Consider the following 72,089-nt stretch of genomic DNA (forward strand, 5'->3'; position numbering starts at 1 on the left):
GAACAAATTGTATCAAACCAACCCAGTAGCTTTCTTTGACAGGGTAACAAGCCTTGTGGATAGCGGGATAAGAAGTAGATGTGGTATATTTTGACTTTAGTAAGGCTTCTGATACTGTCTCACATTACCTTCTCATAAACAAACTAGGGGAATACAATCTAGGTGGAACTACTACAACATGGATACATAACTGGTTGGAAAACCATTCCCAGAGAATACTTATCAGTGGTTTACAGTCAAGCTGGAAGGGCATATCAAGTGGGGTCCAGCAGGGATCAGCTCTGGTTCTGTTCAATATCTTCATCAGTTATTTAGATAATGACATAGAGAGTATACATAAAGTTTGCAGACAATACCTAGCTGGGAGGGATTGCAAGTGTTTGGAGGATAGCATTAAAACTCAAAAGGATCTGGACAAACAAGAGAAATGGTCTGAAGTAAATAGGATGAAATTCAGTAGGGACAAATGCAAAGTACTTCCACTTAAGAAGCAACAATCAGTTGCACACATACAAAATGGGAAATGACTGCCTCTGAAGGAGTACTGCAGAAAGAGATCTGGAGGGTCATAATGGACCACAAGCTAAATATGAGTCAACGGTGTAACACTATTGCAAAAAAAGCAAACATAATTCTGGGATGTATTAGTAGGAGAGTTGTAAGCAAGACATAAAATGTAATTCTTCCGCTCTACTCTCTGCAGATTAAGCCTCAACTGGAATACTGTGTCCAGTTCTGGGTGCCATGTTTCAGGAAAGATGTGTACAAATTGAAGAAAGACCAGAGAAAGAGCAACAAAAATTATTACAGGTCTAAAAAACATGACCTGTGAGGGAAGATTGAAAAAATTGGGTTTGTTTAGTCTGGAGAAGAGAAGGCTGAGTGGGGGTATGATAAAAGTTTTCAAGTACATAAAGAGTTGTTACAAGGAGAAGGGAGAAAAATTGTTCTTCTTAACCTCTGAGGACAGAACAAGAAGCAATGGGCTTAAATTGCAGCAAGGGCTGTTTAGGTTGGACATTAGGAAAAACTTCCTTACTATCAGGGCTGTTAAGCACTGGAATAAATTGCCTAGGGAGGTTGTGAAATCTCCATCATTGGAAATTTTTAAGAGCAGGTCAGACAAACACCTGTCAGGGATGGTCTAGATAATACTTAGTCCTGCCATGAGTGCAGGGGAATGGACTAGATGAGCTGACCTCTCGAGGTCCCTTCCCATCCTATGATTCTATACATTTGACAGTGATATTAGTGAGCAGTGTGCCACTGGCTTTCAGGTGATGCCAGTACTTATAAGACACCTTTTGGATACGCACACCATTTCCATAATATTTTATGTATAGTGAGTTTGTCAGGCCTGTTAGAAGTTGCTAAAAGAACAATGAACCTTTGCCAGTTGGCACTGAGGGGTTCTTAGAGTCCCAGTGCTTAACTTTAAACATGTGAACAGTCAATGGGACTATTTGAGTGCTTATACATAAGCATGTACTTAAGTGCCTTACTTGGATTGGCGTCATAAAAAGCAATGAAAGATAGTATGAATGTTCCACCTTATACCATTGAGGAATCGCAAAGAGAGGAATTAGAGCATTTTTGTATTTGTGTAGTCTAACTGCTGAAAGCGAGATAGTCATAAATTGGAAATGAAATCTAGAGAAAGTTCTGTGTAGTTTCCACAAGGTTATCCAATTAAGATATGGTTCATAGCCACCAAAAGCTATGGGCCTGCCAAACCACAGAGAAATTTTAGATGTAGAAACAAACTCAATGTCTTGTTGGATATCCCAAGTAGAAAGAAAATGTGTACTTAGACTTTAAATCCCTGATAGGACATTGTTAAACTGTTGTTGATCATATCCTTGCGCCAAAAATAACCCAGGACAGAGGAAAATAATGAAGACTTAACTAAATCAAGGCAAGGAAATATTATCTTTCAATGAAATCTTCATTGCAATGCAAATTGACCAAAGCCTATGATCCACCCTAAATAGGATTTTAATCAAGTACATAAGTAACCAAATAGCAGATTTTTCTGTAGTAACACTAAAACTTATTAGCAAGTGTATTTGATGTATAGGCTAATATTTTGGGAACTTGACTATGCAAGAAAAAGTGTTGAAATTCTAACTTGACCAGTTTACAATACCCCCACATCTGAGATGCCTACAGGAACTAAGGAAAAGCTGTCATTTATACATATGATCACAGGGCCAGATCCTCACCTTGTGTAAAATTGACGTGAGTGGAGCTACAATAATTTAAACCAGCTGAAGATCTGGCCGATAGTCAAAGCCACATCATAAATAATATATTTATGATAAAAATTTAAAAATCATTTTATCATTGAACTTATTCTAGCAGACATGCACTTAGCTATAATGGTCAGGATCAACTTGATTAGAAGGTAAGTCAAGGGTAACCCCTGTGAGATGTTTTTAAAATCATACATGTGCCCTCTTGAGAAGGATGAGGAGTAAGACAATGGGTCCTGCTGCTACTGAAGTCAAGATCTAATCCAAAATTGTCCTAATTATGTGTGCCTTCTGACTGCTCTAACTGGTAGCAATGTGTGATTTGGCCCCTCAGCTGACTAATGATCAGGGTTTAGGAACTTTGCTTCACACAACCTCAGATGCATCCAGTTCATGCCCAGTGCACCTGAGTACTATTCCCTGTACCATAGTAGGTCTGAATAAGGGGGCAAAGCTAAGTTTTCATGTTCTCATTTTATGTCCCTTTTTTATTTATACACTTCCTTAATAAAGTTGCTTTTATATAATTTGAGGCATTTTCTACATGAAAAAAATAATGAAAAAAGGTAGTACCAATTTGCAAAAGACCCACTTGGCAAAGGTCAGCTGGTATCTATTAATGTCATCAGACTTCACAACTGCAGATTTAAAAGTTGAGCTGTGAGGGAATCAGAATTTTTGTTTTTCAGGAAATTCTGTGATTATTAAATTTGTTTTCATTCCAAATTGAAATGAAACATAGAATATTGAAATGTCCCATGAAATGAATGAATCAATTGAAATGCTTTGTTTAGATAAAATGTATTTTGATTTTCACTTTAAAATATATTTTGTAATGGAAAATTGTAATGTTCTGTTCTAACAAAATGTTTTATTTTGACTTTACCGAAATGCTTCACTTCAATATTTTTCTAAATGAAATTTCATCAAAATAGATACCTTTCAATGAATTGCCATTTTCCAAAGGAAAAATACTCCGTGGGAAAGTTCTCGACCAGCTCTACTTAAATGACCAGTTGACCAGAGGATGACTAGTGACTTTATTCCATTCCCATTCAGATCAATGGAAAGACTTGCACTGGCCGTAATGGAAGTTGAAACAGGCCCTAGGGACTGCTAGTATTGCAGATTTAGTATGCATTGCTATACCTACAAATGTACCTACTCTTGTTAGTGCAGAATTTAAAAAACCCCTAAGGTGGCATAAGCACAGAAGCCTTAGAAAGACAAAATTCTGCTCAAGCTTGTGAAGCTGTATAGGCAATGGTAGAAAGAGTTAAAATTTGCACATTTGGTATGCAAAACAGGTCGTGGTCTGTAACCTAAAGAAGGTGCAGTGGGGAACCTAAAATCACTCAAACTCCTTTAAAAAATGTGTTACACTCATTAAATAGTTGCTGTGTCGTCAACACAGTTCTTCCAGCTTTAAGTGCTACTTGCTGTCCAACCAAGTCTACTGTGTTTGATCAGAACACACACATTTCAAATATTCCTTGTTAAGAGAAACCAAAACAACTTTTGTTTTCCTTCCTTGAATCTAGCAAAGCATGCCACTCCTCAATAAGCATAATGCCCATGCTAAGTGTCAACAGTCGAACCTCAGCCCTTTTGGAATAATGAAGGCATGTTCCAAAAAATGTGGTTAGAATTTTTTTTTTAAGATGGGAGGGGGCAGGGATGTATTATTGAATTCAAAACAGCTTTTGTTCAAACTTTCCTAAAAATTCATCTTTTACTGGAGAAAAAGCATGGAAGATTTCCCAAAAAGTGACTTTATTGAAAGTTAGGCATATGTAAAAGAAAATACACAATTATAATAGAACCTATTTTGCACCTTTCGCCTTGATGGAAATGACCAGGCAGCTACTACAATATGCCTGCAAAACACACATTAAACGTAATGTATGGCAATGAGATAGTAACGTTATGGTTGCTGTTTTACAAATATGGGAAGAAAAAGTAATGGGAGGTAAATTTCTTTCACTCATGAAAGTTATGAGCAGAGTTTTTTTTTAGCAGGATATGCCATTTGTGCCTGTGCTGCATGCCGAAAATAGGAAATAAATAACATTTATGGTTGTCCTATTTGAAATCTACAACTGAGAGCATCAGAATAAAGTTATACTTTTTAAACGTTTTATAGGAAAAGTAGTAGATAGTAGTAGTTTATTTTAACTGGAGTGGAAAAATAATTCCAACTACCCGGATAGATTCTAAAGTAGAAATTAGGAAGAAAGTACTGGAATGAAGTTATGAATGCCCACATTGCTGCAAAATGCAGTAACATTTACAGTAGGCCATTGAAGTTATTTCCGTCTACTGTTTTCTGTGCATATAGGCACACTCTAATATATAGGGCTAGATTTTCAAAAGAGCTCAGAACCCAAAATTGGAGCTATATTTTCAAAAGAACTTGGCTTTCATTTAGCCAACGCAGTGCGGAGCTCTTTTGGAAATCTGTCTAAACAGAAGTTGAGTTCTTTCCAAAATCTGGCCCCAACTGTGGGTGCTGAGTATTTGAAAATCTGGCTCCACAGTGTGTACCTATGTACATATGCCCACTGTACACATTGTTGTGTTTATAATTATATACTATGAACAGATTAATAGATATTAAGGCATTTTATTATGATTCCGCAGATCAGACTCATTTAAAGCAAACGTTAACAAAACTACTAAGAAAATCCAGCTGAGTGCTAGCAAATGGCTAAAACCTGTGTTCATAGTAAATGTGGGTGGGCAGTCCTGAACTGTTTATGTATACTGGCCAGCAGACAACAACATAAGGAATTCCAACTGCTGGGAACCAGATGAGAAGGTAGTGCCTGTTACAACCAGTTCAGTGGACTAAAGAACAATCCTCTGGAGCAAAGCAGTGTAAGGAAGAGCAGCTGGTCAAAGTAATGCAATATGAAAGTTTCAAGACCCAAAATAAGAGAGTTATAGACAGCCTTTCCTTTGCCATAATTTCACAAAAATGCTTTTCAAACACCCTAATTTGTTAAAAGTTGCAGGTACTACTATAAGGATTACTGTCCATCCCAAAAGAAAAAGAGGGATAAAATAATCCTTTCCCACTAATTATAGTTACTTTTTAAAAAAGTTTTAGGTTAATTTAATGGTGGAGAGAAGTGCTAGAGCACTTCAGTTTCCAGGGATGTCAAACAGATGCAATATAGGCATCGCAGGTTTCACAACATATTCCCACCAAGGGGGAGGAAGACTGGGGGCAAATCTCACTGAAAATATATTCTTTGGCAGAAAAATGAACTCAGACAAAGTCAACACCAATCTGGTTTCTACAAATATTTGATTGTTGTCAGCCTAAGCATGGAGAAAGGGACTATAGTAGATAGCTTCACAAGGTTAGGTTATCCTACAGGAGGATTGCTAGGTCACAAACAATGTATGCAAATACAATTCCTATCTAAGGGGTGTATATACATAAAGGATGATTCACAGAATTGGGCAGAGTTGGAACTTCTTTTGCAGTGGAGGCACTGTTAATAGGTGCTCTTCTAATGTGCTTCAGTGTTTTTAATATTGTAAACAATCCCCACCAGTCTTGGTAGGGGCCACGGGGTGGTGGTGGGCAGTTGCAATAGTGCCGATACTGATGTTAAGAATCTGACAATGAGAAACGTTCATTTTACAGTGAATTTACTCTCTGGTGAATAGAGCTGACAAGGAAGATTGTTCTCCAGTCCATTAGCTCACTATGATCTATAGCAACTGTTCTCAACCAGAGGTCTGGGGCCCCCTGGGGGACCTTGAGAAGGTTTCAAGGGGTCTGCCTAGCAGGACCAGCATTAGACTCACTGGGGCCCAGGGCAGAAAGCTGAAGCCCAGGACCCCAAGCCCCACCACCCAAGACTGAAGCCAAAGCCTGATCAACTTAGCTTTGTAGGGCCCCATGTGGCATGGGGCCCCAGGCAACTGCCCTGCTTGCTACCCTCTAATGATGGCCCTGGCTTTTATATGCAGAAAAACAGTTGTGGCACAGGTGGGCTGTGGAGTTTTTACGGTGTGTTGGGGGGGCCTCAAAAAGAAAAAGGCGCAGAGCCCTGATCTATAGCCTAATTTGGCTGCCAATAGAGAATAGGAGGTTATAAGAATGGAGAATATCCATTGCTTTATTTTGCTGGCTTTCTTAACTTTCTAAAACTCGTTTGAAATTATTTCAGTAGTAGCTTCAGCAGCCTGAAAGTTGTAACTAGTAAGACAAAGGAAAGTTTTGTTTTTGGGCCTGGTTGTTTGTATCTGAACCACTAAATGCTCCATTTTTGATGAAAGTGGACTGGCAAATTAGTTGGGGCGCAGAATAAGGGAAAGTAAGAAATTTGCATTCCTTCCCCATTTTTTAAATGAGTTCATTTTGGGTTCAATTTTGAAAACTTATGGCACCAAGTGGTATGCAAGAGGCCACATACCTCTCACATTCTGTATCAATGCAAAGAACTATAATCTTTAATTTAGCTCACACAATAATAGATGTTAAGGATGGAAAATTCTATAGGTCATTTAGTCCATCTCCCTCCATATGCAGGGTTATTTTATACAGTACCTTTATCAGTACTCTATGCAGATTAATTTTAACTGTACCATGTAAGAGATCTCCTACTGTTTCCCTAGGGATATTATTCCACAGCCTAATATCTCACTGGCAGGAAGGTTTCTTCCCCTAACATTCAACCTAATTTATCCTTTTCTTAATTTCCTCCCACTGCTCCCAGTTATATTCCATTGATTACCCAAAATTGCTCCCTCTCCTTTTTTTCACTCAATTTCCACGCACCAAGACATAAAACTAACATGATTGTAGACTTCCTAGTCAAAATATAGACCTATGGTATAATGAAACTTACAATCTACAAGGAAAATATGATCTGTTCCAGTCTGTTGCAAATTAAAGCCCTGATCCTGCAAGTTGCTCCATGCGGTCTGACCCCTGTGCCTGTGCAGAGTCCTAATAAAATCAATAGAGTCCCAAACAGATGCAATGATTCACCCACATGTTGCCGCACGCAGGATCAGAGCTTAATGGAACAGGAATTCCAGATAAACTGTTTTCTCTCATTCTATTCTCTGTCTAATCATTTACACGGAGGAGAAAATTGTTTTCTGTTTTCTGTAATTGTTTTGCTGGAAACTGACTTTTTTAAAAAAATGTACAAGCTTTTAAAGATACTCAATTATTGGAACAGAAGTATGACCTGAAAAAATACAGGCAAATGCATTTTGAACCAACCACATTATACTCTTACAGTTTGTGATTCTCCATTTCCTCTTTCATCATTAGGGGTGTCATTAAGTGCTTCAGGGGAAGCTTGACATTCAAACAGTAGGCCTTGGAAAGTAAAGCAGTGAAATAAAGACTGTTCATCTTTAAGTGAAATGGCATTAACAAACAGCTTATATAAAATGGGAACTAAATTGAAAATACCACATTTTTGCTAAAGTATACACTGTACTGTTACACTCTAGCATTGGGCTCATTGGTGTGTCCTGATGTGGACCAGTTAATGTTTAACTGGGAAAAATAAAATGGATGGGTAAGGACTTGCCAGCAGCAAAAATTTTCAAGGTGGCCTTTGTTAGGTCAATGTATAGGTATAAATTCAAGATGCTTTTAGAACATTTTATAAATTGTGCAATTTGATAATTATGGAGTGCTGTTAAGAAGAGGTTTTACCTCATGATTAAAAAAAGAAAAACAAACAAACAAAATCAAATCTATGCTGCCCCACTGCAACAAAATAGAAAACTGAGAAATATAACGAGAGGTGAATGAAAATTAAAATAAAACAAAGATGAAATAAATCTGTAGATAGTGGAAGGGGGAGATTAGTTGAAGCCCTAAAGGAAGTGGGGCCTCCCAGAGTTGTCCTCTTTGGCACATTTACTCCTGAATGTCTGATTTACAATATACTAAACCCTCCCTTGGGCCAATGGAACATGATAAAAGCAAATAGAGGTGGTATAAAAGTCTTTTTAGGAAAAGACAAACTCCCTTTTGCTCTTAAGTCTGTCTTCTAGGATGTAAAGAAATTGATTATAAGAGGGACAAACATTGGAAAAGGAGTGGGGGTGGGTTCAGAAATTTCAGTACTCCACAGTTACCACATTATTTCAGTGTAGGTATCCACCATACTTCTAGAAATAAAGAATTATTTAAGCAATGATAAGGGAAGACAGGCAACATTCTTCTGGAGAGGGAAATGCTATGTCTCAGGGATGTTTAGTGACTCAAGAAGTTTGTGTTGGATCCAAACAACTTAAATGCACTTTAAAACTAGGGCCATGTTAAAACTAGGGCCATGACCAGCCTGAATGTGCTCTTAAGTGCTCTCTCTTCATTTTTTGCTGTTCTTTCTGACTCAAGCCCTGCTCACAAAGATTCCTTAAATGAAAGTTGGGCCCCTGTGCCGGCACAGATCTCACTGAAGGACTGAAGGGTTAGTTAACAAATGTGTTGCTGACATTAGCCCAAAAAGAATCCAGCTCACTTTCCTAGAGCTGTGTTAACTCCACCGTGCTACCTGGAGTAAAATACAGTCAAAACTTATTTTTGTCAGAAAAGAAAATATATTACCCAAAATATACACAGAAGACAGACCTAGGAAATAAAAAGTTTTAAAACATCACTGTTCTGATCACATTAAACAAATTGTAGCACTGTACTAACCTAGTGCAATTAAGCAATGCCATCTGGACTAGTTATTCATCATGGGCGCTGATTCCATCAATAACATAGAAGGCAGGCAACTGAAAATCAGTTTGAATTACAATAATAGTATTGGGATGTTCCAGGCTCTATAAAGTTGATGTAAAAGTTTTAAACAGAGATCAGAGTAGCAGCACATTACACTGTTAAAAGGCCTGGCAACAGTAACTTCAGAAAAGAAACAAGTAGGTCACCCCTTTAAAAGTAGTTCTGCCACCCATTGAGACAAAGAATTTTTAGTGCAGAGTTAAAACTAGTAATAGACTAAAGACCTACTTTCTAATAAAAGTATTTTTTTAAATTAATAAGCAGAGTAGACTTTTGTACAGCATGGGGTAGGGTGGAGGAAGAGGAGGGCTGCTGTGATATTGACTTTATAAGCACTTTATTGGTCTATTGTGATATCAGTTACACTCACAATCAGATTCCATAACACCCACCAAGTTTTTACACCAATGAAAAAAGAAGAAAAGTTTGCCAAATATCTCAATAATGCAACCCGCTACTGAGTTAATAAAAAAAAGATATAAATGTTGGTAAAGATTAGAGGGACTGAAATATCCAATTTTACTACTTTAACTCTTGTGAAATTTCAATAAAATTTATCACAATAGGCAGCTGGCAGAGTCTGGACACACATTTTCTCCCCCTTTAAAAGGAAAGAATGAAATCATTTAACATTTGTTTCTATTTTCTCTTGTTGAACACATCTTTAAAACAAATGTCAGAATAATTATAGAATAAACTAACTAAATAAACTAACTTTCCCTCTAATTTTTAAAGTATTCTTTGCTGAGAAGGGAGCCTTGCTCTCCTTAGTTCATCAGTTCCTTGGGACAAGGACCCACTTGTTGTTCTGTGTTTGCACAATGCCCAGCACAACGGGGTTATTATCTATGACAGAGCTTCTAGATGCTATGGTAATACAAATAATATTAGTCCTGTACCTTATCAGACCACGCTTGTTCCTTAGCTCCTGAAAAAGGGCCCTATTGAAGTAAATGGCAAAACCACCATTGACTTTAATTGGAACAGCCAGATTTTACTCAAAGTTCTAGGAAGAGGAGTCTCCATTTCTGGCATATTGATACAAGCAAGAACATAAAGCCACAGCATGCAGATGGATACTCCAAGCACAATAAACTACTGAGCTGAAGGCCAGCTAGTTAAGAAGTGCATGTGTCTTCAGTGCTGTGTTACCAGCACTCATAAGACTCACAATATTTGATTTTTTTCTTAAAGCTCCAGCTGCTGGAATCATGAGAATCTCAGCTTTCATTTGAAAAAAAATTTCTAGACCTCAGTTGTAAAAAAAATCTTGAAAATATGACCTGATTACATCCTAAAAACTCAGAAACCAGAAGGCAAAGGAAGTGCCCAAAGTTTTTGTTTTGTTTTAAACCTCATGATTCTGAAGGTCTGACTCATGATTTTTGAACACTTGGAATAGGCAATACTGTGAATGCATTTAGGCCTAAATCCAGAGCCTATTGGCTTTATTGGGAGTCCTTCCATTGACTTCAAGAAGTACTTAATCCAGTGCCCACTGAAGAGCGTGATTGTTTTAAAGAAATGTTTGTTACAAATCTAGAGCCAGAGTCAGGCCACTATTTCCACATATAAAGGAACAAGAAAAGTAAAGTTGTTATGCCCCAATCTAGGCTACACCAGCACACTGAACAGGAGAATTGCAAATGCATTTTGAAGCATAAACTCCTTGACCTGATCAATTATTCCTGAATGTCTCAGCAATAATCTCCAGGGGGCATTTGTGGGAGACAAACAAAGGCTTACATTAACCACATAAGTGGATAAACGTCCCTTAGGTCCCCAGTGCCCTGACTCACCCTCAGTAAAGATTTGAGGATTAGGCCCATGCATTCCACATAGAGCAGAGTTCCGCAGACAGTCAGGCTGAGGACTCACAACTGTAGGTGAAAGCTCATGCTCAAATAAATTGGTTAGTCTCTAAGGTGCCACAAGTATTCCTTTTCTTTTTGCGAATACAGACTAACACGGCTGTTACTCTGAAAACTGTAGGTTTGTCAGATTGGAGACTACTCCTAAAAAGGGAGCTACTAAAATAGCTTTCAAGGCTAAAAATCCCCAAGATTTGACTACGAGTCATTACCGTCTGTGGAGAGATACTAAGAAGAAGGCAAAGAAGAGTTCCAGAGAGTCACCCATCTGATCTTCTAAAACTTAGAGATCTGAGTTTGTAGTTTATTATTTATATAGTGCCACTTTTTCACTATAACCTTTCATGAGAATTAAAAATAAATACAATAAGGTACTCTGACTTCCATCTGAATGGAGGTGAGATGGGAGAAGAAGAAGAATTCCTCAGAGTTCTTCAGGTTTCAGAGTAGCAGCCGTGTTAGTCTGTATCCGCAAAAAGAAACGGAGTACTTGTGGCACCTTAGAGACTAACAAATTTATTTGAGCATAAGCTTTCATGAGCTACAGCTCACTTCATCGGATGAATTCAGTGGAAAATACCGTGGGGAGATTTATATACACCGGAAACACGAAACAATGGGTGTTACCATACACACTGTAACGAGAGTGATCAGGTAAGGTAAGCTATTACCAGCAGGAGAGCGGGGTGGGAAGGCAAACTTTTGTAGTGATAATCAAGGTGGGCCATTTCCAGCAGCTGACAAGAACGTCTGAGGAACAGTGGGGGGGGGGGGGGAGGATAAACATGGGGAAATAGTTTTACTTTGTGTAATGACCCATCCACTCCCAGTCTTTATTCAAGCCTAAGTTAATTGTATCCAGTTTGCAAATTAATTCTAATTCAGCAGTCTCTCGTTAGAGTCTGTTTTTGAAGTTTTTTTGTTGAAGAATTGCCACTTTTAGGTCTGTAATCGAGTGACCAAAGAGATTGAAGTGTTCTCCGACTGGTTTTTGAATGTTATAATTCTTGATGTCTGATTTGTGTCCATTTATTCGTTTACGTACAGACTGTCCAGTTTGGCCAATGTACATGACAGAGGGGCATTGCTGGCACATGATGGCATATATCACATTGGTAAATGTGCAGGTGAACGAGCCCCTGATAGTGTGACTGATGTGATTAGGCCCTGTGATGGTGTCCCCTGAATAGATATGTGGACACAGTTGTCAATGGGCTTTGTTGCAAGGATAGGTTCCTGGGTTAGTGGTTCTGTTGTGTGGTGTGTGGTTGCTGGTGAGTATTTGCTTCAGGTTGGGGTGTGTAAGCAAGATGTGGCCTGTCTCCCAAGATCTGTGAGAGTGATGGGTCGTCCTTCAGGATAGGTTGTAGATCCTTGATGATGCATTGGAGAGGTTTTAGTTGGGGGCTGAAGGTGATGGCTAGTGGCGTTCTGTTATTTTCTTTGTTGGGCCTGTCCTGTAGTAGGTGACTTCTGGGAACTCTTCTGGCGCTATCAATCTGTTTCTTCACTTCCGCAGGTGGGTATTGTAGTTGTAAGAATGCTTGATAGAGATCTTGTAGGTATTTGTCTCTGTCTGAGGGGTTGGCGCAAATGCGGTTGTATCATAGAGCTTGGCTGTAGACCATGGATTGTGTGGTGTGGTCTGGATGAAGGCTGGAGGCATGTAGGTAGGCATGGCGGTCAGTAAGTTTCTGGTATAGGGTGGTGTTTATGTGAGTGTCTAAGGTGCCACAAGTACTCCTTTTCTTTTTTCAGAGTTCTTCCTGATTTTTCCTGCTAAATCAAAATTCAAGTCTACTTGTAGACCACTCATATGGATTAGCATAGTTTTCTCAGGTACTCAGATAACATGGGGAAGTGCTCAGAAATACTCAGACACACAGATATGGCTTTTACAAATATGTCGGAATAGGAGTCATTTCTGCTCCAAAAAGATTACAATTTAAACTGCACAGATATAACACATATAAATATAAAGTTCAGGTATTTCAAAGATCTTATTTTGGTTTGTGATTTTCAGCAGTAGTTTGTTTTGCCTTTGAAAGAAAAGTGGGCGGGGGGGAGGGAATAGAAACTTGGAACTGTCAAAATAAAAGTACCAACAGTTTCAGTGTAAAAATCAACTTTTACTTTTGGTGTTATGCTTATAACTTCATTAACTCTTCATCTGATATCAGGTCCCTTTAACTTTCATTTTTCAGTAAAGCACAGGGAGCAATAAATGCCACCCCCTCCCCCCCAAGTTAGCTTTTAAAAAAATTGCTTAGTAATCAGTCTCTGACATATCTGTGAGCAAAGCACTATCTAAAGCAATGGCCTGCCTGATGCTGGAAGCAAGACAGTCAGAAGCATTAGGTTAGATCAGCACATCTGTAAGAAAGTTTTACATCTTTAATTATTCAGAATTCTGACAAGGGAATAATGCTGATTATTTTTATATTTTGAAACTTTTTCTATATAAATATAATTTTATTACATAAATGTATTGCCTTTTTTAGATAACCATAAGACTGACACAAAAATAAAAACTTAGAAATAAGACATTTCATGGCAATTGGTAACAGATTTTTTACAAATAAACAGGATTAAGGAAAGCAGCTTATTGGCTGATGAAGATTCCAACCTGTGTGACTATGGGACAGCCACTGCTTCCATTCTGCTGTTTGGAATTATATCTGTACATTGCTGGAAAAATTTAATTGAAGGCCAAGTTTCACTAGTTGGGTCTACTAGGAAGTAGACTGAAACCTCTTGTATCATTCACGTGGACAGCCAAATAGGTCTCTGATCATCATCCTCACTCTGAGGATATCCCTCTAGGGGAGGGGACCCCAGTTATTAGGAAGAGACAGGTAATGGGTAGTGGGGGATTTGATTATTAGAAATATAGATAGTTAGGTTTGTGATAACCAGGAGGGCCTTATGGTGAGTTGCCTGAAGGATGCAAAGGTTGCAGACTTTTCAGTAGACTTATTTGCAGTGCTGGGGAGGAGCTGGTGGTTGTTGTACATGTAGGTACCGATAACACAGGGAAAGGTAGGAGAGAGGTCCTGCAGGCCAAATTTAGACGGCTAGATAAGAGATTAAAGTCCAGGACCTCCATGGTAGCAGTCTCAACTGCTTCCAGTTCCATGCTCAGGGCCAGTTAGACAGGCAGAACTACAGGGTCTCAATGAATGGATGAGACAAGGGTGTTCAGAGGAAGGATTTAGGTTTATTAGTGTAAGCAGTGTCAGGATGAGCTCCACCCTGACATCTGGTGGTGAGGTGTGGCAAGTTGTGGAAAAGAACTTCAGGGGCCAATCTCATTTGCATAGGCACACCCACCACGCCTAGAATGAGACCATAGCTGCCTAAATGGTCACTTTGACTGTTGTGGGATCCCCAGTGTCTCTGTTATTGGGGCAGGAAGAATAAATTGTTATTACCCTGATTATGGGAACTGTGCTTGGAACTGTACTTGGCCTTTTGTTATGATGCAGGGACTCACCATCAACTAAGTAGCACTCACTAGGCAAGGGTCATGGGTTTTAAAACTCTGTGACTGGAGAGAGGCTGGGGACAAGTATTAATAATTGGTGGCATGGGCCCCTTGGTGAGGGCCTTACATGCTAATTGCACTTCCTCCTCTCTCCACTGTGGAATATCAGAGCTAATTTTGATTCCATTAGGAGTCTAGTTACAGGCTGCTGAGCTCACTTTGGGCTAATGGTGCACCAGCACTGAGGCTCCCCTACTGCAAGCTGAATTCACCAAAGAGCTGAACTGACTAAGAGCTGAAATCACTGAGTGTTGTGTTAAGTGGTGGGGGAGCCTGAAGATATATTGTGGAGCAGTTTGTGGGATGGCTGGAGTGCCTTGTGGACAGGCCGGTGAAGCAGTTCGTAGGATGGTGGGAGCGGCTTGTGGGACACGGAGCAGTTTGTGGACCAGCTGGTGGAGCAGTTCGTGGGACGGCGGGAGCTGCTTGTGGCCACGGAGAGGAGTTGAGCGAAGGAGTTCGTGGGGCGGCTGGCGGAGCGGAGCGAAGCGAAGCGAAGGCCTATGGAGCTGTGGGGCGGTCAGCTTCAGATCATGTAAGGTGCCTCTTACCCCCGTCCCATCTCCACCCAGGTTGGGAGGTAAAGCTCTGCAGATAAACTTTTGAACTCTGGGGCTGCCCTGACCAGGGACAGAGACTTTGGGGTCATTGGACTTTTGGGACTTTGGGTGATTTGAGGTTGCTGGACTCAAGAACCAAAGGGAAAGGGGCATGCCCCAATTTGCTTGGGGTGGGTTTTTTTTCTCATGGGTTGTGTTATGAATCCTGTTGGTGGTGTTTCCCCAACATAATGCCACATTGTTTCTCTCTGTTATTAAAAGGCTTTTTGCTACACTCAGACTATGTGCTTACGAGAGGGGAAGTATTGCCTCTTGGAGGCACCCAGCGGGTGTGGTATATATTTGTCCCAGGTCGCTGGGTGGGGGCTCGAGCCAGTTTGCATTGTGTTATTGGAATGGATCCCCTAGATACTGAACCCGGCCCTTGTTGCTGCCAACTCTGACGGGCAGAAGGGTTACATTAGGAACTGGAGAACCTTTTGGGAAAGGAGGAGCCTAAACATAAACCCCCAAAATGGAACCAGATTTCTGACATGTAAAATTAAAAAGATGATAAAGGAGTTTTTAATCTCAGGGTTGGGGGAAAGCCAAGAGTTGCAGAAGAGCACATGATTCAGGCAGAAACTTCCCTTAGAAGAGGATTTATTAAAAGGGATTCTCTATATCCTACTAAATAGGATAGGATAGATGTTGATACAATAGAGGTAGGAACTGAAGAGAAACAATCAAATGAAAAAAAAGTCCTGTTCAATTACATCACATGAAGGCAATCACCTAATATTGACAAATTTTATAAGTGCTTGTATACACGTGCTAGAAGTCTAAATACTAAGATGGGTAAACTTGAGTGCTTGGTATTAAATGAGGATATTAATATAATAGGCATTGCAGAAACTTGATGGAACAATGATAATCAATGGGACACGGTAATACTAGGGTACAAAATTGTATAGGAATGACACAATAGCTCATACTGTTGAGGGGAGTGACACTATATATGAAAGAAAGCATGGAGTCAAATACAGTAAAACTCTTAAATGAATCCAACTGTACTATAGAATTTTTATGCATAGAAATTCCATGCTTGAGTAATGAGAGCATAGCAGTAGGACCACCTGACGACGATGGTGAGAGTGATTGTGAAATGCTCCTAAGATTAGAGATTATAGAGGCTACAAAAACAGAAAACTCAATAACGGGGGATTTCAACTATCCTCATATGTACCCAGTCAATGTCACTTCAGAATGGGATACAGAGATAAAATTTCTAGACACCATTAATGACTGCTCCTTGGACCAGCTAGTCCTGGAACACACAAGGGAAGAGGCAATTCATAAATGTATATCCCCAAATTAAAAAATGGTAGGAGGACCAAAAAAATGCCACGGCTAAACAACCAGAGTAAAAGCGGCAGTTAGAGCCAATAAGACATCCTTTAAAAATTGAAAGAAAATCCTTCTGAGGAAAAGAGAAAGGAGCATAAATTCTGGTGTGTTGTGATGACCTGAGTGTGTGGGTGTGTTGCCTTCCTGCTCCCTGTTACTGTTTGTTTCCTGCTCCCTGAACTCATTGTTCCAGTTCCTATTCCCCTGTGTGTGTGTGTGTGTGTGTGTGTGTGTGTGTGTGTGTGTGTGTGTGTGTGTGTGTACATAGCGTGGGGTCTGTGCAATCACTCAGAGCCTGCTGCTACATACCTCTCATTTGGAACTGTTATGATTTGTTCAGATTGTTGCTGAATGAGCTGGTTCATGGTTATTGCATGTTTGATTCTCCACCGACATGTGTGTCTTGCTTTGATTTCCCTGTGCTTTGGGATTGCAGTTCTGGGGCTCATAAAAGCGTAACACAAGTCAAGTGTCAAAGTATAATTAGGCAGGTCCAAAAATAATTTGAAGAGTGACTAGCAAAACGCACCAAAATTAAGAGAAAACTTTTCTTTTAAGTACATCAGAAACAGGAAGTCTGCCAAACAATATGTGGGGCCACTGGACAATCAAGGTGGTAAAGGAGCACTCAAGGAAGATAAGGCTGTTGCAGAGAAGCTAAATGAATTTTTTGCATTAGTCTTCATTGCAGAGAATGCAAGGGAGATTCCCACTCCTGAGACAGTCTTTTTTTTTTTAGGTGACAAATCTAAGGAACTGTCCCAGATTAAGGTGTCAGTAGAGGAAGTTTTGGAACAAATTGATAAATAAAACAGTAATAAGTCACCAGGACCAGATGGTTTGAACCCAATAGTTCTGAAGGAAGTCAAATATGAAATTGCAGAACTCCGAACTGTGGCATGTAACCTATCACTGAAATCTATCTCTGTCCCAGATAACTGGCAGAAGCTAATATAATGCCTATTTTTTAAAAAGTCTCCATAGACGATCCTGGCAATTACAGGCCACTAACTTCAGTACCAGGCAAATTGGTGGAAACTATAGTAAAGAATTATCAGAAACATAGATGAACATGGTATGTTGGGGAAGAGTTAACACGGCTTTTGTAAAGGGAAATCATGTCTCACCAGTCTATTAGAATTCTTTCAGGATGTCAACAAATATGTGGGGAAGGGTGGTCCAGTGGATATAGCATACTTGGAATTCAGAAAGCCCCTGACAAGACCCCTCACCAAAGGCTCTTAAGAAAAGTAAGGAGTCATGGGATAAGTGGAAAGTCTTCTCATGAATCAGTAACTGGTTTGAAAAAAGAAAAGGAGTACTTGTGGCACCTTAGAGACTAACCAATTTATTTGAGCATAAAAATATGGAACGCTTCACGAATTTGAAGATAAGAAACAAAGGGTAAGAATAAATGGTCAGTTTTTACAGGGGAGAGAGATAAATAGCTGGGTCCCTCAAGGATCTGTACAGGAAACTGTGCTGTTCAACATATTCATAAATGACCTGGAAAAAAAGGGTAAACAGTGAAGTGGCAAAGTTTATAGACAGTACAAAATTACTCAAGATAATTAAGTCCAAAGCTGAACGCACAGAGTTATCAAGGGATCTCACAAAACTGAGTGCCTGGGCAATAGATTTGAAGATGAAATTCAGTGTTGATAAATGCAAAATAATGCACATTGGAAAACATAATCCCAATTATGCGCACCAGGTGATGGGGTCTAAATCAGCTGTTACCACTCAAGAAAGAGATCTTGGAGTCATCATGGATAGTTCTCTGAAAATATCTGCTCAATGTGCAATGGCAGTCCAAAAAGCTAACAGAATGTTCGGAATCATTAGGAAAGAGAGAGATAATATAAACAGAAAAATATCATAATGCCACTATATAAATCTATTCATCCATCCCAGACCTTGAATACTGAATGCAGTTCTGGACACCCCATCTCAAAAAAGATATTAGAATTGGCAAAAATACAGAGAAGGGCAATAAAAATGATTAGGGGTCTGAAACAGCTTTCATGTGAGGAGAGATTATAAAGACTGGGACTGTTCTTCTTAGAAAAGAAACAACTAAAGGGAGAATATGATAGAAGTCTATAACATTAAGAAAGGTTTGGACAAAGTGAATAAGGAAGTGTTATTTATCCCTTCACATAACACAAGAACCAGGGGTCACCCAATGAAATTAATAGGCAGCGCATTTAAAACAAACACAAGGAAGTACTTCTTCACACAATGCACAGTCAACCTGTGGAACTTATTGCTAGGGGATGTTGTAAAGGACAAAAACTATAACTGGTTTCAAAAAAGAACTAAATAGGTTCATGGGGGATAGGTCCATCAATGGCTAGGAGCCAAGATGGTCAGAGATACTCTAGGCTCTGGGTGTCCCTAAGCCTCTGACTGCCAGAAGCTGGAACCGGACGACAGGTGATGGAGCACTCAAAAATTGCCCTGTTCTGTTCATTCCCTTTGAAGCATCTGGCAGTGTCCACTGTCGGAAGACATGATACGGGCTATATAGACCATTTGATCTCACCCAGCATGGTCATTTTTATGTTCTTATAATACTGTAGCCTGGATTGGGATTGGTAGTCTTGTGATGAAAGGCCCTGTTTACTATCAGTAATTCCCTGAGTCATCCTCTCCACCCTCCTCTTTACTTCATATCATCTTTTGATGCATAAAGGTGTTCAGCTATGCTGTTCAGAATATTTGCATTGTGTTGGAAGAATTTAATTCTGGACCAAGTTTCACACACAAGAGAAGGCTACTGAACTGTAATCTATGGTATGATTAAAAAGGAGCATCTCGACAGGTCTCCATGCTGTGCAGCTCAGAGGGAGATACATGGCCCACCATGTTATTTGCTTTGGCAAGGAAACCACATGGTGTGTTCATCAGAAAAGATCTTTTAGTTACAGAGAGTAAGATACTAACAGAATTTAACTATACATAAGCACATACAGACCTATACTTCTCAAACATCTGAAGTCCTAAAGTAGGTGCCAATTTTAAACTATAAAGCCCTAAAAGATTTAGGTCCTACGTGACTCAGAGATTACCTTTGCATGTGTGAGATACTGAGGCATTTGAGATCAGGTTTGTATGGAATTAAGGGAAACAATAAAATTAGAGACAGTTGAAGGTATGCATTGGCAATAGTCTGCTACATTCATCTAATCCCTGAAATAAATGTGTGGAGTTCTTGATATTAGAAATAAGGTTGGGTACTATATTTGGTTAAAAACAACTTTGCACAAATCTAACGTTCCACCCCACACACCCCTTCTTTAGATCCTAATAATACAGAGTCTGATTCTGCAAGCTTTTCCACATGTGCAACTCCCACTGGCAATGGGAGTCCCATCAATCAAGAGTTTACAGGATTGTCAAAGGATGTGTTATTGTGTTGATTGTGTTGATGGGGAGCTTATTACAAACTGATTTGGAAATATGTTCTGTAAAAACATGAGTATGGTCTTAAAAGCTAGATTTCCATTTCTGAAGCCATTTACGCATCAGACATTTGATTTCCTTCTGTTCATGTAAACAGGATGGAGATGTGACCGTGGTCTGATTAAATCTGTATGTTTGTAACAGACAAATTCTAATGGTTGTGAAGCAGTGATGTTATGAGAGAATATTAGGTGCTGCCTTTTTAACCTCAAGACAGAACTGGGAATAGAAGCAAGAAGCAAGTCCACTTCAAAAGCACAGATGCCTGCACAATAACACTCATGATATGCTGTAACCATTGAACAGTCTGAAGGCCTGATTTTCAGAGTTTATCACTGGGCAATTTTGTGTCCACCAATTATTGCACTAAAATTTGATTTTATAATTGCATAATATACATCATAGATTCCGGTAGATATGAAAAGTGATCATTAAAAGTGAGTCTGTCTTGCGGAACATCAGTTTAAAATGGTAACTCCTTTTGACAATTAACCTGCAAAGGAATTTCAAAGCTTCATTTCCTGAATAATTCTAGATCACTCCACAACATTAACTATGGTAAAGCAGACCAGATAATGAGAGAAGATAAAATACTAAAAGTGAGACAAAACAAAAACACCGAAGAAAAATTATCCTGATTCCTGGGATGAGAGATAGTTTTGAGTGTACAGTAGCTCACTTGTTAATGTATGCAGAAAGAGCCAGTAAATAAGAGACCTGCTTCATTATGGCTGTCCCACAGTTACTCTAAACCTTATTTTGCAACAGCATGGAGAGAATAAAAACTTCTTAAGCTAGTTGTCCTTCACTCTGAGACAGGATAATCTCAGAGAAACATTTTACGGTGCATCTTTTGAAGACAAATGCATTAGTCTTTACTGAAAAAACATTTGGTTGACCTTGAAAATAAAAGCATTCATGAGAAGTATGAGCAGAAGTTTTCATTATTCCTTAAGCCCTCCCGTCAGAGAGACAAAAAATTCCACCCTTCATTGCAACTCCACAATACCAAGTTGCCAGGCAACTGATCTTTTATGGTGGATCGCCATGGCGACTGATGTAAACAAAATCATAAATCCCATTACCTAGCTAAAGACTAAGGCTGTGTTATAAAAGGAGAAAGAGAGTCACTCTGAAGTTTAAAGAGATAATATAAAATAAAGAGTGACAAGATTTCAGAAAAAGTAAAATTGCTATGGATGATACTGTAGTTAATTGGGTTCTATTTATTGACATTAATATCTTTTCCAATCCTGATCAGATTAGTCATAATTTTAAAAATGCATTTTCAGCAAAGTCAAGTTATCTGAGGAATCTGCCACAGTACATCCGGTAAGTCCTTTCCCCCATAAAGCCAACCTGTGCATAGGAGAGTAGTGTGAACATCAATATAGTGGACTGGAAAGCCATTCAGGAAGATTAATTACAGCTAAAAAGTTGCTAGTACAATGTGCTTGCTACACAGCCATGTTCTGTGACTTTCTGTGGGAAGTCACAGAATAGGCTTTGAGTTTTCTTGCATGAGTCTTTTGCCTATTGGGTTCCTCTCTCTCAAACAGGGCAATCTATGGACCAACTTTCCAAACACTTACAGCCTGATGTTAGAACTAAGACAGCAGTCTTCCAACAACTCAATAACAGTGAAGCTACACTTGTACTTACAGACTCTTGTGTGAGATCCAATAACCTCTGTATAATCATGTTTGGAGTTGTCTGTTCAGGTCAGGAACTATGACAATTTAAAATTAATTCCGTTCTCATAACTATCTCATCTTAATTTATTTTTCTCCAGTACACACATAACAATGCCACTAAGTGACTACCCTGGCTATGCCAAACAGCCTCACATTGATCCAACAAATTACTCTAGAAAGTGATACCACCAAGAAGGGCATCACAGCTCCAGCCAAATTTGGCAAGTTTGCCATATGATTTCAGGGTTTGCCACCCATTTTCAGTTGAGTTATACAGTATAGCAACATATGCACATAGAGCCAAATTCTACTGTAGGCTACTCTGGATTAACACCATTGTATCTTCAGGGCAAAATGAGTCCATGGCTCCTAGAAATAAAGAGATAGAAAAGACTCCTATCCCACGACATTGGTGAAGAATTACCATTGGCCAGAGTCACTTTCTTCTAACACTGAGCAAGGAAAAATATTAGAATAAGAAAAGGAGCTTCTTTCTAGAACTTTCTGTGGCCCTCTCCTGTCTGCTGTCCAGCTAAAGATTTAAAGAAACAGTACATATATCCTCACAACCTTTTAGGCCTTTTTTCCCATCTCCCTGATAAATCAGCACTGTTCCCTACAATACAGGGTCAAGTGTTTTGCCTAGTCATCATTTAAGTGAATCAAGTGATGGGCCTCACATCACTTGCTATTGGAAAACAATATTACAGTCTAATGGACTTTACTATTTGGAAGTCTGTTAGACTTGGTTTCCAGTTAAGTTGAGTAACCTGAGACAAAATAGGTGTTTCTTAATCAGTTTCATCCCCTTCTTCCTGATTAATGAAGATTTTAAATAAAACTGGACCTTTCACAGATCCCTCTAGCCCCAAATTCTCCACTGTGGTATATTGAGGACTGCATTTGAATTGCAAGCTGTCACTTTAAGGGAGATGAGAGGGCATAGTTCCTCATCATGTTTGCAGGCTAAGGGGCTCTGTAGGAAAATATGGGATCAGACGTAGCATGAAAAGAACCATTTTAAAGTAAGTGAGGTGAGCTGAGTTGAGTTATCCCTTGCTGCCATAGGGAGCAGTCAGTTTTCTCTCTGCGTGTGTTTTTGGGTTCTTGTCCTGAATTTTAAGAAATAAAGTAGCGTTACATTACAACCTTCCAGCAAGAGTATTTATGGTGTTATCCAACTTCTCTGAGTATATGCCATGAAGGTAACATATATGTCTCTGGTTCCCATTACATAGCAGTCCTTGAGTCAATTTTCAGTCAGGGCAACAATGCTCATATACAACCAATTTGAGTTTAATGTCAATGACACATTGTATTAAGTGTTTCACTAAAGCCTAGATATACTGAGTTACCATTATTGCATTCCTTTCACTCACAAATTTTATGATTAGATTAAAAGTCAGCTAATTTTTTCCAATCAAGATTATTTGTCCCTTAAAAGTCCCAGTATTATCTATTATAATTCCTTTTATTTTGTATTGTGCTTTTAATCTCTAAGATCTTTCTGTTTTATTTTAATATTTATTACATTATTTCATTATAGATTGAAATTAGAAGCAGTTAATACCAGATAATTAGATTGATATTTAGACTGGCTTTCCCCACCATGCGCTCCATCACATGATATACTGTACTTAATAATCTCGTATTTTTGTGGTGTTCTGTCAGAAAGATGCCTCTGAAAGGAAAGCTATTAAATGTGTGTTGTACTGTCTTACATTCATTCTGAGATTTCCGTACCCAGGTATCTTTGCATGTAACCCAAATGCAGTAAACTTGTTTGAATGTTGAAAATACAGCCAAGATGATATATCAGAACATAGTCTTTTGAATTTATCGTGTACCTGCAGCTCCTTCCCATCTTTAACCATATCTGATCTCACTGAAGCCAAAAGACAACTAACATGAGTAAGGACTACTCAAGCAAAGAAAAACAGCAGGGTTGGGTCCTACCAGAGTAACAAAAGAAGAGGAGATTCCTGTATTTACCCTCACAAAGTTCTAACCACACTGAAGTGCAGAACTAGATTCTTTTACAAATGAAAAACTAGGTATCCATGAAACTTGAAATACTGGACTGAGATGAGCATAACAGAGAAACCACTCCAGATATTATTATTATTATTATTTTCATTTTCCCGCTCACGCAGACTTTAGAAAATTGGATTATAACCAAGTCTGTCTTATAGATTTGCACCCAAAGTGCTTTGCTGAATCTAGCTGACCTCCTAACCACACCATTAAGGACTACAGTTTATTCTGGCATAATGCACAGATCCTCCCAGCTTTGTAAATCAGGCAGAGATGATAATAAATGGAGTGATGGGCTGTGTACGGGAAATACGAGCATGCAAGAAAAATAAGGGTAACCAAATACTTAAACTTCTTACATGCCTTAATGTTGTTTGGATAAGAAAAAAGGCCCATTGTGCTAACTAGCATTTGTCCACATCACAAAATCACCACAGAATTTGGCACAATTCTATACAGTTTCTGTTCATGAGAGGCCTAGGACTGGAAATATGTTGATGCTGCAGATCGGAAATGCATTAGCAGAGTTGTATAGGAAAGTTTATGCAGCGTTTGTCTGGACATTAGCAGGCTGACATCGAAAGGAGGGATTACCTTTTTAAATGAATATCATGGTTTGCATTCATTAGATCTTTGAGGTTGTAGAAAAAAGATTCCTTGGGTAACTTGCTTGATATCAGTGAGGGATTCTTAGCCCACCCCTTGTTGGTTTTGCCTAGAAAACTGTGTGTAAAGCAGGCCACTTCCCCTCTCCTGACACTGAGATGTTTGATCAGGTGGTAAGTATGACTTGTGCTTAACTTTCCTTCTTGTTCTTTCTATTGCAATCTGCCTTTCTATCCCACCCCGCCTGAGTTTAAAATAAAAACAAGTATCACTTCACCATAAGCTGAGAAGGGAAGCTAGTGTGCTAAATAAGAAAATGAGGGAAGGGTTTTTTTCCTTCTGTATCAAAATAACAGATATTTTATTTGAAAACAATAGTAGTTTCCTATCCCCACTTGCATCCACAAAGAGTCCGGATGAGTGAAGCACTCACCCATTGGCTGACATGTGGTGCCATTAGGCACAGCAGAGGCCAGCAGAAGCTAATTTACAGAATTGCAGGTGTGGCAGTCAGCAGCGAACAGGAAATGAGGTGATAAGGGTATTGCTGCTGTATAAGAAACTTGAAGGAGTTCACAGGTAGGGGGACTTCTCTTTAGAGGTCTAAGCTGAAGGAGAAATATATTGTTTGGGATTGCATTTAGGGTCACAGTTTGAAGATCAGGAATGTCCCCATTGTTAGTACCTTGTGTGGTGTTCCAGTTAATTTTGCAGAGAGTGGTGTTTTGTCCTGATTCTTATAAGGTACTGCAATTAGGCCACATTAAGGAGACGACAAATATGTTCACTTGTCTTGCAGTCATTATTCATCTTAAGGAGCACTCTTTGCAATCAAGCCTGTCATATTGGGAACCTCCCGTTTCTCCCCATATCAAGGTTTTCTAGCACACCTTCACACGCATTAAGGTTACACAAGCCATAAAGCCAGTCCTTCCTTCAATAGAAAGTTATATCAGTATATCTCCCTGACAAAATGATTTCTTGCCCTAATCTGCCACTTCAGCAACCAACTTTTTACTTTGAAAATCTAGTCACTATGAATGTGCTCAAGAGTTTGAAACCCCTCTGTTAGTTTTACACCTTCAGTTGAGTTTTCTGGGCTAAGTAATTTACCTTCCTGCCAGCCCCTTCCATAAGCTTGAAAATTTACTCCGTTCTGTTAAATAGAAATCATTAAGGTTACACACTTCTAGGGCTGATTGAAAAATAATAATTTTAAAAACTAGCTTGCAGAGATATTTGCAAATAAACATCTCAAATGTGATTTGCTAATATTTATGGGATCATACAATTTGCTAGTCACAAATATTCCTCCATCTACCAGTGTTTCTTTAAACGTTGGCAAATGGTGGGAGTTTCACAAACGTATAGCCGATGAAGTGAGCTGTAGCTCTCGAAAGCTTATGCTCAAATAAATTTGTTAGTCTCTAAGGTGCCACAAGTCCTCCTTTTCTTTTTGTGAATACAGACTAACACGGCTGCTACTCTGAAACCTGTCAGTATAGCAGAAGTACTCTCTGCATTATCTAAGGGCACGTCTACATTGGCAAAGTTACAGTGCTGGGAGTTACAGTGCTGCTCAGAGAGCGCAGAAGGAAAACCACTGTTGTGTGTTCACACTGACAGCTGCCTATGCAATAGTGTGTTCACACTTGCAGCACTTGCAGAGCTATTCAGAGCGGTGCACTCTGGGCAGCTATCCCAGAGAGCATGTCTTTCTCTTTTGCTGCTAAGACTTGTGGGAAGGCAGAGGGAGTCATGGGGCATCCTGGGTGCAGTCCCCATGCCCGTGATGCATTGCTTCGCATCCCAGCGATCTCTGTGCTTCAGTCCGGATTTGGCGCCATCTTTCAGCGGTTTGTGTACTGCGTGCTCTGTCTCTTTTGGGCTGCAGGAATGGATCCCGAACTGCTGACCAGTATGCTGCTCACTCTGACCAACATGTCACAAGTGGAAGTGGAGTTATTCCTTAAACTACAAAGGCAAGAGGAGTGCGGCATTGATCTCGCCACGCGTTGTAGCTATGACATGAGATTGCTTGTGGCATTCACAGAGGTGCTGACCACAGTGGAGCACCACTTTTGGGCTTGGGAAACAAGCACTGAGCAGTGGGATCACATCATGATGCATGTCTGGGATGACGAGCAGTGGCTGCAGAACTTTCAGATGAGGAAAGCCACATTCATGGGACTGTGTGATGAGCTCGCTCCAGCCCTGTGGCTCAAGGACATGAGAATGAGAGCTGCCCTGTCACTGGAGAAGAGTGTGGCGATTGCACATTGGAAGCTGGCTACTCCAAACTGCTACCGATCAGTCACTAACCAGTTTGGAGTGGGAAAGTTGACCATTGGAGTCATGTTGATGGAAGTGTGCAGGCCATTAATCGCATCCATAGAATAGAATACAATATCCTGCTCCAAAAGACTGGGCAACGTGCGTGACATTGTGGATGGCTTTGCACAAATGGGTTTCCGTAACTGGGATAGATGGCACACACATTCCAATTCTGGCACCAGACCACCTAGCCAGAGAATACATTAATCGCAAGGGGTATTTCTCAATGGTTCTCTAGGTGCTTGTGGATCACCGTGGTTGTTTCACAGACATTAACGCAGGCTGGTCCAGAAAGGTGCATGATGCACGCATCTTTCGGAACACTGGCCTGTTGAAGAAGCTGCATGCAGGGACTTTCTTTCTGCACCAGAAGATCACCGTAGAGGAAGTCAAAATGCCCATTGTGATCCTGGGAGACCCCGCCTACCCCTTAATGCTGTGGCTTATGAAGCCATACATGAGGCAACTTGACAGCAGCAAGGAGCGGTTCAACAACAGGCTGAGCAAGTGCAGAATGACTGTTGAGTGTGCATTTGGCCATTTCAAAGCCTGCTGGCGATGCCTGTGTGGGAAGCTGGACCTGGCCGATGACAATAATTCTATGCTTATAGCCGCGTGCTGTCCACTCCATAATATTTGTGAAGGGAAGGGTGAAAGCTTCACTCAGGGCTGGACCACAGAGGCTCAGTGCCTGGAGGCTGAGTTTGAACAGCCAAGACCAGGGCTATTAGAGGGGCACAGCATGGGGCCATAAGGATCAGGGATGCCTTGAGACAACAATTTGAAGCTGAAAGCCACTAATATTTGTTGCTATGCTCAGGATTGCAGTGCTTGTAATGCTAGGAGGTGACTGGTGCACATGATGCAAGAAGGGGGTTTAACATAATTGTATGTTGCTTTGCAGGGCTCTTTTTGCTTTCACTTAATAGAATAAAGATTGCTTTCAAACCAACACAATTCTTTTATTAAAAGACAACAACCAGATGAGAGAGTTAAATGACAAAAATACATCAGCAGGAAGGGGGATGGGGGAAGGGAAGGTCTCCAGAGGAGGAGGGGTTCAAGGACGGCTACAGATTTGTGTATGTATGATACAGCAGGTGCTGTGTTCAGCAGAGCCAAACTGAAGATGGACGGGTGTGGAGTACAGTGGGTAGTGGGAGTCCACTGTGCTGGACTGTGAGGAGGGAGGAGTGGAATGCTCTGGGTAGAGAGTGGAGCCAGGAGGTTGATAAGAATGTGTTGGCGGGGTGTAGGGGAGGCGCAGGGGAAAGAATTTTGCGACAGTGGCTGCAGGGGAGGGCAGGCGCAGAGCTGCTCGGTTTGAAGAGCTTGTATCGCCTGGAACATGTTCACTTGGCACTCCATAATGTTTAAGAGCCGCTCCATGACTTCTTTCTCGTGTGACACATTATCCTTTCGGTCCCTCTTCTCGCAGTCCCGCCACTCCTTCAATGCGTGTTTCTTGACGGCGGAGTGCTTCATAAGTTCACAGAGAAAGTCCTCCTGAGTTCTTCGTGGCCGCTTTCTAATTCTGCGCAGCCTTTCTGCCGCCGATAACAAAGACAGGGGCTGGGCTCCCAAGATCATCTCTGTGAAGTTTAAAGGCAACATTTTACAGAAGCAGTGTTGTTTGCAACACAGAGAACACTGATTCAGTGCTTTAAAACACGGCCAGTACTCACACACTTATCACTAACTGGCCGATCCCAAGCAAGCACACATGAGCCACAAGACCCCCAGAATGATGAGTAGCCACAGGGGCAGGGTAAATCACTCTTCCTGGACCCTGCTGTACACTGGACACGTGGCTCTTGGGGAGAACCAGCACTGTAAGGGGAGCCTGATAATCATTCCTGTCCCCACACTTTCCACAGAATATGATCATTATGGAAGATATCTCGCTGCTGAGGGTGAGCAGGGAACCAAGAGAGGGTCTTCTCCAAGCTTGCGGCTCCCACCCTGGCCCCATGCGGCTCTTCCAGGAGGAGATTTCCTCTGAGGGAGATTCTTGTGAAGTGAGGGAGTCTATCAACAGCCTGTTCCACTGCTCAGACTAGGCATGCAGTGGGAGACAAGCCTGCTTTCTGCAACCCTCCTGCCCCCAACAAATCGTTTCAGCAATTCCCAAAATCAAATCCATTTACCAGGGGTCTCCTCTCCTGTTTGTGCTTCACCAAGATCCGATTGCTATGACTGGCTAGGCTCCTCCAGGGTAGAAAAGAGCTCCTGACTGCATGCATCTCTGGCCTCCAAGTCATCCTCTGCTCTGGTTCCCCTCCCCTTCTTCGTCCAAGATTTCCTCCTTCTGGCTTGGTCCACTCTTGACTGGCACGTGAGCCAACAAAGTATCCACAGTGGCCTTCGCAGTGGAGGTGGCGTCGCCACCAAGTATCGAGTCAGCTCTTTGTAGAACCAGCAGCTCATGGGTGCAGCACCGGAGAGTGGTTTGCCTCTCGCGCCTTGTGGTAGGTGTTCCGCAGCTCCTTCACTTTGACCCTGCACTGCAATGTGTCCCGGTCATGGCCCCTTTCTGTCATGCATCGTGAAATCTGTCCATAGATATCATAATTCCAACAGCTGGAGCGTAGCTGGGACTGCACAGCTTCCTCTCCCCAAATGCCAATGAGGTCCAGCAGCTCAGCATTGCTCCAAGCGAGGAATCACCTGGTGCGAGGAGCCGGCCTGGCCACCTGGAAAGATGCACTGAGACCACTGCACGCATCACCGAGCAAACAGGAAGGGGACTTTCAAATTTGAAAAGGAATGTATGGGGTGGAGCTGACAGTTGGTCACCTGAGGGCAGGGCAGTAGAGTTCAAACCAATGACCAGAGAAGTGAGAACAGGCATTGTGGGACACCTCCCGGAGGCCGATCGCAGCGCTGTAATTGCCACCGTGTCTAAACTGGCACCACAGTGCTGTAGCCCAGGCACAGAAATCTCTACGCCTCTCGTCAGGGTGGTTTTTTTTGAGCGCTACAGCTGCACAGTTTCTACGCCGTAAGTGGCTTGGCAGCGTGTGCACCTCGGGAGTTACAGTGCAGAAAGCTGCTTAACTGCGCAGAAACTTGCCAGTGTAGACGGGGCCTAATAGTCATCATTGTCCTATTCCAAAGCATCACTCATCCATTTAAAGACCGGAAGATATACCATGTGACCACTCATGCCCCTTGAAATAAGGATGGTCAAGTAGATAGGGGTAAGTGGGGTTCAATGCCTACCTCAGACATGGGTTTGCTATGCAACTTTGGGTTAAGCAACTCAGTCTACCTCCTTCCTCAGTTTCCCCCAACTGTAAAGTAGTGATATTTCCCTACATCACACAGGTGTTGCAAGGTTAAAATCCACTAATCATTGTGAGGTGCTCAAATGCCACAGGGAAAAGGGCCATAAAAGTACCTTGTTCAAAAGAATGGAAAATAGTTGAAGCGTGTTCATCAAAAGATAGAGGGGCTTGAAAGGCAAGACATCAATGCAAGGAAACTCAGATTCATCACATACGTCATAAATATGGCAGATACCGGGTATTTCTGATCTGACTGGTTTCTGACAAGTGGCCTTGGTGCTGACTCCATGGGTGCTCTGGGGCTGGAGCACCCATGGGGAAAAATAGTGGGTGCTGAGCACCCACCAGCAGTCCCCATATTAGCTCCCTCACCCCCCAGCACCTCCTGCCCACCGCTGGGACCTGCCGAACAGCGCCTGCCCCTCCCTCCCATCCACCATGATCACCTGTTTCTCTGCGTGAAGGAGGCTTGGGGGAGGAGCGAGGATGCGGTGCACTTGGGAGAGGGGGAAGAATGAGGCTGGAAGATGTGGGACAGGGATGGGGCAGGAAGAGGCGGTATGGGTGTGGGGACTTGGGGGAAGGGGTGGAGTGGGGGGTGGGGCCTGGGGCAGAGCCCGGGGTTGAGCACCCCCCAGCACATCGGAAACTTGGCACCTGTGACAAGAGGTCAATGTAAGATCCTGAGAGGTCCAGAAAACTGTACATTAATAACCCATGGTCTCAAAATTATGAGTTTGAGTTCTTCAGTCAATATTTTCCTTATGAGCCGAAACTCTTCAAAATTTAAGTTCAACCACCACTATTCATTAATTTGGCAGGTCATGTATATGTAGTAACCTCTTCATTGTTATTAACATTCCATTCAAGGGTATTCTGAATTCTTGGCCTGCTCTTTGAAAGGAATGACCTTAAAATGTACTATTGTGAGCAATCCCAAGAATGTCATTTAACCATTTCCATTTTTAATTATTGCTATATGGAAAATAGAAAAAGTGGCAGCTAGAACCTCAGAAATTACTATTTGTGGTACCATTGCTGTGCATGACATTTGCTGACAAATATTTAATAGTGCAAAGTCACATGGACCTACTACAAGAAATTGCAGAGCAATGAATATTAATGGCAAATAGTTTGCCTAACTCAATACATACCTATTGAGAAGCTAGTTTCCTTTCAATTACTCATCTTACATACGAAGAGTATCTTTTTCTAGCCTTGTTTGCATCTAGGAAATGCATGAACAAAGCAAGCTAAGCCTCTCGCTCATGGAACTTTCCTAATAGCACTTGAGGAACCAGCTGCAGGGCACAATGTCCCATTCATTTAGGTTCAAATTTTCTGTACAGAAGCAAATGGAGGTATTTGTTTTGCAAATTGCTCTTTAATTTCCAAGGTAGCCATACTTGATAGAGTGACTACAGATGGTATCACCTTGTTTTCAGTAAAGACTGGAGCAAAAAACCAACCAACCAAAAAAACACAGATGTGCAAGATGACTGTTTCCCCATTTGAAACTGGTTTGCCCATGAATCCACTCAAATTCTCAGTACCTGGAGTGCTTAACCAGACACCCTTCCAAAACGAAAATAGAAGGATAATCAGTTTTAAAACCCCAGCTATATACAGCAAATATAACCTGAATAAAAATCAGGTAAAATACTTAAGAAATTACTGGGCAAGACTCTTCAAGCTATGTAATTCAGAAGGTTAGACTACATGATCACAATGGTCCCTTACGGAAAAATGATCTATAGTAATGTTATTAAGCCACCAAACTCAAGACACTTTGAAAGTGTCTGTCAGGGCAGGAGGGTGAGGTTACAGTACATTTTACCCTTATCACCTGCCTGACACAGTCTGTTCTGTGGGATTAAGAGACTACAGTTAACCCAGATGATACAAAATGGTTGCCTGGAGCCTTTTGGCCTACATATCCTACATAGTCTTAATGATGGAATGGGGATACTGTAAGTGGGTCCCCTTCATCTCATCCTCTCTTCAGTTTCTTTAGGGAAATAGAAAACAGGAAGTAACATCTCCCTGAAGTCTTTGGCATGCTTTTGCAGTCTTTTCAGTAGGAAGGTGAGACTTCTAAAGTACCCAACCAAAAAGCCACCATAAGAAGATCACTTAGAAATTATAAATCTGTAATGCTGTTATGAAAATTCATCAGGGGGGTCCTGAGGTCTTCTCTCCAGTTCTGATACACGGTCCACCCCTTCTTCGTTATTGTCTTTTATGAGTGGGTTTGGGCTCTAGATGAGTCCTGGAAGTTGCACTATGATTTGGGCTCAATAAGCTGCTTCTCATGTTCTTTCGCTCTTTCTCTCTATTTTATATTATCTATGTATATACACACACACCCTTCTCCCCAGTCCCAAGATGTTGGCAGAATAGCACCCAATAGCAATGTTGCAATAATGAGGAAACGCTTATGTTTAATACAGATTTGCAGTCAAATTAGCAAATGGCTACATATTTTGTGTGCCATAAGTTTTGGGAGCAGAAGTTGAAACACCTAATTTTCAGAGATGCTGAGCACTCAGAAGTCCCATTGACTCAGGGGTGAAAGTAAGCCAGTACAGGCCAGTTCAGGTCCACCTACTTGGGGACACAAAAGGGACAGTAACGTTAAAGCTCTGCCATGGAAAAGCAACCTGTTTAAACGTTGTTGCCCCTTTTGCGCCCCCCTGGCTGCTGACGGGGGGTTGGGCAAAAGGAACAGCTGCCCCAGGGCCAGTGATTTAAAAGGGGCCAGGACTCTGGCCACCCTTTAAATCGCTGCTGGAGCCCTGGCGGTGGGGGCCAGGCAGCGCAGATGGGCTGGCTGGGGGACACTGACCCTCCCCCCCAGCCCTGCCCCTTCTGCCCAAGGCCTCACCCCTTCTTGGGGGGGGCCGAAGCCGGCCCCTGTACCAGTAAAAGATCAATTTTACTTTCACTCTGGCATTGACTTCACCTAGAGTTGGGGTGTTCAGTTCTTTTGATGCTCCCATTCCAGTCTAACACTAATTCAAACTCTCTTGAAAAATGTCTTGCTCTTCCTATTTCACTCTGAACAGCAGAGTCACTCTAGCTCTGTTTACCACACAGTGTTTAGATTTTTTTTAATCAGGGAGGAATGGGATTCTCAGGTGTCTGTGTACACAGCAATCAAAAGGTGATGCCTGAGTGGTTTAATCTGTCCCTGCTGGTTTAGTCATGCCCCTGATGCACTAAACCTAGCTGTGCCTCTAAATACCTTGAAAAAGCCTAAATAAGCAACCAGGCCCCTGATTCTCCCTCTGGGAACAGTCAATCCTGAAAATGTTCAAGGGTCTTGGGGTAATTAATTCTACATAATGACCCAATATGTACCTCTTGAACCTAAACAAGTTTTTTAAAACTACAGCATAAATGCAAAAGATTATCCAGCTCCTGTCTTGCTATAATATTGGTTTAACGATGAGAACTTCTAGGGCTTGTTTTGAAGTGCCTTACCCTTTTAGTGCCCTCAGTTTTACACCTGGAATTAATTGTAGGCACAATTAATTGTAGATGTAAATAATGTCAGTTAGAGGTCTTACAACTTGATTAGCAAGTGCAAGCAGTTGGAGACTCAGATGCCATCATCTGTGTCTGCAGTCAATTGTAGGTATGAAATGGGAGACTTGGGTGGAGGTGTTTGTTTGTTTTTTTTAAATCTAGCCCTTAATACTTATACAGTGTGAATGCTTACATATTACATTCTTCTTGTGAGGGTTAAGTCAGAAGTGCAATTGTATTGGAGCTGAGTCACAGCTTCTTACTGTACATAGGATGTCTTAGATTAACATAATAGCCAACAACAGCAGAAACATGTTCTAGTGACAGTGTAATTTAAAATCCATACTCAGTATGTCATCGTTTATCCATGGTCAAAGTTCTCATCTTGTTCTTCCAGATTTTTTTCTTTTTACTCAGAATAGTTTCACTTTATTTTAAGGCCAATTTAAAATAGAAAACTAAAAGACGACAGCGCAATTGCTGATTCTATACCACACCAGCTTTGTGGGCCCTCAACCATTGAAATCAAGGGAATGGAAGCAGGTACTTAGTACTTTCAGTAGCCCAGCAGGTGTGTTATACCTGGTACATTCAGTAGCAGCCAGGCAGATAACTTGAGAAAGTTAGAGAGGAAAGTTGCTGATGATCAGCTGTTCATAACAGTGTTTTAGTCCTGCAGTCCTTTTTATCAACAGCTGCCATGGTTCATTGTTTGGATTTGATCAGTGTGTGTTTTGGTATACATTTTGAGCTTGAACTGTACAGCTGCATGAAACTGTAACCGGATGTCTCAGTCAGTTTTTCAAAACTCTTTTATTCTGCTTTCTGAAAGTAAATAAATGGTCTACACTTGAATGGGAAGGTCCCTCAAGTGTCCATATTATCTTTTAAACATCGTATTATATTTGGTGAATGTATAACTGTGTGTGGAGTTCTGGTAGTTTGATATGAGTTTGTAATACCATGTAGGCAGTAGTCTTGCAAAGGTTATTGGCAGAGATTTTTTTTTTAAAGTTGCAACATAAGATGGACCAATTTCAGACTTAGATGTTTAGGGATTGATCCAGAGGAAAGATTCCCATCATACCTTTAATGTCTCAACCTGGGACACTCTACTTCAATTGAAGTCACTGGCAAGAGCCCCATTGTCTTCACTGAAAAGTGGATTAAGCCTAAATGTGATTGGAGGGAACTTCAGCAATGTTTGTGTTTTTAACTTGTATCTTCTCTCCCGCTTACCCATTTTTATAGTTTAGGGGATATAGTCACCCAGAAGGATGGACTTTTTGCTCCATTGAGATGCCCTGGCATGTGCTCTGCTATTAACGTGAGTACTACTGTACAGCAAATAGACCAGCACTTGAGCATTAGGGAATAAGGCAGCTGTGGTGTTCAGCACTTCTGAAATCAATTCCTTACCATCTCTGTGCCTTACTTTCTTCATCATTAATTGGGAATAGCAATATTCTACTTCCTCACTGGGGAATTATGATACTTACTGGCTGTAAAGCATTTTAAGAGCCTCAGATGGAATGCACTATATAACTGTAAAATAATACTACTGTTTATCGAGCCCCATTTAAGAACCTTTTAAGGTTTCCTCAAATCCTGTTCCCCCATAAGCCCCATAATGTATCTTTTTCCCCCAACTGCCTTTCTCCATCCCCGGTGAGGATCTTCGTCTTCCCAGCAGGGCCCTATAGCTCTCTTCTTTTACAAACATTCCAGGTCATCCTCTTCCGCCATCAGGCTGCCCTTCCATTTACTTGTTATGATATAATGGATAGCACAGCTGTTGAGCTTAGAGTCAGCATCTGCATTCATATTTCTAGCACATTCTGTGGTTTCAGCAATGAGAGGTGCCTCAGAATTCATGTCATTCCACTGACCAAGAAAGTCTCCACAGTGCACAGTACTTGCACAAAGCCTGAGCTGCTGTAATGGGAATGATATAAGTAAAGGTATCAGGGCAAGGGAAACAGAGAGAGAGAGAGAGAGTGCAGGACTGGATGGTAAGGATGAGTGGCTTGTGTAAGGAATTTGATGTCAAAGGAAGTGAAGAAATAAGTGAATGGGTTAAGAAGAGAAGGAAAGAAGCATTAGTATTCAAACTTTTTTGGGTTTATCTAAATCAAACCTTTTGAAGTTCATCCATTTCTAGAAATCGTGTGTAGTGATTGGATGTTAGCGTAGTGTATATGTTGGTGCTAGTCTTATATAAAATGAAGGACTTCTCAGGGTTAGGGATAAGGAATAACATAGAACAGACTGAGTACAGTTAGCTGTATCATATGCTGTTTACCCCAACATTTTAAAATGTTCATAATCATAGAATCATAGATTCTATGTAAATCATAAGTTTAAGCAAGGAGAATCATAGTGACTAGTTTCAATCAATTGCATCCCTTTGTGTTCAGATTCTTTTTAGGGGGCACAGCTGCCTGCTTCCCCATCCCTCCTGCATAACTGCAAAGCTCCCTGGTGATGTGAGCAATGTTTTGATATGGCAGAATCCCAATTGTGTGTGAGGCCAAGAGCTTAGTAGGATTCAAGAAAGAAAGAACATCCACTGTTACATTAGATAGGATAAAAAATTAAATGGATAAAGCCTGATTCTTCAGAACGGAAGACAACCAATCCCTAGTTGAATGGAGGTTAGGAAGAAACTTCCCTTGTAAGGAGGTTACATTAGGAGTTTTCTTACACCTTCCTCTGAAGCATCTGGTAGTAGCTAATATCAGAGACAAAATACAGTATTCAATGGGCTGCTAGTCTGATGCAGCATGGCAATGTGTGTCTTTCTGTATTAAGTTTAACCTCAAGCTCTATAAAGCATCTCTGCACTAAAGTTTGAGGCAGTTTGTCACTTTCAGCAGAAGGGAGAAAACTGTAACTTGGAAAACTCTTAATGTAGGTCAATTAAGACAAAGTCCTTGTGAAGAGAAAAAGCTTGAAAATAAATGTGATGAAAGCAAAAAAACGCCACCCTATTTACGGTGTGTTTCTATTTGTTGTCTACAAAGGCAAACCAGTCCTTTGAGGTTTGGTTTGTATGCTTGCTGTTAAGAAGTCCCAAGATCATCCTGTTGCCCATTATAAACAACTGGAGATTAGAAACAAAATAGACAGACAAAGCCAATAATGCAGCTTTTAGCTGAAGCTCAGCCTGGACATGAACTAGTTTATTTTTCCATTACAAATAAAAATAATTAGTTTTGTAAGTTTTTTCCTGTGATTTCTAATTGTAATGAAATGAGGTTACAAAAACTTTGGCTTTTTTTTTTTTGCTCCCCTCTAAAGAAGAGGGAAGTCAGAGCAAATGAAACCACAAGACTTGTATAGCTCCAGGAAGTGCTTGCATAAGGCTTATTTATCTTTTAACTAACATTTGTTAACCATGGATTAGTGGAACAGCCTCTTGTCATTATGGTTGCTGTTCAATTTGTGGCTATCTTTAAATTGCAGGCTGACCACCCCAGAGCACAAAGATTGAATCAGCCACATCTCCATAGGCACCACATTTGGATGATTATCCCAAAAGATGACATTTTAACACACATGCACACACCAAAGAAGATATATGCTCAGATCTTCAGAGTCACTTTCTGTCCCATAGTGGTTACAAGGTCAATAAAATCAGGGTGGCCCCAGACATAAAGCTTTCCATTTTAGTAGAGTGGGAAGTGGCTGGCTAGGACTATCCTTGTTTACTATCTATTATCCTGATGTCCATCTTAGATTTCTTTAGTTAGACTGCAGTAGAGGAGTTAGGAAAGGGATTCAGAGAAGAAAACTGTTCAAGGAACACTTTTAGGTGTTTACATGTTAATATATAAAACGTTTAATAATGCTTTCTTATGAGCATAGATAGGAAGATGATCTTAATACAAAGTTATACTTGGCAAGAGGAGAAAAATGTGTATGTGTGCACCTACATATTGGGAGGTAGGGGAAAATACTACACCGGATCCTCAGCCAGTATAAATGTGTATAACTACATTGGCTACAACACTTCTACATTCTATGGGCAGATCTGGCCCATAGGATGTAGGAGACTTAATAGTATTTTAACTCAATACAATTTTATTTTCATTTATAGTTCTTAATTTATTTTGATTCAAGTTTTCTTTTTAAAAAGCAAACACATGGAATTCATGTCCCTGGAGTAAACTAAAGTGCCCTTGCTATGGTCTGTTCTCTTGAAACCATGGCACTATGGGAACTTGCTATCTCTAATATAATACAAAATTCACACTTTGTAATGGCTAACAATGTTATCCTAGACATTTTAAACTTCTGACTAGGATTGAGACAAGAAAAACGTTTCCATGATTTCCTGTTTTCTTTCTCAAGACTTTGTACAGATAAGAGACTTTTGCTATATATTAACCTTTAGACTGTTGAGGAATCACCCCTTCTGTTGTAAAACCCACCCTTTTAGGAAAATACCCTTGTGGAGTTTCCCCCACCTCCTTAATGGAATACTTCATGGATCCAGCCCTCAAACCCCCTGGATCCACAGGCATCCAGAGATATTCATACAAAGGCTCTGTGCTTCCATGAGGGTTCTGACCCACTAGTGCCTCCCTATCCTCCCCTGCAACAGGACTTAAATGGAGCTGTGCTATCAAGGTCTCCCCATGCTAGACATGCCTCCAGGACTTCACTTAAAGAGCCCATAAACAAAGAATACAGATTCAGTCTGAGAACCTCTATAGGCCATCTTACAAACCTACCTTTAGCTCCCATCTACCACACAGATCCTGTTCCTGTGGGGCTTAGGGAGGGAGGGAGGACAGAGCTGCAGATCTTAGAGCTGTGAACTGGCCCTATGTCAGCATATGGATTATAAATGAGTATGCAATTTCAGACAAATCTTGTTTTTCAGGAATTGGGATTTTTTAAAATTTATTCTCATTTATTAATTACCCTTTGGGTTAGATTTTCTTTGTCTTATCAGCTACGTGATTTTTAAAAAATTGATTAAAAAAATAAATGTTGGCTTCCTGAATTCTTGGCTAGTGAAAAAAGAAAAACTAGAGTTGTTCCCCAGGTATGAATTTTTTTTTTTTTTTTTTTTGGTTCATTCAGGTAACTCCGACAACTTTTTAAAATAAAGGTTCTAATGCTCAGGAACAGTCATCAGTGGAGGACAAATGCCCACATCTGGGGTTTGGCACCAGTTTGACCTAAATCAGTTTAAAAACTGATTTAGTTAGACCAGTACAACTTTGCGTTTAGACAATGCTGTTTACTGGGAGGGTGGTATTTTCAAAAGCACAGTGTTGGCTTGACTCTGCTCTCATTGAGCTCAGTGGTTCCAATGACCAGAGTTAGGCCGCTACTTGAGCTCTTTGGAAAATCCTAGTCTAAATAGTTACATTCCCTGACCCTACCTTTTATTGATTTGTCATGCACCCCTTTCATGTCCATTATTGTATTTGGGTAGCACACTATAGTCCCAAAAGAGGATTGGGTCCCCGTTGTGCTGGGAATTGTACAAACACTGATAAATACATGTCTACATTTGAGCTGGTTCTAGAAAGACATGCTTGCAAGCTTTGATCAAGGTAATGCACTAAAAATAGAAGTATAGTGATGGCAGCAGGAGGGGCTAGCCATCTGAGTAAGTACGTAGGCCCTGGTTGGGACTGTACTTGCGGTGCCAAGCTGATCCCACTGCCCCTATTATGGCAGCTACACTGCTGTTTTTAGCCTGCTAGCACAATCAAAGCTACTGAGCACACATCTACCTAGAAATTACACCTCCAACTCAGTGAAGACATACTCTAAGTAATGCCTCATGGTGAACTTTAAACTTTTAAAAGAATATTGAACCAGATCCTCAGAGGGTATAAATCAGCATAACTTCACTGAAGTCTGAGGATCTGCCCCCTTATTTATATATTATCTAAACTCTCACTTTTATTCACAGACAAAAAATATTACACTAAATTTGAATGGATTATGGTCCTTTGTTTCATGAATTGTGGTCTTGTGTTATTCTGTTCCTAGCATGTATCTAGGTACTTGAAAAAAATCTCCTCTCTAATGAGAAGGACCAGTTTTCCCTGATGAGTTAAGGGTACTAAGACATCACTTTGTACAGAAAGTAAGCCTGGCAATGCAGAGCTCTCAAGAGCACTGCTCTATCTGGAGTTTGACAGGTCTTTCCATTGGTCAGACCTGGATCTACCACCCACCTTGCATGTAGGGGAGTGGGAGATATAGATGGTAACATCCTCAGATAAGATGTATTTTTTCTATACAATCTGGGGCAAAAGTGAAGTAAGAGGTGTCTGACATAGTCTTACCCAGCTTATCAAAAATATGATGCAAGGGTGCTGAAGTCCTAGTCATCTTGACCTAGGTACTGAGGGATCCTCACCCTTTGGGATGCTTGGATGGGGAAAAACTCAAGTCCAGCTGTACTAACAGTGTGTGGTCTGAGCACAAGAGCATGATTCCTCCTAGTAGGATTGTTAAGTGACCCACTGTTGTCAGTCTGTGGGTTTAAGATTGTGGTAATTCACATGTACCCTTTCTGAATAAAATCAAATTTTTTACAAGAAATAACTGGGGGAAATAATTTTAAAATATCCAGTTAAAGTCAGTTTCAGATCAAGATATTTTACCTTAAAATAAGTCAGCTCTTTTGAGAACACCATAAATTCTCATGACTGAAAAACAGAGTTCCAATGGCTCTAGTCTTCGGGTTTCAACAAAAAAAGTAGTCTACTTCCTTGAAACCAAATCATTTAATATTCTTCCAGTTCCCTGCTTTATGAGAGCTTCCTCAGTTTCTGTTACAGTCTCAGTCTGTGTCTTGAATATTCCAGTTCCTGAATCCTCCAGTTCTGCTCATTTGAAAATTCTGGAAGACTTATGACATCTGGATTCAAATGAAGGAATATTCTGCTGGTGACTGACTGGCTGATGAACAGTTCTCTTTAAATTCTTCTTTTCCATTTATGCTGTGTTTCCTTCCACTTCAGTAGGACAGAAAATCCTTCTTAGTTTTTCTATGCTTATTTTATGCACAATTTAAAACAAAGAGTTAATACTCTATTTTGATTTATCAAAACCATAATCATATCATAAATATTAAAACTGGAAAGCACTAAATGCTACATTTTCTCTAAATCAGAATAAAACCACGGGGCAGTGTTATCTATTGATGTTGACAGGTGCACATGAGAAGCAAACTTGCAGAGCATTTGCAATTCCTCTGTTACAGTATATTACTATCTTAAGAGTATAGCATATATAATATACAATGCTAATTACAGTGAAACTCAGTGTCCATCAAACAAATGACTTGTGTTCTGCATTTGGATGGGTACACAGCCAGCTTTCAGATTATTATAGAAAAACATAGGACATGAGAAGAACATTGTTGTCTGACCATGAAAAGACCACACACATGGTCCCATCTGGAATGCACACTGGACCATCTTCAAAAAACAGAAATTGCATTTTCTGTTGTGCTCACTGCCTAGTTTAATTAAATATAGGCGCTAGGCACTAATGGCAGTTTCAAACTGAAATGCTGTTGTTCTACCAGTGAGTTCCTCATTGTAGTGTATTTTTAAAATATTAGACTTTTTTAAAGTTCTGTCTGTTAAGGTTTTATAGAGGCTCACAAAAGAAGCTTCTGATATAAAGAAGAAACTTGAAAAAATGAAACAATTACAGCACAAGACCTTCACAAGACTTACATTTCTTAATCTCAGCTTAGTGTTGGGGAAAGGTTCATGTTATAAATTTAAGTGGTTAGTGAGTAACTGCGTGGTGTATTAGCAGTTTTTTGTTTACAGTCTCATTTATTAATGACAGCCATAAGCACAAGTAGATGCTCACTCTACAGCGGACATTTGTCACCTTGGGCTTGCTTAGTCCAACTAGCTGCCTCTGGCTTCTTCCTTCAGATGACTTTTCTTTCCTGCTCCTGAAAACAGTCTTTGACCAGGGAACCACTTTTTAGTCCTTCCTTAAGCAGGAATCCCAGGCTCTTCTCTTTGGAATAAGGCTGTATTAGTCAGTTCCACACTTTCTCCTTACCCAAGGGTCTCCCCAGCTCTGCTCCTTGGAACTGAGTTTTGTTAGTCAGATTTTCTAGTCCTTCCTAAGCTGGAGTTCTCAGTTCTCCTCAGTCTCCAGAGACAATCAGGGTCCAAACTCCCCAAAGGAGAATAGGGGGTCTGAACCCCAAAGAATAAGCAGTTGAATCAACTGATTTATACGTTGTGCTATAAGTTGTTAGTCTTTTATGAAATCTTGTAATGTTCTAACCTTAATGATTATGAGCTATGTATACAGAAAATTGTGCTCATAATTTGTGGTGCATTCAGGCAGGGAGGCAACCAGATAAAACTTGTTCCAAGCACCTAGCAGCATACAACTCAGGAAGAGACAAATGCTGGGCCATTAGAGATAAGACAACTTTGAAACATGCTGATTAGAACTTCCCTACTCTGAATAACCGTGAGTCACCATGTTTGGTGGAAGGGGAGAAAAAAGCCCCTTTTTAAGAATGAAGCTTGAAATGGATGTCTTCATCCAGAAACAGAGGGACAGTCATTTGGCAGGTGCTGTCTGTGAAATGTTGGATTCCCCCCTAAGCTAGGGAAACTGTTCAGAGGCAATAGGTAACTTGTATTAGAAAGGGGATTTCATCTAACTTGAAACTGTGAAGCTGCATCTTTGTTTTTATTTTCTGTGTTACTTGTATATGTTTGCTTTCCCTGACTATTTCATCTTTGAAACTATGATTTTCCTATTCAACAAACTTTATTTTTACCCCAAGCAGGTCTCTGTGGAGTAAGCTGGTGCCCGGGGCTGGTTCCATGACTTTGGGGGTGATGAACCAGAGGGGAAAAGTCCAAGTGTCTAGTAGTTAAGAACTTGGGGAGGGCAGATTTGGGAAGACTTAGGACTGGAAGGACTCTTCATATCACCCAACAAGTAGTAATTATTCTAGTGGAAGACAGAGTGAGACCTTGTGCTTGTGGGCAAGTTACTGGTGTCAGGACTCTGAACCAATGTTGCACAGCATAAAGGCACCCAAGGTTACAGGGCAGGAGGTGACAAAACCCTTTACTCATCTGCATGATTGCCAAAACGTCAGAGACAAGTTGTAGATTATCGAGCTGTGGGGCCTTTACCAGCTTCTCTCCAAACCGGCCTCTTATCCTTAGACTTCAGGCTTCTCAGCAGGCCAGCATTTCCCAGCTGGCATTTCTTGGTGTCTGCTCTGCTAAAAGAGAATGCAGCCGTTATGTTGGTCCCTGTCTCCTAGCTCTGAGATTCCAAGGTCAGAAGGAACCATTGTGATCATCTAGTCTGACCTCCTGTATAACATAGTAGATAGAACTTCCCCAGAATAATTCCTAGAGCATATCTTTCAGGAAAACCTCCAAACTTGATTTAAAAATTTGTCAGTGATGGAGAATCCACCATGACCCTTGGTAAATTGTTCCATTGGTTAATTACACTCACTCCTAAAAATGTATGCCTTATTTCCCACCTGAATTTGTCTAGTTTCAATTTCCAGCCATTGGATCATGTTATAGCTTTCTGGGCTAGATTGAAGAGTCCATTATCAAATTTGTTCCTCATGTAGGTATCTAGAGACTAATCCAGTCATCCCTTAACTTTCTCTTTATAGTGATAGATTCAAAGAACTCAATCTATTTAAACAAAGTATGTTTTCTAATCCTTTAATCCTTGTGACTTCTCTGGACCCTCTTCAAGTTATCAACATCCTTCTTGAATTGTGGACACCAGAAGTGGACACAGCATTCTAGTAGCCGTTGCACTAGTGCTAAAAAGAGGTAAAATATCCTTTTGAGTTAAGATGACCAGAATGACATGCAATATTTGAGGTATAGGTGTACCATGAATTTATATAGTGGCATTATAATGTTGTCTTATCTCTTTCCTTATGGTTCCTAAGATTCTGATACAGCCAAACTATCTGTGAGCCTGGAGCTATTTATTCTGGTCTTTACACATTCCTAGTAATTAGGCCATGCCTGTTTTCAGCTTATGGGCATGACTTTCCACAGGTTTTCTGACGTGCAAGGAGAGTTGTACAGTCTATTGCGTGACCAGAAGCTTTTTCCAACTCGACAACTCCTGCACAAGCACTTATTCTCTTTTAAGAGTGTGCAGCCATACACATACCATGTCAGAATTTTGTACTGAAAATATGTGGTTTTAGTCTGCTTTATGTCTTTCATCACTGGTAACAGCAGCACCAACCATTTGAGCCTGAATGAAAGAAGCCAAAAGCCACTCTTTAATGATTTTACATTCCTGCTGTTTATATCTGTGTCCATTAATTGGAGGCTGTTAGTAAAACAATACTGTGTACATTTAGGAACCAAGTTTAAAAAGGACTCATTAGCTGACAGATGGTTACGGGAAAATAAAATAAATAAATAAAGAGAGCAGGTAGTTCTGTAGTTGGCACTAGTGGGATCACTACCATTTTGTAAAAGGCTTCCATGTGGGAGAGTGAGCTCACTTCCTAAGGAAGTTACTGCCAGGGGTATCTGCAAGAGAAAACCAGGCATTGCTTTGTAAATCTATGACTGCAACCAGAGTAATCCTGAATGAACACTGAGTCAGACAAATTATGCATATTTACATTCGTATTTACTGTATTATCTATGCATACTCAAATATATAGCTGCCTTTGATAGTATTTAGCTGGAGGTACCACACTTAATTCTAGGTACAGAACTTTGTACATTAAAGTTTTACTTTAAAAAAAACTTTCTTCTAAAGCAGGATATTTTAATCTGGAAAGGGAGTGCTTCATAGTATATTGCTAACTGCAGTGAATGAGCAGTATATAGAGAGATTTGTTTAATCAAAAGCCTGGCAGTTTTTGAGCTTGATTCTTATTTATGCTAAGGCTCCTTTACACTGCGCTGGCAGCGCAAAGGGGACTAAGTTTACATGTATTTTAAGGCCCCATTATCCTGCCAGAAGGTGAAGAAGAGGCCTAAGTGTAAACGAGAAGCTGGCCCTTTGAGAATACTGGGTTGTGGCTTTTTTGAAATTGGCTAGTGACTTAACATTTTGTTTTGATATTTTGAAATTTACCATGATCAAGCTGCTATCCAAGATTAATTTAATGAAGCCAGAAGATATTTTAAAACTGAATAAACATGAAATAATTTTACATTAATTTTTGTAGGTTGCCAGTCAACCTGATAAGACTATAGCTACCAAACTTTTAATAGGAGATTAGTTGTGAAAATACACTTCTTAAAGAAGCCCCAGTGAATGGGTACATTCACCAAGAACCATTTTGGAGGAAAGTGTTTTTCACAACCAATTCTTGCTTTCTGTTTTGCATATTGTCTTTGAAAGCACTGCATTAACAATTTGCACACTCATCACATGCTGAGGGCACAGCCTGAATGACTCCTTAACATAGGAGCAGAAATACATGTTGATTAAATTCTTCCAAACTCCTTGACATGAAAGTGAGTGTTCTAAAAGAGTGCTGAAATGGAATGATTCAAGTAGTGTTACATTCACAATTTAATTCTTTGAGCCTGCCTACTTCCTCTGGACTTATTTACTTCTGAAATCCGACAATGCCCCATGTAGGCCAATACAGAAAACAAATTAACTTGAGGACTGAAGTGAGCTAGTATTCAGGCACACCTGTAAATACTGGCACAGGTAGTAAGCCACTGTGAAGTTCTATGGTCAGTAAAATAGGAGTCTGCAGGCAAACAGGAGACTGATCAGCACTGTGCCTAATTTCTGTACTCATTATGCAACATGAGTAACCAAGTGTAACATCCTGTGCCCCTACTCAGGCACAATGCACTGGGTCCCTTGTGGATGAGGGGGTCAGGGGCAGGAGTGGGAAGTAAGGGTATTGTCAGTTTCTGATTGTATTAAAACTTAAGCATCACATTTTGTGGTACAAGGGGATGTGTAAAACTTGTCATTTCCCCTCTATTATCACTCAAATCCTAAAACACTTTCATTATATTAATAAGGACAATGGCCCCATCAAAAGAATGTATGTGTGAGACAGGGGGAGGTGTTTTGGTTTTTGTACTGGTAGTTTGTAGTCTCAATCAAAAATCCCACAAATGAGTTTCAGAGATATGTGATATTTAAGTACATGATAGTATATAAGATGCTCACATATGTCACCATGTTTTTGATTTGTTAACTATCTTTCCTGGTGACAACAGACCCTCTTCCTCCTGGGTCAACATCTGGCCACAATACTCATCACCTCTAGTCTGATTTACTCTAACTCATGGTCTGTGGGGCTAAAAAATGGAAGCAATTGAGAGGCTTCAATTTGAACAGAGTGTGGGAGTCCAGGTCCTCAGCTGGGTGGGCCACTATGAACACATCACTCTGGTGCAGTGTAACAGTTCGTACTCACCACTGTGGTGCTTCCTGCTGGTTTATCCAGGAATTAGCTCTGTCCATCAGCAGGGCACCCTCTTCTTGTGGTGTCTCTCTGTCACTGCTTCTCCACCATCTCCGCTGCCTGTGGGGACCCACATTGCTCCCAGACCATGGTGTCCTCTTCAGGGGACAGCCCTACAGCTGTGTCCCAACTCCACTGTCTCCCCCATTCCCAGAGAACCAGTAGTCCTCCACACAGCTTTTTGCCACAGTGGCGAACTGCAGCCACTAGTCCAGTCCCTCACTTGGGCAAACTGCAGTCCCTCAGCTGGCCACTTCCCTCAGCAACCAGTGGGGCAAAGGGGGGGAGGGGCAGGCCTGTTTACTACTGTGGGCTCCCACCCAGGGACCCTATTGCTGGCTGGCAGTCACTCACTGCCTCTCCTTCCCCTCTCTGCCACTACCTGCTTTCCCTGGGCCACTTCCCCATAGCCCCAGCACCTACTCAGCCCCTGTATCAAGGCCTAAGCCTAAGCCTGCCCCTCAAGCTCCATGGAGAGACTAAGCTCCTCTTTGCCCTGCAGCCCTTCTTATAGGGCCCAGCCTGGCCCTGATTGGCTGCTTCTAAGCCTTCCTCTGGTTGGCTGGGTTCTGTGCAGCCGCTCCAAGGGCTGCTATTAACCCTTTGCCAGCCCGTGCTGGGCAGTGAACCTGTCACATGCACCAATCCCTCCACTGACCTGGGTAGTGATCTTTAAAGTAATTGATAGTCTCTTCTTCCAGGACCCACAAAGTCATCGGTACTGTTCTGCAATCATGCAGCTCACAAAGCTAAATACCACCATGAAGTTGAAATAAACATTCTCCATTGAGGCAGATTGGCTGTGGAATAAACTCAGAATAAATCAGAATAATCCAAAGCCCTACCACCTTTGAACACGCTACAGCATCCTCTTATTTAATATTAAGCTTTCTCAGTATCACTAGAATGTTATTTAAAATGTGAATAGATATATGTATATTAAATATATATAAACTCATGCCAACGTTTAAAAAAATATTATTTGAGGCTCTGCTTGGGATATATATAAAAAATCTACTCCTTGAGGATATACAAGATAAATTAGGATTGCTAGATGTAGAGGGTAGGGGTATGCAATCCTACGTCAATCATTAACTTGTTACTAGGATATACAATGGTATCGAATAAAGTATGGTGAAGATTCAGCCAGATACCATAGAAACAGTGAGATATGATCTAAAGACCAATTACTCTTGGATCCAAAAATACCGCCAACCCCCAATATGTTGGCCCCCCCATCTATTAAGTGCCACTTCAAATGGAATTCCCATTGACACACTAAAAATACCTCTCACCTTTCAGTATAAGAAATTTGCATTTGATCTTAACATTATTTATTATTGATGTCGGGAACTCTATATTATTGATGCAGGGACTGGTGGTTGGCATCTATGCAACCAGAGATAATAGTACTGGAAATGTGCAACTATACTCCTGATTAGCTGCATAAGAACACATGAGCACTCCCAGGCAGACCATTGGAAAGTTGTAGATCTAGGATATTGCCATTGGAGGCAAGTGAATGGGGCAAGAATGCAAATAAGTAAGATCATGTAAAAAATGACAGAAAGTGAATTGCACAATAATTAATGCTTTACACTCACAATGCTCTTTGAGATCCTAATTCTGTTTTTTTTTTTAATTAGTTTTAGTGTCAGTGAATAAGCATTAAAGCTAGTCTGTTCAAATGGTCCTAGGCAGTGAATGTGGGACTACAGGACAATGGATTATTAATGGCATACAGAGACTTCCATGTCTAGGTCACCAGGTTGAGGTTGGTAGCAGGCTATACCTATTCTGTTGACAGAAGACTTTCACCAGCATTGAATTCAGTTTTGTAAAAGCAGATAATATAAGCATATTTCTGACTGGTGTCTGTCCTTGTCATAGATCCAGTGCCTTCTGGGGCACCCAAGTGCTACCATAATACAAACAATAATTAAAAAAACAATTTTCTTGTTGGTTTTCTATGCCACTAGAATTGCTTGCCTGTTTGCCAGATGTGAGGTCAGTGCTTTGGACTATCTTTCTGTGGGCTCATTTTCTTCTCTATTTTGTTTTTATGTGCTTATATTATTGTTTAATAGTACCATGCCATCCAGGAATTAAAATTAGTAGAAGATTTCTTTAACCCTGTAAATGTTACTACATCCGGGGCCCAGTGTGGAATAGTGTCAACTTTAAAGACTTTTATTTTTTTCGCCGCTTGACCTACTACAGAAATGTTCTGATATGAATAAGCAGAGTACAGATATTCTGCATTAGCACAAGAATGTCCTCCAAAGCACCATGGCCAATATTAATGAATAATTCATCATGAGTCTCAGTGATAGGATGATTCAACTCTAGGCTACATCTGGATGGCTGGAAGTTCCATTAAAACATGTGAGACAGTTGATGAAGAAATATTGAAGGATGCTAAAGGTTATTAGCACCAGATTGAGGAACTGGAGAATCAGGAACCAGAATATAAGAATTATTATTGGATTTAAGGTTAAGTTAAAAATTATTGGATTTAAGGTTAAGTTCCCAGGTCAGGAGCCCAAAGTGGCTTATGTATTCTTGGTATTTGAAACTTTACAGCATTTTGGATGGTGCAGCAGCCCTACCACTTCTGAAAGCAATCCATATCATTCCTGGCAAAATGTCAGGTTTGGTGGGAGTTCATGGAGGAGTTGTTACTTGCTGCAGGACAGCAATGTGATTTTAAAGGCAGCAGGAATGTCTGCATTGTTTATTGTGTATGACAAGATACACAAAATATGTAGAATTTTGCAGAATTTTAAAATATTATGCACATAATCTTTAATTTTTTGGCACAGAACTCTCGCAGGAGTACATCTTGAGCCTACAGTCGGTCAGAGATTGTTTTGACCTCTGCTGCAAGTTAGAGCAGCTTTGGGGTTGTTCTAACTGGCCCCATAGGGCTGCTCTAGTCAGTGTAATTCTGCTTGCTTAAAATCACCAAAGCTCAATGTCCATCTCATACACTTTACTGGGGAGCTGGGAGACGATGGCACAGAGCCAGCCACACTGTGTAAGAGGAAGCCCCATTAGAGGAACTTTTCTGGTTGCTTTGCACTGACCAGCACAAAGCAATCAGAAGTGGGACCATATATTAGCTCATTATGTGTAAATATTTGGATATGAGTCACATGTAGCTTTTACTCTGATTTGCATTTGTATTTTTCTAACAAAATTAGAAGCATTTGTCCAATCTGAATGCTTAGCTGCTTCAACTCTTTAGTTTTTAAATGGCCCTTTGTGTAATAGTGAGATAACTTTTTTCCCATTATCATCGGTTGGCAGTGTGGGATGAGACTGTTGGCAGGCAGGTGTGCTGAAAGGTTTGTCATTTCTGTTTAGCTTTGTTTATGCCTCGTGTGGAGTGTTATTTCCTAGAATACAGTGCCATGCAGGATAAGGAGTTCGTACTGCAGCAGATCCATTCTTAATTTGCTTTTGGAGTTCTGATTTCTCCAAATAGATCAACTCATCATACAGAGGAATATAATGTATGTACTGTTATGTCTAATTGCAAATTAATTTTGTTTAAAAAGAAACTACATTGAGATCATTAAGGACCCACTGTTAAGTGATCTTAAATCAGGAAATACCCAGATTAAGTTTATAATTGCAGCCTTAACTCTGGGCCCTTATGTGTATGTACTTTGATACAAGCTTTAATTAAATGAGCACACATTCTCAAATAATACAATGAAATATCTTACAATATTTTCTATAGTCTTGTATACACATATTGTAACACCGTGTACTATGGTACCTTGCATGTTCCAGAAGACAGAAACCACTGAAGTCGTTCACAGGAAAATAACATAGTAAACCATCTTACACATCATACTACAAATTAAGGGCCACAATCTAACTCACTCATGAACATGTGACCCCAGTTACATCTAACTGGGCAGAATTTGGCAGTTAGATCCACATGGACTGACCTTTGCAGCCACACAAAGCTGCCATTGTTATCAGTGGGTCCAGGATTTCACCCCTAAATTTGCATCCAAGGGCCAAATCCTACAATCGGATCCACCCACTCAAAACTTTGGACTCAGATGGTGCACCATCAAAGTCATTGTTCTTTGTGTGCCTGCAAGAGTTCCCGTGTGTTGTTGTGAATGCAGGATTGGGGTCAGCATTGGCTTCTCCGTTAACTAAGGCCCTGACGTTGCAAAGCACCTAAGTATGTGCTTATCTTTTAGTGCACAAGTAGTCTCCTTGACTTCAGTGGTACGACTTATATTCTTAAAGTTAAGCACATACTTAAATACTGATAGAGCCCACCAAGTGATATGAAAATAATAATCTAATGACCAGAAAGTACCTAAGGCACACTATGGATGACAGCTTTAAGGAGCTGTGGAGAAGTTAGTACCAACTTCTAACATTTCAATGTCTCCAGTTTATTTTACTTCTAAAAGATCTTTTGTCAGAGAAGGTGCTCTCCTATGAGGATGTCATCTACAGTATCTGAGTTACATTTCTCTACGAATCCTAATTTGGTTAATTTATTTTATAAATGAATAATAAGAAGGGAGAGTTGTGTGATAAAACTTATGTAATGGGCAGGACCTAGTAAGGTTCTCAACTTCCTTTCCCTCTCAAATTACTAAATTTTCTGAATGAGAATTAAAAGCAGCCTTAATTCGATCTAATCATCATATGATCCTTCTCTTGCTATTTGGTTTAGTAGATGTTTGTAATATTATTTTTAGGACACGGGGGAGATAGGTCACGCAGCCTATTAGCAACTTATCAATTGATGATTGATTAACTGATTAAGATAAAATGATTGATTATTGACAAAAATGCAAATATAATCCTCAGAAAAACGTCCAGGTGGATTCAAACTTTCTATTTTAACTGCAAAGGCCTGGTGGGAATACAGGGAAAGTATTACATTCAAACCTTTTGTAATTATGCTTCTACCACAAAATCTCAAACACTACCCAAAAGTCTGCAGGCCAAGATTTTCAAAAAGAAGGAGCATAAAGTGATGCTTATATACCATATTTAGGCCCTTAAATGACTGGATAGATTTTCAAAAGAACTCTTCACCCACACTGGCTGACAGCAACAACGGAGCTCCCATTGACTTGAATGGTGAAGAACTAGGGTCTCAGTAAGTGCAAGCTGCAGAGTACTCGGCACTTTTGAAAATCTGGCCACTTAGGCACCAAATTATTGGTTTAGGTGCCTAACTTTAAGCACCCACTTTTAAAAATCTAGGCTGTAGACGACAGTGCACACATTTAAGTTTACCAGAACTCTTCAGAGTTTATGCCTGAGACATTTCAAGTAGCACACGGTAAATAAAGGCATTTTAACATTTCTGATGGATTTTTGGTATTTTCTCACATTAAGGTGATTGACATATAGTGTATAGCATTTTCTCATCCATTTTTCTTTGTGACGTGCAATGAACAGCCTTTACTAAATTGTACATCACATATGCTCCTTATAGTTTCCCATATATAAGGAGTAAACTCGTCCATACATGAGCTTGTGCAACACAGACAAAGAAATTCTTTCTTCCCCTTCAAAGATAAACCTTTTTTAAAATGAAAAAAAGTCTTAAACTAATTCCAATAGTGTTCCATGAGTCCCAAATTCATTCCAAGGCACCCTTCATTTCTGTAGAGCTTTATGCCTACTGACTGTTAAAAAGCAGCCTTTACATTACAAAGCTGCAGCTTAGTTTCATGAAGCACTAAGCTGAGGCAACTATTGAAAACCACTCAACCAGTACTAGCCAAATATACCCATTAATCAGTGCTATTTGCCTCTTAAAGTTAGGACCTAATCCCTGATGTGATCCCTAAGAAGCCTCTGCTTTACTTTTGGGTTTTTTGCCCTTGGAGTCTTCTGCTTCTTCACCATGGAAAACAATTATCACCTCCCCCTTTAATTGTGTCACGCCCAAAATTATTAGCAGAACAAGAGGGATCCATTTAGATCAAATAAGAGCTCAATGTAGACCCAAAGCAGACCTTGTGGAGGCTTGAAAAAGTTTAATTGCTTTTTTTCCATTTTTGCCTAGCTCTGTACATCCAGGTTCCTGCCGGGACTGGAAGTGGAAGTTTTGAAATGCCATGAGAAAGGCTATTTAGGGTTTGCGATAAGAAAGGCAGGATTGTCAGCCTGCCCAGAAACAGGAAGTACTGGAAATCTCACAAGGTGTCTTGTACACATGAGCTTTCCAGTCCAGTTTACAAACACAGACTGAAGAATTTCGTAGAAGCAGCACCCAAACATCTATTAACTGTTAGTGCTGATTTCTTTGTCTGGCTGTAGTGCAAAAAGGCCTCATTGTGTTAGGCACAATGTAAAAGACAGTTTCTCTCTGAAGCTTCAGATCTGCACAAAACACTATTAATATTCTATATTTGTATGTGTTGGCACACAAAAAACCCAATCAGGGGTTTTTGTACTGGGCACAAGTAGGAGAGAGTCCCTATCCCATACATGCTTCAAATTAGCAACCAAACATAAAGGTGTCACTCCAAAACAGCCTCTAAAACACTTTGTGGTTCTCCCATATCTAATTTTTATCCACCCCTTGCTCCTCCATTATTAGGGACTACTGAAACTACAGGACTATGAAGGCCCTCCCATACTGTAGGCTCTGCTTCACAGCTGTGGTCTGGTACTTAGTTTTGGCCAAATTCTCCATTGATTTATACCCTATGCAACTTCATTGACTTTACTGGAGTTGTCTAGGATATAAGGCAGCAGAGAATTTAGTCCTTTCGCTCCAGTCATTTAAAAACACATATCATCTTATAGAAGGAGTTTATTATAGATTAATGAAACTTTTGTTAGAGGTAGTTGAAACTTTTTGAATAAAAATGGCTTCTTTTGAAAAAAAAATTCACAATAGTTGTTTTCAAACATCTCCATGTGTGTCACACTGAAAACTGAAAAACAAAATCAGGGAAGTTGTTTTGGGCTCTTGGGGTAAGTTGTTTGTTCCTCCCCTTCTGATCTGGTTTTGCTCTTTTCATTTTTTCAATAGCAGATGGAATAATGAAGGGAAATATGCAGGGGCGGGGGGAGGAGAGAAAAATGGGGAGCGAGTGGGAGAACAAAGAAAAACTCAAACTGAACATTTTCTAAACCAAACCCTTTTTTGGTAAAAACTTCACAACAGTTTTTGAAAAGAAAAAAAAAAATCTGTTATCTTTGAAAACTTTGAAACCTTTTTAAAGTGTCTGTGATTCCCTTCTCTCCCTTCCCTGTCCCCCATTTGTCAGCCAGATCTATCAGTTATGTTGAGCAGCACCACAGTGCCTCAGGCCTTCAGACTCCAAGCATTTTATAAAAAATATAATGGGGCTAATTTTGTTATCTTACACTTGTGCAACTAAATCACTTCAGTGTGTTGTACAGGTTTAACCAAGGACAGAATCTGAACAATTACTATTATTTTATAAGGCTCAGATCCTGTCACCCTTTATTATAGTCAGTAGCACCTTTTTGCATAAGTGTTTCCATTGGTTTCAGTGGGACTACTGTACTTGCAAAGTGAGGTGCTACTTAACATGACTAAGGGTGACAAAATCCGGCTTTTAGTTTATTTATGCCTTGCAGCAGTGGGCCTATATGGCTCTGAATATATGATACTTCCATAAAAGGGAATGAAAAACACCATTAAATTTACCTCCAAATGATTGTATCTGTGTATTGTGGTACCCACAGTAACTTTTATTTTTCTTCTTTATGAATTTTTATTTATTTGAGAAAATTCAATACCCAATATTACAAAAACAGGTTTTTTTTATTTTAAAAAAGCAACTTAATGCTTAAAAGCATATGTTCAAAACAGTTTCAACATGGTTTCATATGAATATCAGAATACACTAAACTGCAAGGGGAGTTTCTACTTTCTGCAGTAATTTAAATTGAGGTAAAAGGAATTCTAGTTATGATGGCTTTCTTATTCAATGCACATTATACTTTTCCTTCCACTTAAAAGAGCCAGCTCCAGAAAGACATTTATTAAGGAGCAAGAGTTAAAAATGACTCCCTGGTGGTACATATATAACTTCCGTGTCAGTTTTGCTCAGTTTATAGGTCAACAGTTTATTTCATAATGAAAGAGGAAAAAATGGGGCTGTTATGGCACAGGTGCTGAAATCTCAGTCACCGTTCCAGACTAGTGTGAAACTCTCATAAATCATGACTCCCTCTCCAGCCAGTCAACATGGAGGATTCTCCCAATGTTCTGAACCTCTTATTTTGCTAAGAGTGTCATCTTGTGGAATTCTTGGAACACTGTTGAGTCCTGATTGGCAGATGAAGAGGAGATTAGTTTTCCTCCTGGTGGAATAATCCATTACAGCAGGGGGCTATTGCTCTTTAAAAAAAAAAAGTGTCAACAAAACAAGAGACCTAGCACTGAACACCAGATCAAGATACCCTGACACGCACCATTAAAGAGACACCATTATTTTGTTTTAAGAGATATTTCCTAAAGACAAGTTTTCGCTTGTGGCAGATGTACAGGAGCTTTTGATATTAAGCTGTTACATCTTAAAAAGCGGTGGCATAAAACTATTCATATATCTCCCCCTTTATATCATTCTCTGACTATAAATGTGTAATTCTTTGCATAGTAGAGCTCTTCATCTCTTTCAAGCTAGCTTTGATGCAGCAGCAGCAGTGAGCAAACAGCAGCACCAACCAAAACTGAATTTGTTTTCTATACCCAAAACTAAATACTCAATGTCAATATGCCAAATCATGTAAATGACTATATCCAAAGCAAAAAGATTGTTTTAACTAATAATCTGAGCAAATATGGGTTGGAAGTTTTAGAGATGCTATATAAATGCAGCAGGCAAGAAAGAGTTTTTCCAAGTGCAGTTCAGGGCAAGTCATCATACAATAGTTTAAAGTGCAATTTTGTGTCATTCAGCCCTTATGGCATTTATATAAAAGTATTCAAATTGAATGTAGAGGGATGGGGAAATTGGAACTTGGGGAGATTTGGAAGAGGGGACATTGCTTGGTGTGGTTTTGGGGAGAGGACAGTGGATTTTGATCCATTTACATTATATGCAGATTAGTTTTTATGGCTCCTAACATGCACCTGGAGCTTGGCATAGATGATCTTAATAAATCAAAATAACATCAAAATAAATTCTAACTGTTCAGCGATTTTGAACTGAAACTGTTATTAAATAATAAATGAACCATGAAGTGATCCTTAAATGAGTAACCCAACTAATAGTGAAAATAGCAACATAATATTTTTAATTTCCACAGATGATTACGGCCCACTCAGAGGGATGACTGCTATCTACTGAATCATCAGAAATACCTCACTTAAGACCCAGTAGCTGAAGTAAATGAGATTTAGATTTAGGCCTATAGTACTGAGAGGGTTTTTTCGCAGGTCTTCTGTCTAAGCACTGACCTACCCTGATGCTGCTTAGCTTGTGAAAACTGATAGGATCAATGCACAAAGTGACATGCCTGCAGGTATTTTTGAAGAGATGGGTTTACTTAGATAAAAATCATCACTTTTTGTTACCTTGGGGCCTCATATTGTGAGGTACTAATCTCTTTCAACTGCCGCTGAAGTCAATGGCAGTTGCAGGAGCTCAGCATCTCAAAGAAATAGGTCCACAAATGTATCTTTATTTCTGATTAGTACAAAAATGCCATTTACAGTAATTTGCAAAAATTCCTTAAAGCTTTTTTCTTTTTTTCTTTTCTTTGCATAGTGACAAAATCACAAGTCACCTACACAAAAAATATGAATAATTTTCTCATCTTTACTTGGCTGGTTTTATGCTCTATCTCCTAGGATCATTTAATTTTTTCAAAAAAATACTGTTAAATGAATTGGTTAACAGTTAAAAATAAATATTCCTATAGTGAATTACATTTCCTGTATCAGCTGTTCAGACATGATCTAGCAGTAACTTCTCAATTTTCTTCAGTCTTTTTTATTTAATGATTGTAGTTATTTTGCAATTCCAGAAATAAAGATCAAAATTACAGTATTAGTAACAATAATAAGATATGGATAAATGAACAACCCTTCAAACCAGATTCTTAAATCCAAATTCATCTGCTGAAAGAACTAACCAATTTAGGAAATCTTATACTAGTTGTCCAGTTTGCTACAGCTGAGAAGAAAATGCTCAATAATATATAGAATATAAACTTGCTAATCTGCACACATTACAATTTCTTATTTTTTTAAAAAATCAGTTTTCCCCACTTCTTAGCAAAGATTTAATAGCAAAGTTCTATAGTGAGCTTTCATACTGTTAAGGCTTCATTAGCACATTTATTAGCAGATTAAGTATTATAAATAATTACAATGAAACTGCAATTGCCAAAATAAATGCAGAAAGCATATTTTGTGATGCATTATTCTTGCTTGTTTATTGTGTGCTGCATACAAAGAAAGGGCTATTGTTAAAAGGAATTACTATACTACAGAAAAAAGAAAAGGAGTACTTGTGGCACCTTAGAGACTAACCAATTTATTAGAGCATGAGCTTTCGTTAGCTACAGCTCACTTCATCAGATGCATATCGTGGAAACTGCAGCAGACTTTATATATACACAGAGAATATGAACCAATACCTCCTCCCACCCCACTGTCCTGCTGGTAATAGCTTATCTAAAGTGATCATCAGGTGGGCCATTTCCAGCACAAATCCAGGTTTTCTCACCCTCCACCCCCCCCACACAAATTCACTCTCCTGCTGGTGATAGCCCATCCAAAGTGACAACTCTTTACACAATGTGCATGACAATCAAGTTGGGCTATTTCCTGCACAAATCCAGGTTTTCTCACATCCCCCCCACCCCCATACACACACAAACTCACTCTCCTGCTGGTAATAGCTCATCCAAACTGACCACTCTTCAAGTTAAAATCCAAGTTAAACCAGAACATCTCGGGGGGGGGGGGGGGAGGAAAAAACAAGAGGAAACAGGCTACCTTGCATAATGACTTAGCCACTCCAAGTCTCTATTTAAGCCTAAATTAATAGTATCCAATTTGCAAATGAATTCCAATTCAGCAGTTTCTCGCTGGAGTCTGGATTTGAAGTTTTTTTGTTTTAAGATAGCGACCTTCATGTCTGTGATTGCATGACCAGAGAGATTGAAGTGTTCTCCGACTGGTTTATGAACGTTATAATTCTTGACATCTGATTTGTGTCCATTTATTCTTTTACGTAGAGACTGTCCAGTTTGACCAATGTACATGGCAGAGGGGCATTGCTGGCACATGATGGCATATATCACATTGGTGGATGTGCAGGTGAACGAGCCTCTGATAGTGTGGCTGATGTTATTAGGCCCTGTGATGGTGTCCCCTGAATAGATATGTGGGCACAATTGGCAACGGGCTTTGTTGCAAGGATAAGTTCCTGGGTTAGTGGTTCTGTTGTGTGGTATGTGGTTGTTGGTGAGTATTTGCTTCAGGTTGCGGGGCTGTCTGTAGGCAAGGACTGGCCTGTCTCCCAAGATTTGTGAGAGTGTGGGGTCATCCTTTAGGATAGGTTATAGATCCTTAATAATGTGTTGGAGGGGTTTTAGTTGGGGGCTGAAGGTGACGGCTAGTGGCATTCTGTTATTTTCTTTGTTAGGCCTGTCCTGTAGTAGGTGACTTCTGGGAACTCTTCTGGCTCTATCAATCTGTTTCTTCACTTCCGCAGGTGGGTATTGTAGTTGTAAGAATGCTGTTGTCATCATGAATAGGTCGGAATATGAACAAGAGGCTGCTCGGCAGCTCTCCAACACGAGTTTCTACAAGCCATTACCCTCTGATCCCACTGAGAGTTACCAAAAGCAACTACAGCATTTGCTCAAGAAACTTCCTGAAAAAGCACAAGATCAAATCCGCACAGACACACCCCTGGAACCCCGACCTGGGATATTCTATCTACTACCCAAGATCCATAAACCTGGAAATCCTGGGCGCCCCATCATCTCAGGCATTGGCACCCTGACAGCAGGATTGTCTGGCTATGTAGACTCCCTCCTCAGGCCCTACGCTACCAGCACTCCCAGCTACCTTCGAGACACCACTGACTTCCTGAGGAAACTTCAATCAATCGGAGATCTTCCTGATAACACCATCCTGGCCACTATGGCTGTAGAAGCCCTCTACACCAACATTCCTCACAAAGATGGACTACAAGCCGTCAAGAACACTATCCCCGATAATGTCACGGCTAACCTGGTGGCTGAACTTTGTGACTTTGTCCTTACCCATAACTATTTTACATTTGGGGGTATTTACAAGTATACCTTCAGATCAGCGGCACTGCTATGGGTACCCGCATGGCCCCACAGTATGCCAACATTTTTATGGCTGATTTAGAACAACACTTCCTCAGCTCTCGTCCCCTAAAGCCCCTACTCTACTTGCGCTATATTGATGACATCTTCATCATCTGGACCCATGGAAAAGAAGCCCTTGAGGAATTCCACCATGATTTCAACAATTTCCATCCCACCACCAACCTCAGCCTGGTCCAGTCCCACAAGAGATCCACTTCCTGGACACTACAGTGCTAATAAACAATGGTCACATAAACACCACCCTATACCGGAAACCTACTGACCGCTATTCCTACCTGCATGCCTCCAGCTTTCACCCTGACCACACCACACGATCCATTGTCTACAGCCAAGCTCTGCGATACAACCGCATTTGCTCCAACCCCTCAGACAGAGACAAACACCTACAAGATCTCTATCAAGCATTCTTACAACTACAATACCCACCTGCGGAAGTGAAGAAACAGATTGATAGAGCCAGAAGAGTTCCCAGAAGTCACCTACTACAGGACAGGCCTAACAAAGAAAATAACAGAACGCCACTAGCCATCACCTTCAGCCCCCAACTAAAACCCCTCCAACGCATTATTAAGGATCTACAACCTATCCTGAAGGATGACCCAACACTCTCACAAATCTTGGGAGACAGGCCAGTCCTTGCCTACAGACAGCCCCGCAACCTGAAGCAAATACTCACCAGCAACCACATACCACACAACAGAACCACTAACCCAGGAACCTATCCTTGCAACAAAGCCCGTTGCCAACTGTGCCCACATATCTATTCAGGGGACACCATCACAGGGCCTAATAACATCAGCCACACTGTCAGAGGCTCGTTCACCTGCACATCCACCAATGTGATATATGCCATCATGTGCCAGCAATGCCCCTCTGCCATGTACATTGGTCAAACTGGACAGTCTCTACGTAAAAGAATAAATGGACACAAATCAGATGTCAAGAATTATAACATTCATAAACCAGTCGGAGAACACTTCAATCTCTCTGGTCACACAATTACAGACATGAAGGTCGCTATCTTAAAACAAAAAAACTTCAAATCCAGACTCCTGCGAGAAACTGCTGAATTGGAATTCATTTGCAAATTGGATACTATTAATTTAGGCTTAAATAGAGACTTGGAGTGGCTAAGTCATTATGCAAGGTAGCCTATTTACCCTTGTTTTTTCCTATCCCCATCCCCTTCCCCCCCCCCCCCCCCCAGACGTTCTGGTTAAACTTGGATTTATGCTGGAAATGGCCCACCTTGATTATCATACACATTGTAAGGAGAGTGGTCAGTTTGGATGAGCTATTGCCAGCAGGAGAGTGAGTTTGTGGGCGGGGGAGGTGAGAAAACCTGGATTTGTGCTGGAAATGGCCCACCTTGATTATCATGCACATTGTAGGGAGCGTGGTCACTTTGGATAAGCTATTAGCAGCAGGAGAGTGAGTTTGTGTGTGTGGTTTTTTGAAAAGGGGGGGGGTGAGAAAACCTGGATTTGTGCTGGAAATGGCCCACCTTGATTATCATACACATTGTAAAGAGAGTGGTCACTTTGGATGGGCTATTACCAGCAGGAGAGTGAGTATTTTTTTTGGGGGGGGCGGGGGCGGCGGTGGGTGAGAAAACCTGGATTTGTGCTGGAAATGGCCCAACTTGATTATTATACACATTGTAAAGAGAGTGATCACTTTAGATAAGCTATTACCAGCAGGAGAGTGGGGTGGGAGGAGGTATTGTTTCATGGTCTCTGTGTATATAATGTCTTCTGCAGTTTCCACAGTATGCATCTGATGAAGTGAGTTGTAGCTCACAAAAGCTTATGCTCAAATAAATTGGTTAGTCTCTAAGGTGCCACAAGTACTCCTTTTCATGTTTTTAACAAGATTCAATTAATGGTATATAGAAGGCCAAGTGGGTGCTCCTATTCCTTTGAAACAAGATGAAATTGAAAGGCAGTGAAGCCATAGAATGCAAGACTGCATGATATTATTCAGGTGACTAGCTGGCATTTTTATGAAAAAAAATCCTCTGTTCTTGTCATTTTATCCTAACTATCTTTCCACTCTCGTGTTTCAGGGCATAAACTCACCAGCTGTGGCCAGGAAGTTTTCCCTCCCTTACCCATCTAGAATTTCACAGTTAAGTGCATGTTGAAGAGAGGAGAGTTATGTCTTCCTCTGAACTTTTGGCATTGGTAACTATCAGAGACAAGATACAAAATAGATGGGCCATTGGATTCTTCTGGTACAGCAATTCCTAAGTTTTCCAATTTGGACTAAACACCATTTATACTGTGGAATGAATTGTGGCCCAGGCACCCTTTATGCTCCTGTGCTGGCTATCTTCTGTGACAGATCTGACAGTATTCTGCAATATCCTTATATATATTGAATAAAGTTTAACCTTTTGAATTTAAGTTTAAGTATTTTAGAAGTTCATTGTATTAAAAATGCAACTATTTCTGTGTTATTGCAGGATTGTATGGAACTTTGTTAAGGAGAAGGCAGAGCTAATGTAAACCCTCGGATGTGTTCTGTGCTTCAAAGGACTTTTTGAAATAATGTGCTCGACAAACAAAGTAAAATGATTCCTAGGAAATACTTGGGAGGAGGGGAATGCAAATGACCCACCTCTAGATCCATCTTTTTGATGCTGCACCTTGAGAGGGACTGGCTGATTACCTATTCACAGTGGCTTCAAAGACCCAAACAGGTTAAAAGAATGACTCACAGAGCCATGAGGGTGCTAGTTCTGAGCAAAAGCTGTTAACTGGTGACCTCACCCCTGTGTGTGTTTGAAGGATTAATCACCAACCAGAGGCCTTGCTGGAACCGGGGTCATTTCTGGTAAGCTTATTAGCATGTTTGTAGGTTCTTTTATTGTTTTTAATGTGTTTTTTCTGTAATGCTTTCACCTTTATGGATAAAAGTGCTTGCTTAGAAAGAGCTATGTGCTAACTAATAACTGTGGGAAATTACACTGTTTATCTCTGAGGAGAAGCCAAAATAGGGGACTTTTTAGGTCTATCCTTTGCTGGGGATATCACAGCATAGTCAGGGAACTGTAAAGCATGAAAATCCCTGGTCAAGAGGGAGAGAGAGACATGTCTCCAACCAAGAGAGGTGATGGCTGAGAAGCCTGAAGCCTAGAGTGTGTGTGCCCTTGCTGGCTCATAGAGGGGGAATCAGAGCCGGTGGTAGGCATAAGCAGACTAAGCAATTGCTTAGGGCCCCAAGCCACTCAAGGAGACCCCTATTTGCTTTTTATTATGTGTTGGGGGGCAAAAAAATCCTGCTAAGGGCCCTCAATGGGCTCGCACCACCTCTGGGTGCAGTTGCCCTGAACTGTGACACCTACATCACATGTAGTAGTGCACGAGGGGAATGCTGGCTCCACAGAGCCACTCATTTCCCCCTTCTACAGGTGGCAGGAGGGGGTGGGGAGTGGGCAAACCCTTGGATCAGCCTTGCAGTGCACCCATCAGTGCAGTTATGCCACCACCTTGGTGTGCATATTTCATGCCGAATACAGACACAGCACAGCATTCCCCCTCCCCAGAATAGTGGGGGGGGGAGGGACATTGTAAACCTCTGAGTCACAATCTCCCACTTGTGTTGCTGCAGAAGTAGTGCAGCAACACACTGTCCCTAATGCAGGGCTAGTGGCAACACCATAATTGAGCCCAGTGCAAATAGCCCTTCTTCTCAGATCCCTGGCCCCACTCCAACCCTACCTGGCCTGTCTAGATCCCACTCCCAATCATTCCTGCACATTGTTGCCCAGTGGGACCCACAGAGCTGAGCTCCATACTAGATGGGGTTATCGTTGTACCTTGTAGGGCTGACTGGAATCCTTCCTTCCCCTCTTCTTGTGCAGTTGAGCCAGCCTGGTTCCACTATGAAAGGAGCCTTCACCGTCACAAAGACAAGGGCAGAATTTTGTCCATGAGATCATACTTTACCTTTCACCTAAAAATTTTATTTTCCGTGTTTCAATATTCACATGACCCTTCAGTTTTTCCATTCGGAGAGCTTCAAAGTGCCATCAGTATGTTCAAGAGAAGTTGATCCAATAAAAGATATTACCTCACCTACCTTGTCTCTCTCATATCCATGCTGGTTCCCAGGATACAATACTGCTAACAATCAGTATATCCTCACACTTCTGTTCCCCTATTGGGTCTTAGACATGAACAGAGAATGTAGTCATCTAAAAGAAAAGGTAATGCTCAAATTCTTATAGTGTTTCCATGGAATGCTGGTAAGATGTACAAACTGCATTGTCCAAAATATATATTAAAATAGGCAGCGACTGGGATTAATACGTATTGATTAACACCATGGATGTAAGTCCTTGAGGTTCCAATCCACATTCTTTAATTACTACCTCGTGTGAAGTAATCTGTACTTTACTATGGAAAAAGTGCAGTGGGACAATTTAAAAATCTTGATCCACTATTTTTCTGCTACTGAAATGCTTCTGAATAAGTATAAAAAGAACAAACAAGAGTTCCTTCAGTCAACTGGGACATGTGACTCAGTTAGCACTGTCTTTGACATCACCAGTCTGCTCTCATTGGTTTCCTGTTGATATTATGGGCATAGTTAATGTGAATGAACAATACAAAGAGAGGCAATAAAAAAAGTACTCCATGTACATGCAGAGTACTTTAATCATTACTGCACACAGTGGAGACTTGTATAAACTGTTATTGATGGATGGATGGGGTGGGTGGAAGTGGTAAAAGATAGCACTGCCTTTCTATGTGCAGAAATGTGTGAACAATCTGTGCTATTTAAATTATTAAAGTTCAGTTTTGGTCAGAAAAGTGACAGATCTTTTCCCCATGCACGCAATGCTTACTGTAGTGACAAAAGTATGTTTTATTACTTTTCACTTCTCTTACTACCACAAACCCACTACAGTTAGGAGAAAATAAGAGAGATTCTGTTTTGGCTTGCAAAGTATCAGACACTATTAACTAAATTCTAATTGCAGAATCATTATTATTGGTGAAGAAACATGAGAAGGAAAGAACCCAGCCTGGGTGGATTTTGCAGGGCTGTCATTTTAAACGTCTCTTCACTCATAGACTGAGCAATTTTGATATGTAATCGTTGAGAGACAATAGACATGGGACCCTGGAATATTGTTTCTACAGAGTCACCTTTCAATTCATGTATAACTTCACTTTAATAAAATGGAGTATGTCTGTAGAATAGGTGGACATATGGACCAACCTGAACATTAAAATGGAGGGTGAAATATAAAGAACTTTCTTAAATTGGCAAATAGAGTCCACTGATCACCTCAGTGAGAAACTTGCTCCCAATATATACAGACATGAAGGAAGATCCAGTTTACAGTATGCTGAAAAAAACCATAAGATGTCTTCAGAGGAAACCCCTTAAAGGAAAGGGGCTGGGTAATACATGTATGATTGTCCTATCGGACATGAGAGACAAATGCATTGTGCTGCTTGTGTACTACTTTACCAAAGCAATCACCCATAAAGGTTAAAAGATTATTTTCCCCCTGATATTAGTCCGATTAAGCAACGGGGAGGAGGAGTTGCTAGTATCTTTGTGTAATATTCTGCTGTCTTAACAAAAGCAAAGGCCAGTGTGTGATGATGGGAGCATTTATGTTTTTTGTCCCCTTCTGAGGAGTTCTTGATGAAGTTGGCAGTGCTTCCACTTTGAGGTTATCCTGATAGTACACAAGGGATGATGCCTCCAGAAATTTCTAGAAATTCCAGCTATTTAACATGTACAAAACCTAAATCCTCCCAGGAATCAATAACCATGCACAATCATAGGCTGTGAGCACATCCCACTAGCAAGCCAAAGAAATGATGGCTTATACAGGTCCACAAAAATCTTTTAAATTAAGCATAGGAAGGAGAAAATGTACAATATGCTTAGAAATACAGCACAACCTCGATTATCCCGAGATAATTTTTGGATAACTGGGAGTGCCAACTCTACAGATTATGAAATCAACAGTTTAACTGCAAACTGTATGAAGATGGTATGAGGAAGCCTTATGGTGATAACTAATGGGGATAGATCTTGTCTAATATGAAGGCTGAGCTAATCCAATGGACCTCAAAACTGACTTGGTGCCTCTTGGTTTTTCTAGAGCATCTTCAGATATGTCACTGAAGAAATGAGGCTGTTCAAAAGGAAAATCATCCATCTTAGTGTGAAAATTCTCAGGCAAAGAGTAACTCCTAAGCCTCTCTGTGCATCTGCAGGGAAGCACAGAAAGAACAATGTGAGTTGCTGTACCAGAAGCACCACACACATACCTCGCTATCCCTCTTCTCCAATGGACTTAGCCTCTGCCTTATCTGGTAGGCTATCTAATAGAGCAAGGAACTATCTCAAGAGATACAATCATATCTTGATGGTAATTAGCACCTCTAAACTACAGCGTCACTAATGAGGAGCTGACCTCCAAGACAAGTCTATTCTTTAGGGATGTTTGTCAAGAGGTGTGGACCTAAGATTCCTTCCTGAACTTGCACTCTCATGGTCATCTGAGATACTAGTGACCTACGTGTTGTGTGGCTGTAGAAATGCTTGAAAGCTGTGTTACGGCATTTGGTGTAGCTTACCTTTTGGTATGCAGGTATAAGAGAGGCAGACAGGAGCCAAAGGTCCCTAAGAGGCTCCAGAAGACTTTTGTTGGTGAGAATTTCTGCAAAGCCTTACGGCTTAAATGGTGCATTGAATTATATAATGTTTTAACTCCAAAATATAGAAAAGGAGATGTAACGTCTGTTGGATTGCTAATCACTCTGTATCCAGGGCCTAGAAGTCAGCAGAGGTTTGAAACTTGAAAATCCTCAGTATGGGATTTTGAACAACACCCCATATTCTCATCTCAGGATGATGAAGATGGTACATAGAGGTGATCATGTCTATTTACATCTTTCAGCTTTGTTTTTAAAAATTCCTTCTCTTTTTTTAGAGGCCTCTGCCTCACAACGAGGAACCAAGGAAGCATTGTTCAAAGAAAATGACCCCTCCTTAGGAAGTCTGGGAGATTCAGCCAGTGTCAGCAAAGCCTTGGGAGAGGTGGGATATCTACCTCTCAACTGCTGGCTAAATGAAAGAGTGGTGTCCCACATTGGCCAACAAGACCAAGAATCAGAAGGTGGTAACACTGGAGAGGGTTGGACCCAAGACATAGAGGAGGCTCAGAGAGAAAAGGTATAAGATCCAGTAGACCCCAGAGGCTCCTATATAGAACTTGTGCCAACCCCATTATCCCTAGAAGATTCTGTAACAGAATCTAAGGACCCTCAAAAATTACCTTCAGACTGTATCCCAGATAGCAGTAAGAATAGCTGTGACAAGCTTCAGAACTGAAGAGGTCATCTTCCCTCCAGCTGGCAAACCTGGAAGGAGGATGAGTGAAGGCCATAACTCAGAATAACAGGAAAGGAAAGAACAATCCCCATGCATGAGAACCAAGTTTCAAATCCTTATGGCTCTGAGAAATGAACATGGGTCTGAAAGAACAGTGCCAAAGGAGCAGCGGTATAGGAACTGATATAATCTTTCCTGAGACATCCTCTGCACTAATCTTCATCTGCTCCATGCCCTCACTCAGGACCAACATACTATCAGGTCCATGGTGAGTCTATATTTTGGGGGTTCCAAAAACACCCCAACAATCACTCAGATTCACAATGATGCTTCTTTTTCTTCTTTCAGGACGAGTCCAGATCCTCAGTGCTTCATGAACTGCCTGCTCCAAAGCCTTGTGCCCAAAATGTGGGCCTGTCAAAGGAACCATTCTTCACAAAAAATCCACTCTGCAGCTATACATCACAGAGCCACTGGGATGCTGCCCATCTCCTGCATTTCACTACTCCAAATATTCCTTGTCCTCACACTTTCTACCATCACTGTGATCAGCATGCCTCTGTTGACTTCAATTGAGCTATGTCAATTCATATTGTTTTAGTATCTGGCCTCTATTAATCTGGGGGGAGGGTATTTTGGGGGGGGGCTGCTACAAACAAGACTCCAACAACACTCATCTCTTATCAATCTTCATAGTACCCTTAAACTAAGACTCTGATGTTAGCAGTATCTTTAAATTAGGTCACTGATCTTATCGATCCCTTAAAAGATTAACAAAGCTTTGGTTCTAATGGGGCCTTACAGAGATAGACTTAAAAATTTAAATTGTCTCTTTCTGGATTACTTGACCTAATGATGGTCAAAGGCAAATTTCCCCAAAGCTTTATTAACATTACATTGCAAGATACTGCCAGTTAGAATCAATGAGAAATTCATAAGGTTTTGCAGCTGTTGAATACTGTAAAAAGATGGAGAAGTATTGTCTACTCTTTTCCAACAGCAGCTGGAGATACTTAAAATTACAGCTGTACCTTACAGAGAATATAAGGGCTCCCCTATACTTTTTTGCTTTGAAAAGTTTTTTCCATTTAGCTCAGGCATTAAGGGCTTGTGTTCTCAGAGGTAAAAGATGATGGTTTCAGTTCCGGTTTGTGTGGTTTTAGTTGTGTGTAATGATGGATTTCTTGTAGAATGGCCTTCACCGGTTTGTTGGTTTGTTCTGCGAAGTATGAAAAAATAGTCCTGGTGATTTGGGGTTAGATGTCATTATCCTGAATGGAGGCACTCAATAACAGTTCCATGGTTAAGGTTGTAGTTAGGGGTCAGTTATAACTTATATTTTATAACTGTCACAAGAAAAGTATCATTGTGATCACTTTATGAGTACACTAGAATTGTTTTTGAAAGTTTGAAGACCTCTGTACTTGGTCAAGACACTATACCCATTCTGAAATGTATGGGATTATTGCCAGAGTGAGTTTGAGATCCTTTGCCAGTTCCAAAACACCCTTATTTATGGAGATAGCAACCTATTCTGAGTTCCTAGATGGCAAGATGACAAAGAAGTGTGCATTCTCATGTATCCCTAAAACCTTCATGTCCAAGGCCTCTGTAATCTTCCCAACAACTCTTAAAAGCTCCTTGGGTCATCAAAAGGAGAAGATATGGAAAAGAGCGCAGATTAATTTTTAGATTAAAAAAATTATGTAGGTATTTCAAGTACATCCTCATCAACACTCTCTTGATTTGCTTCTTACTCCTCTGCAAGAATAAACAGCAGAGAAGAAGTAAAATAAAGAATTAAGAAATAACAAATACCTTGCAATTTTAGCTGGTAATAAAAAGCAGGTAAGAAAATACTTGAAAAAATATATCACATCTAGGTTCTGTGCAAATTAAACTGACTCTTCATGAGAATAACTAATAAATGTAATTCACTGAATTAATAAATGTAATAATAAATGTAAACTAATAAATGTAATTCATCTTTGAAAATCACAGAGAACATGATGGGTACCAGGACAAATAAATATTGTCATGTTCTTTTCAAAAGAACAAAAGGGGAAATGACTTCTTGAACATTGCAATATGGATCCCCATTCTATGGAGATGGCTATCGCTGACATGCAGGCTGGAAACCTTCTAGTCAGCAGTATCCCTTGGGGCCTCTCATACACCATCACTGATGACATGTAGTTGAGAAAGGGGCTCCAGTCATAGCAGCCACTCGGTTTCTAAGGTGTTTGTCCTCTTTCTATCTTTCTTCCACAAATACACTGAACTATTCTATATTCCTCCTTTTCTTCTTTCTTAGCATGATAGTTGCCCAATTCATTTTATTTCTCTCAATGACTATTCTATTGTTCTGCCTCCTACCACTAAAAAAAAAAAAAAATCTTGGGGCTACCTGCCTGGCATGCAACTTCACAGCAGGGCTCTGTGGTGACAATATACTCTGAAAATAAGAGTTGCTTAACCATTGGAAAGATTTTCCAAGGTGTAGCAGAGAGGCATAGCCTCCCTCAGAGATTGACAGTGAGGGATGGCCAGACACCCCCTGATGGGCAGAACCCGGAAAGCCACGCCTGCCACACCGAAAGCCGAGGTGCAAGACAGGAACAGGAAGTATAAAAGACAGGCCCTGTAGCTCAGTTGAGGGGAAGCCACTGAAGGAGGCAGATGCTTCCACCCTGCTCCTGGAGCCTAAGCCTGCTGAGGACTCATCCAAACTGCCTGAGCTACCAGACACACCTGATGCTGAGGAGCGGCTGGGATTACTGCTTGCAGTGTACCCAGGGGAGATGGAGGACAACCCAGAGACCCAGGTACATCCTGACTATGATCCAGCTGGATTGTTGCCTGAGTCCAATTCAGCGTGTTGTGGCTGGATCCCTGCTGACCCAGTGGCAGATCACTCTGCCACCATCAGGGCCATGGCTGGGATGCAGTGGAGTTGGGTCCCCCTATCCCAGCTAGGGTTGTCCCTACCCATACGCAAAGTATGCAGATGCACAGGGCAGCAGGAAATTTGGGGCACCAAATTTCCTGGTGCCCTGCGCAGCTGTGTGCTGCTCCAGCCCCTGCCCCACCTCTTCCCCATGGCCCCCAGCCAAGCCCCACGTCTTCCCACCCCTGCCTCGCCCCAACCCTGCCCTCACTGCACCCCTTCCCCAAAGCCCCTGCCCCTGCTCCACCCACGCTCCCTTGAGGACTGCAGCAGAGCAGGGCCGGGCCTGCACTCACCGGCAGCGGGAAGTGCAGTGACCCCGCCGCCGGTGAGTGCTGGGGGATGGTTTCCCCCTAAGCCAGCCCCCCCATGAGGCCTGGGGCCAGTCCCCCCCACAGAGGCCTGGGGACCCACACACCCCTCCGGGGGGCCCACAGGGGGCTGCATAGGGCCCTGGTATTGCTAGGGACGACCCTGTCCCCAGCCACCCTGCTTTCAGCCAGGAGGCCTGTGGGAGTCTACCCTCTGCCTGGACTCCCTCTGCTGATCCCTTCCCCCAACCAAATATGAGATTAGATCAGCCTCTGCTGCATCCCTGGGGTTGTAAAGGTGTATTTCACGGCCCAAGTGGCATGTTTTGGGTGCTTACCCCCTGCCTGAGGGCTGGAGCCCTAGATTAATAGTACCCTACCCTGTGTGTGGGCTGGGGTCCCCAGATTATTCACTAGTCTGCCCTGCCTGAGGATTGGGGTCCTAGAGTGTGGCCAGTACCCTGCCCTGTCTGAGGGCCTGGGTTCCCAGACTATACCTGGCTCTGTCCTGCCTGACAGTTGGGCTTTAGACTGTTGATGCCGTGCCCTGTCTGAGGGTTTGGGCCCCTAGACCACGCACTGCTCGACTCCACCAGAGAGATTGAGCCCTGAAACTACTAACTTCCCCCTTGTCTAAGACTGTTATTTCCAGGGGCATGACAGCCAAGAGTTTTGGCCTCCCTTGGAGACTGACAGTGAGGGAGGGCAACCACATGTTTACATGTGGTGGAAAACATGGGTAACACCTGCCCCCCAGAACCTAAGGGGGACTGTGCCGGTTCTTAACCCACCCCCAGTGGATTGGGACCAGCTGATGAGATGGTAGGCCAGGAACCAGCAGCGACAACAAGCTGCTCTGCTCCAGCGGCATCAGCGACTATTACAATGATTGGAGGCGCAAGGCCGAGCCTGGGTCATGTGGCATCGCCTTCCACCCCCACTCTGTCTGCAGCAGTATGGTTGATGGAGCACTTCCTGGTGGCAGGAAGCCCCTGCCGCACAGCGCTGTCCTTCATCCCTCAGCCAACTGCGAGTCTGGGCCTGCCTTTCAACGACAACCAGTTTGGGCTGTTACAAAGTGAGAGGCCTGTGAGGATCTGCTCCTATGGCCAGGTTTGCCCCGGAGAGACCTGTGCCTGTTGACATCTTGGCCCTAAGATGACGGTCTCGATGGCCTTGGGCAAACAACTCCTGGAAGTCCTCATTGACTCGGGATGCGGACAGAGTTTAGTATGCAGGTGGCTGATCCCTTCCCCCGACCAAATAGTAGGTTAGATCAGCCTCCGCTGCATCCATGGGGATGTAAAGGTGTATTCCACGGCCCAGGTGGCATTGACAGTGACCGGTTTGAGGTGGATACTGCCCCAGTGTTGCTCTATCCTGTCATCCTTGGCCGAGACTGTCCTGAGTTCTCCCGGGTCCTACAAACTGTTGGCCTCCAAGGAACTCCCACCCAGATGGCTCTTGAGGGGGATAACCCTAACGAGAAAAATGGAGGAACCAGGTCTAGAGGACCTTGAGGGAGTGACCTTGATGACATGGAGGTGGACCCTTGCAAACCAGACCCCGGTGATCAACCATCCCCACCGGAGGATTGGGTCGCTGTGAAAGACGATGCACCAACCCAACCCGAGGGAAGAGATGTCAGACTAGACATGGCAATGGACTTCTGCTAGGACCAAAAAGACTACCCCATGCTGAGCAATGCATATGAGCAACTGGCCTACGTAGATGATGTGGCTCTGGACCCACAGCAGGCCACTCAGTGGCCCTGCTTCGAGCTCACCCGAGACTGGCTATACCGAGTCGAGCAAGACTCAGGAGCCCCAGTCCCAACTACTGCTTCCCCGCTGCCATCAGCAGCCTGTGTTACAGCTGGCCCATGACGTCCCAGCCACCAGCCATTTGGGTCCAGAAAAGACCCTAACCCGGGTACTGGCCTGGATTTTCTGGCCAGGTGTACACTGGCCCATTAAAGACTACTGCGCCCCATGCCTGGAGTGCCAAATGTTGGAACCTGTGGGGATACTGAAAACCTCCCTGGTTCCCCTCCCACTGGTGGGCATGCCCTTTGAGAGGGTGACCATGGACTTGGTGGGGCCCCTCGCTAAAAGTGGCATGGGCTTCCAATACAGCCTTGTGATAGTGTACTATGCCACTCACTTCCCCAAGGCCGTGGCCCTAAGGAGTGCCACCGCCCGGGTCATTGCAGCAGAACTCCTAAAGATCTTCACTCAGGTTGGCCTGCCCTGTAAGATCCTCATGGACTAGGGCACGAATTTTACATCCCGACTCCTCCAAGAGGTTTGCAGCCTCCTGGGGATCAAAATATGCTGGACATCCATAAACCATCCACAAATGGATGGTTTGGTTGAGTGGTTCATCCGAACATTAAAAAGCGTACTCCGGAAGTTTCCCCCAGAAGAACTTTGCTGCTGGGACCAGCTTCTTCCTCTCCTGTTACTTGCCATTTGGGAAGCGCTGCAGGTCTCCACTAAGTTTTCTCCATTCAAACTGTTATATGGCCTCCAGCTGCGGGGATTGCTAGATCTCATGAGGAAGACATGGGAGCAGACCCTGTCCCAGTCTCAGGGGTTACTTCAAATACATATACAGCTCCAAGAACACTTGGCTCAGGCTGGGGCCCTCGTGAAAGATAACCTCTGAGCCACCCAAGGAGCCCAGGCAAGAGGATATAATTGGGGTACATGAGTGCGGACTTTCAAACTGGGAGATTGAGTCCTCGTACTGTTCCTCTCTGAGGAGTAAAAAGTGCTAGCTCTCTGTCAGGGTCTGTATGAGGTAATCCGCCAGACAGGCCCCATCAACTATGAGGTCCGACAGCCCAACTGGAAAAAGAAGTGCCAGATTTACCATGTTAATCTCCTGAAACCCTAGCATGAAAGGGAAGGGCTATTGATCACCCCGTAACCCCCATATCCCAAACTGGGGCTACAGGCCCCCGTGGAAACGGAACCCAAGACAGCCCTGCTTGGGGATACACTCTCAGAAGAACAGCTGAAGCAAGCCTGGTGTCTCATTGAGGCTTTCCCTAGGACTTTCACAGCCATGCTGGGGGAGACTACCCAGGTCTGCCACATCATCTGCAACAAACCTGGAGAGATTGTCCATGGAACCCAGCTGCTTCTGCACCACATGCGGGAAACAGTGGAACAGGAGGTCCAAGCTATGTTGGAATTCAGTCATTTAGCGATCCTCCAGCAAGAGGTGGAGTCCTATCGTGCTCGTCCCGGTTCTGTATCAACTTCTGGAGGGTCAATGCGATTTCCTGATATGATGCATA

Source organism: Lepidochelys kempii, chromosome 5 (assembly GCF_965140285.1).
Source record: "Lepidochelys kempii isolate rLepKem1 chromosome 5, rLepKem1.hap1, whole genome shotgun sequence".
In the NCBI taxonomy this organism is placed as follows: domain Eukaryota; kingdom Metazoa; phylum Chordata; order Testudines; family Cheloniidae; genus Lepidochelys; species Lepidochelys kempii.